Source organism: Peromyscus leucopus, chromosome 5, assembly GCF_004664715.2.
Source record: "Peromyscus leucopus breed LL Stock chromosome 5, UCI_PerLeu_2.1, whole genome shotgun sequence".
In the NCBI taxonomy this organism is placed as follows: domain Eukaryota; kingdom Metazoa; phylum Chordata; class Mammalia; order Rodentia; family Cricetidae; genus Peromyscus; species Peromyscus leucopus.
The window spans coordinates 124501592-124571875 of NC_051067.1; the positions used below are offsets into that span (position 1 = coordinate 124501592).

Below are 70284 nucleotides of genomic sequence, written 5' to 3' on the forward strand. Positions count from 1 at the left end.
TGGTGCTGGGATATCTGTGGAAACAGGGAGTGCAAGGCCCACCAGGGAAGCTTCCCAAAGGCCATGTCCACTGGCCCTGCACTGTCCACTCTGGATGCCTAAGTGTACATGCCTGGTCTATTAAATGGCTTAAGATGATGCCAGTACCCAGCTCACTGTGGGCTGAGTAAGTGGCAGCCTGCAGTTGGGTTATAGCACAGCCAAGGCTCAAGTAAGACATAAGGGCTGAGTATGCTGAGGTCAAGGGTGTGGGGTTTATTTGCAGCTAACCCCGGGAAGATGATCCCCTTCTCTAGGCACACAAGGCTACCAGCTCAGTGTAGGTATCTTCAGGTGCTGGAGGGCAGTGGGCTGGCAGCATTGTGGGAGCTTGCAGGGTACCTGTCTTGGTTCAAGGGGCCACATGAGCTCACTGAATGGGGATAAGGTCACATGTATTTGATGTCAGGCCACTCGGCAGCCCTGCCATTACCCATAACTAAGCAGACTATTAAGTCCTGTATAGGCACAGTAGGCAGCATGACTTGACCGTGGGGGGAGGGGGCTGGAGCAGGCCAAGTGGGGGCCCATAAAAGGCAGGGCGTGTTTGTGCCCATAACCTTCAAAGACAGCTTAGGGAGGCTCAAAGCCTTTGAAGAGTGGTTTCTAACTTAACTCTATGACAGGAGAGGATGGTATGAGCCACTCACTTGCCTGTGGACATAGCTGCCCATAGGTCTCCTAAATGGGGGAGCGGGGAGCTGCACTGTATGGGACAGGCAGGCCAGAGACCAGGCCCACACCTCAGAGATACCAAGTTTCTAGGTAGGTACCTCTGATGTGCAGTTCCCAACCTGCACTCCGGGATGCTCTGTGCTGCTCAGAGCCAAGAATGCCTTGCTGAGGTCCCAGAAGCCCTGGGTCCTGAAGCTCTAGAGGATGCCAAATGCTCCCAGATTTATCCACACCAGCCATCAGAACCCCTCTGCTTTTCAAAGACACACTCTGTACAGTGACATCTGGAAGCTGATGGCTGGTCATGAGGACCTCAGCACCCAGCAGGTGTGACCTGGAAGATGAGACCCAGTTGAGGTTCCGGGACAGAGGTGGGGTCTGGCCTCAAGGGTCCATCTCCCACAGATGCTAGGATGCAGAGAGAAGTGGTCCTAGGTTCTGAGCCTTGAACTCTAACCTGTCCATGACAGATGAGGGGTAATGAGATGAGATGACCTGGAGTCACTACTCCCATCCCCCTCCCCTTCCAGAGATGGCACTCACAGCACAATTGGTACAAGGCTCCCTCTAGGCCAAGCCCCTCCCACCTAGGGGCCTCCAGGAATCTTCTCCCTCCTGTGACCTTAGTGTGTCCCTGGCTCCCTGGCTTCTGTCCAGCCTTGTCACCCTCAGGGGGCTGGTGAGCAGAGGAATGTAGGGCTGTGAGAAAGGGGTGGGCTGAGAGGACAAAAAGACGGTTCCCACACAGAGAATCTGGCATTGAACACAGAACAAAGAAGACCGTTAGCAATTTAGAATTCCAATAGCATTTTTTTAAAAAAAAAAAAACAAAAACCGAAAAAGTCCCATAAAACAGCAAAACCCCGCCCCACCCCCAGCCCAGTGTAACAGATTAGCCATTAATACAAGAGTAAAAGATGTTACAACCACACTACTAACTCAGGTGGACAGCAGATGGACCCAATGTGGCAGGAACACCACCTTTACACACCACTCAGATACTGACCGCTGACATAAGCCAGGCACATGTGTTCTCTGGGTCAGTGACAAGTCAGGACAAAGTACTGAACAGATGGCCGTGTGGTCAGGGACTGCTTTAAGAAAAAAAAAAAACAAACCCCAAAACCCTGCAGGTGGGAGACCCCAGGGCATCAGAGAGAGGAATGAGCAGGGCCGTCTCAGAGGGCGTAGGTCAGCACCATGAACATGGCCCAAGAGTCCCTGCCCTTTAGACCCAGGCTGGGACTGGGTCCCTGCCCTGATTTCTAAGGCAGAGACCCCAGTTCAGATCTCTGGGAGATCCTTTAGGAGGCACTCTGACCTCTCCCTCCTCATCCAATGAAAGGGGACCCCAGAAACATAGAGGGAAGTCAGGGAGGCCAGTAGTAAGGTTATCACCATGCAAGAGCTGCATAGAATAGAATCTCTCTAGTCACTGCCTTCCTTCAAGCAGGCCACGATCTGAGCAATGGTTGGGACTGGGAAGGGATTCTTAGATCCTGATGTCCCTCCAAGTAGATCAGCTGCTTGGTTAAATGTGCTGGCTGGACCTTAGCTTTCTCCCCCAGACGAGAAGGGGCAACCTGTAGGGTGGTCCCACATAGGAGGAGGGATAGCCGCAGGTAGCCGGCAGCTTCCACACTCAGGAAGCTGGAGTGATCTTGCCACACAGGTGGCAGGGAGCAGGGAGGGTGCTTGGTGCATATTCTAGACAATGGCTATCGGGGACAAGGAGGGGATGGTGGTGACTTGGCAGAGAGCTGCTGACAGTCTCAGGAACTATGGAGGTGAACAGAGGTGTGTGGGTGGGAGACCCATAGTGCTGGTCACCGTGTCCACCTTCCTGGTCCATTTCTAAGAGAGCTGGGGTAGGGGGTAGACTGCGTCTGCAAGAAGCACAGCACAGCCCCTTGAGTGAGGCAGAGCCTGCCTGGGTGCACAGGAGCACACGGCCCCGTAGTTGACAGCTGGCGGCCAGCTCTTCCCATGGGCTTCTGGCTACGGCAGCCAGCTGCTGTTAGGGTCATGGCTGCAGAGCTCTCTTTCATGTATGGTCAAGGGAAGAGGAGTCACCAGGACTTCAATGAGACCTGAGCTCTACATTTATAATGTTAAAAAAGTAACGCAGCAGGAGAGCACTCGCCTCACATGAAGGAGGCTGGGGTTCCATCTCTAGGACCCCAGAAAAACAAAACAGCCCAAGCTAGAATGTGTCATCATCCATCTGTCAGTCCAAGTCCACCGTAGAACAGGTGACATCCGAGCCTCAGTAGTTCTTTCGACCTGGTAACAGTGATGCGGTCCCCTTGAGTCACACTGTGCTACTGAACGACAGCCTTGAGAAGACAGCCTTGAGAAGAGCTGTGGCCAGCAGCTTTCACATTCACAGCTGGACTGCTCTGGCTACGTGTCTCCTGCGCCTTGCTACCCTGTCTTGTTAAAAAATAATCATCTCGGTAGTGTAAACTTGACTCAAATGCAAGCTACAACAACAAAACAAAATCCAGAGAGGTGGGGGAAAGGCCAGATGTGGCAGTCCCCAGAAAGTCAGAAAGAACAGGCCTCAGCATGCGCTAACACCGAGTGCCATGTGTGGATGGTCGCCTTCTGGGACCAAATTCGTACCAGAGTATTCTTCCACAGCCACTGTGAACACCTGACAAGTGGAGGGACAGTGGATGACGCAGAACAGTTGGTGGTGCTCACTGGAGCTGTGGAGAATGGCAGGCCTGGATGCTGCTTTTCCGAGGTGAGCTGTCTGGAAGCAGTCACAGTGCACACTCTCCCTGTCACCAGGCCTCGAAGCTAAGTCTCCTGAGGAACCACCTGCATGAGCTTCTGGCAGAGCACCGTCACAGAGACTGCAGGGAGAGAGCAGGGGTGAGCACGGGGTGGATGATGGGCAGGAGCCGGGGCTAGTTCCTACTGTCCCGGGGCTAGCTCCTACTTCCCGCTTGCTCTCACCTGCAGCCCATCAGTCACTTCTGAAATTTCCAGAGATGCCCAGGCTAGACAAATGGCTCAATAGGTGAGCTGCTTGCCTGCGCCTGGCTTTTACATGGGTCCAGGAATCTGAACTCATATCATCAGGCTGATGCTACTCCCCATTCTGGAACTTCAAAGTCCCCCAGACCACAGTGATAGCTCAGGTCCGCAAACACTATTGTCCTCTGGGAGTTTTAGGAGGGTGAAGAAGGGTCCTAACTGGAACCAGCCCTGAGCCAGGTGCCTCATACAACATTTTCAGGCTCTGTCTACTGGTCAGGCCACAATGTCCAAGTTAGTGGCCTGTAGTGGGGTTTTGCCAGTTGGCAAGGGCAGCTAGCCATGGAATGCCTATTAAGACCGGCTAGGGTGGAGCCCCATGTCTGCTGGTTACCCTCACTGCTAGCCCGGGTGGAGCCCCATGTCTGCCGGTTACCCTCACTGCTGGCCCGGGTGGAGCCCCATGTCTCCCGGTTACCCTCACTGCTGGCCCGGGTGGAGCCCCATGTCTCCGGGTTACCCTCACTGCTGGCCCGGGTGGAGCCCCATGTCTCCCGGTTACCCTCATTGCCAGCCCACTATACTAGTGACTCAAACCTAGTACCACAAAGCCCAAGACTCAGCATTACTCTCTTGGTCTGTATGGTGGGCATGGCAGGACCACCCATGTCCTACCCTGGGATTTCCCACCCTGGCTGGCATGGGCAGGGGCTGTACACACTCACAGATGGTCTGCAGGAGCCACTTGGGCTTGTTCTGCCACCAGACGCCGAAGAAGTAGACCGGCAGCCCACTGAGGATGATGGCAAAGCCAATGCCACACTCCTTGGGTGTCTTCCAGAAGGACACGGCAATGAGGAAGAGGCAGGCCAGGATGAAGAACACCGGGAGGGCCAGGTTCACCTGGGACAGGATGGAGAAACATAGGCTACCAGGTTCTCCTCCCCACATGGCCCGTGGGCACAAGTGGAAAGCTCCTACTTATTGTCCTGTGGCTGGCCTGTGACCCCGGAGCCATCACCTTCTCCTTTGGGTCTGCCCAGCCACCCCTCCCTGGACCTTGGGCCTTTGCTTTGATGAGGCTTAACTACCTCCAGCTGTTCCTCGGGCCTGCCTTGAACTGTCATGGGCCCGGAGAGAGCAGAATCCATGTCCTGTTCAGTCTCACGCTGACCTTAGTACAAGATGCTGAGCAAAGCTCATCTGGTACAGTCATAGGAGTAAGATCAGCTAGCCTGGTTTCTCTCGAGGCTTCCACAGGGCAGCAGAGGTCGGCTCTGCAGTCCCCACATCACAGACATGGAAACTCCTGGCTGCAATACCCACCCATGGCCACCTAGGGGAGGAGCAGTAGGTTGACCCTTCTGGGAAAACCCTGGCTACCCACCAACAAGCAAGGAATTCTCTGCCTTTTCAGAGAACCCTTTGTGGATATAAATGCTCACCCCGAAGCCACAGCCTACAAATAGCCAAAGCAGACAGGCTTCTGGCAGGGCAGCTCAAGTGCTGAATAACCCAGCAGGCAGAGCTGGGCTTTCCTCTGTGGGCTCTTGCCAGATTGCTGTGCTGGTTGTCCAGAATTCCATGGTCTAAATGGACTCCCAACGTGGGAAACAGTCCCATGGAACAGACTCTAACCATGTGCCCAGGGAATGAAGCCCACAGGTTATAGGTGAACTTTCCACGGATCAGCTGTGGGCAGTCTGACCTCTAACCCCACAGTCTGGATGACTGAGTAGTACAAGGGGGGATGCTTGGGGTGTCCCACTGACTGGCCACCAGGTTCCTTGTGATATTGGTGGAGACCACTGAATGAGGGCGGGAAGAAGCCCTGTGGCAGGTGTGATTGCGTCAGTCGTGTGCCCAAGGAGAACTGGCTGGGTAACAGAAACTGCTGGTCATCAGCCACCCTAACTCAGCTGTCTTGGGACCACTCTGACATCTGCTGTGACCCCAGCAGCTCAGCCTTCAATGTGCCCTTCACATGGTACTCATGGAGAGTGGGGCAGGCTCCCTAGTTTGCCATGGAGAGATGAAGGCTAGACGGCAGTGTCCGTCCAGGGCTCCTTGGATGCAGCCCCTGCTTCTGAGGATGACACCTAGGGACTCAGAAGGGACACCACCCAACACTCACCTTGATGGGACGCTCCAGCTCAGGCTTCTTGAAGCGGAGCCACATCATGCCGATGATAGCCAGGGCCACACACAGCCAGTTGAAGAAGCTGAAGAAGTTGATGATGGAGAAGATGTCATTGGAGAAGGCGTACATCAGGGTCATGACACACTGAAAGCAAAGACAGGGCCAGGTGAGCCTGGCAGGGCTGTGCTGATGTGGTAGGGTACCAGAGGACACGAGACAGGAGACCGCCAGCTCCACCAGTGTCTGGCTGAGCACAGCAGCTTGCTCTTGTTTTAGGAAGTAACTACTGTGACCCTGTGGGAGGTCTTGGGGTGCAAAGGGAGGGATGTGAGAACACAGTGAAGAAAGAACCCGTCGTCCAAGGATGAAGGACAAGAGCTCTCCAGAGTAGAAAGGCCAAAGTACCTGCACCTAGATCTTACTGTGGCCTCCTGTGCCATCAGTGACTGAACCATCCAATGGGGGAACCTTCCAACAAAGCACAGAGCACACTACATATCCATACCACCATCAAAAGAAAGCTCAAACTGATGCTGACTATGCCTCCTCAGGGACCCCAAATTCCTGACCCAGGAAGGGTGAGACAGTAAATGTTTCTTATTTTAGCCTTCTGGGGTTGGGGTGACTTTGTTACATAGCAACAGAGAACTAACATAACTCAACAGATAGGCACAAAAGGAAGAACAGCTGAGTCCAATTTGTGAGCTGAGGCCATTAACATAGTGTGGGCATGGCTGGAGCAGAGTGAGCAGACGCTCCTGCTGGGCAGGGATTTCGTTTCATACACTTCAAGAACCACAACGGGGTTCTGAATTTTAAAATCTGGTGGAGTGTTAAGGTCTAGTGCAGCTTGGATCTGGTGGAGTATTACAGTCTAGTGCCATGTGCATGACACACAGTTCCCAACTACATACTGCTCTGGGCACAGGCACAGGGCCCTAAGTGGCGAGGACAGACAGGGCAGGAGCACACGGTAGACTTACCGTGAACACCAGCGATGGCACGGGTGTCAGGTGCTGAGGGTGGATCATGGAGAGGACAGAAGGCAGGTGGCCCTCCCTGGACCCCACGAAGAACAACCTGCGGATGGAGCAGAGGGCAATCAGCACTGGCCCCATACCCAAATATGGGGAGATACTTGGGAGTTGAGAGGGATGTGTGTCAGCCACACCGAGAGGCGCATGACCTTTGCCCCCTGGCCACAGGCCTTTCAAGGCCTAACAAGGACAGAAACCTGGGTTGTATCTTACTTCTAGCCCCACATGATATGACCTAAATAGTAGAGGGTCAGAATAATTCCCCTGTTCCCAGGTCATCCAAATATTTAACAATCAGTTATCTATCATCAGTAAATAGATTTCAAAGCTCATGGAATAGCAGAGGAGTTTTCCTAGGGTGCTGTCAGGTACTTACCGTGAGGATGTGAACAAAGACCCATTGACAGAGCCAAAGCAGGACAAGCCCACGAAGACAGGAATGATCCAGGACATGACTCCTAGGTGATAGTTCCCAAAATCCTGGACAGACACAAAACACGGTGAGCGTTCAGCGACCATGGACACAGGCAGGGCCTCAATTCTGGCCACTGAAGCAGCTCAGCCCTTGACCTGGCTGGGCTGACCTGGCCTCTAACTGTCCCACACCTCAGGCTTCTGCATGTGCGGTTTTCTCAGAACTGGGTCTGCACTATGAGGAGACACACAGGGTCTCACAGTGGGCCATCCCCAAGTCTTGCTGTGGGGCACACACATAAGGTACCCTGATCCATTCCCATGGGACATGGGGGTAATCTTTAATAGCTCCTTCACATCTGCCAAGAGCCTGGTGTGGCAATTCTTTATGAACCATGGGCTCTGAATCAACACTTAAATAAAGGAGTCACAGGGGCTGGCAAGGAGCCTGGTTGTGCCTTCTGATGCCACATATAGCCCAGAGCTGGTTTACTGCCACTGACCCAGTAGCAGCTCCTAGGTCACCATGGCCCCTAATGGAGCCACCCATGCCCAGATGCCTGTGACCAACCACATGCTGTCCTGCCTTAGGCAAGGCCCGCTATCTAAGCAGCTGCATTTAATGCCCTGCCCTCATCACGCAGAGAGCCTGGTGGGGTCCTCTGTGGTCATCTTTAGTGGTCACCAATGATGACCACTAGACTCCCAAGGTAGGGTAAAGCTTGGGTACAAGGGCCAGGCCTGGCTGGCTTGGTCACAGTTCTGGGGGTGGCAGGCCAATCTTAGCCTCTTGGGCCTAGAAGTTGGTAGGCAGTATCTTACCACAGCCACAGCTTCAGACATCAGCATCTGGTTGGTAGATAGGGTAGTGAAGTAGGCCAGGTTCGTCAGCACATATACCAGTGTGACAATGGGGAGGGAAATGATGATGGCCAGGGGCAGGTTTCTGGGAAGAAGAGGGAGAGACATGTCAGTGTGCAGTCCAGGACTTAGGGCCAGACCCCAGGGTGAGGAGCCAGGCTCCCTTCCCTTTGCAGGTGGCTCCATGGACTTGAGCAGCTGTGCACAGCTGAATCAGAGCTCACACGTCCCTGAAAAACTGAGGATCTTTTAGGTGGCTCTGAGGGCTCAAGAGAGCCAAAGACTGGCCAATGTGAACACCCATGGCCCTGCCTACTAGTTGCACACCCCAGACAAGTCCCCTCCACTTGGTATCCAGGACCAAGAGCCACAGCTGCTTCTCTCTGGCCTAGAAGCCACCCTCTCCCTGCATCATCCTTACTGCAGGCCCCTCACACAGCTCTCCACAGAACCTGGGTGGGGCTCTTCAATGGGCTTGTACAGTGTGTGGCTTCTCCCTCTCATGTTAAGACAAGGAAATGTGTCTCTGCCATTTCTGTACATACCTGTAGGGGTTGATCATCTCCTCTGTGACAAAATTCAGATAGTTCCTAGAAACCAAGCAATAGTGTATCATTATATTGAACACATGATTTAGGGGAGGAAAGAAACAATGCAAAGAGAACCCTGGGCTGCTCTGGGTAGGTGTGGTAGTTTGAATGAGACTGGCCCCCATAGGCTCATATATTTGTAAGCTTAGTTCCCAGCTGATCAGTTATTAAGGAAGGATTAGGGGTGTGGCTTTTGTTGGAGTGGGTGTGGCTTTTGTACCACTAGAGTGGGCTTTGAGATTTCCAAAGCTCACACTAGGCCCAGTGTGTCTCTCTGCTTGCCTGCCTACAGCTCAGGATACAAACCTCTCAGCTACTGCTTCAGGACCATGCACACTGCCATGCTCCCTGCCATGATAACGGACTAACCTTCTGAAACTTTAGGCCCATTTAAATGCTTTCTTTCTAAGGGTTGACTTGGTCACAGTGTCCTGGTCACAGCAATAGTACACTAAGATAGTAAGTAAGGGACAGGAGAATCCTCTGCAGGCTCCCACTGTTGACAGAAGCTGGGCAGTGGGCGCCCTTGAGACCAGCTGCTCACTCTGCTCTGTCCTCTGCCAACTCTGAGGTGAACGTGCAGCCCATCCTGCCAAAACACTCTGTGTGGCTTCAACACCTCAAGTCTCTATAGAGTTGTCCTAAAAGCAGGTCAGGTTGGGTACCTTATGGAAAACTGAGGCCAGGACCCAGCTCTCCCTGCCTGTTACCTAATGGCAGTGAACTGTACATGCCTGTGCAGCTAACATGTTCCTGTGCTCTGTCTCACCCCCTTCAATCGCCTCCATATGGTCAGAGCACTGAGATTCTGGGCATGTCCCCAGGCCAAGGGACTCAGATGTTCCAGAGCTTACCATCCTCCATAGGCAAACAGGCCACTGTACAATGCCAATACGATGTTCCCCACATCCAAATTGGTACCTTCAAAGGATAACTTAGGGTGTAGGTTGGAAATATCACCTGGAATGCATTAAAGGAAACAGAATACTGGTTAGAGGATTTGGACAGATCATAAGACAAATTCTGGAATGTTTCTGGAGCAAAATACTGTAACAAACAAAAGCTTGGGGTGTAGGCTTTTTATTGCAGATCAGTGCACCCACCTAGCCATATGATCAATGCCCCCCCACTCCCTGGAGCTGGAAACCAGCAGCGAGGGGCAGAACCATCCCCCTCCTACACTCCCTGGCCACTCAGAGGAATGTGGCCTGGCTAGAAGCCCACGAGATCTCTCTGTAGGCAGAGGACAGGCAGTCCCTTGGCCTGGAGGGATTAGCTCCAGAGCCTTTGCCGATACAGGTTGTCTCTCCTATGTGGAGTGCAGGTCAGGAGCAGACAGTCCCATGAACCTTCAGGACATCCTCCCACAGCTCACGGAAGCTTCAAGGCTACATAGAGACTTGGGTTGACATCTCGGCCCCTTGCTATGAAGCTCAGAAGGCCCTCGCACAGACTGCTAGGGATTAAGTAGGAAGAACTCATGCTAGAACTGTGTCACCCCCAGTGAGTGAGCAAATGCACTCAAGGATTAGGATGGGGGGAACTGACAGCCAGGGCATCCAGAGACACCCGGCTTGGGGTAGAGGCCACTTCAAACTCTGCTCATTTTACACACACCCTCCCTCTGCTTCTGTCCACCCCTTGTCTTTTCCAGTGTGTCACTAGACGTAGGACACACCCACTCAGATGATCACACGTCAACTCTATCTGCAATGACCTCTGTTCCGAGACAGCCACACAGCCCAGACTCCAGGCAGTGTTCCTTTCATGCATTTTCCAGAGTTAGTGGCTACCAGAGGAGGGTCTTGGTTACCTTATCTGTGGAACGGCCCATTCCATCAAGTGCAAAAGTCTGCTGTTTAAAGATGCCAGACTTGAAGCCAGGTATCTGGGCACCCAGCAAGGTGGGTGGCTGGCTCTCCACAGACCCAGGTTACCTACCTGTGGGTTGTTAGTTGATGGGTCTGTGACTCTGGGCCCCTGGGGACAGCTACAGCACTGATACACAGCTCATATCTGACCCAAGACCAGGAGGCCACCGGGACTAATGCAACTTGGAGCCAAAGGTGCAGTGTGACCACTGGAAGGTAAAGCATTTTAGCTGTGGCTGTGGAGGCAGCACAGGCCCAGGTCTGCCTGGGTCATACCCTGGGGTCAAGGTCACCAAAGGACCCTGTGAAAAAAGTCTCCACAGAATTGTCTTTCAGCCCTGTGCCAGGGTCAGACGAAAAAGGAAGGACTGGTTGGGAGGTGGTGGCGCAGGCCGGGCAGTGGTGGCGCACGCCTTTAATCCCAGCATTCGGGAGGCAGAGGCAGGTGGATCTCTTGAGTTCGAGGCTAGTCTGGTCTACAGAGCTAATTCCAGGACAGCCAGGTCTACACAGAGAAACCCTGTCTCAAAAAAACAAACAAACAAAACAAAACAAAAACAACAACAACAAGAAAAAAATAAAAGAGAGAGAGAGAGAGAGGAGGAGGAAGAAGGAAGGAAGGCAGGCCTGGACCAGTGTTTCATGGTCTTCTGGATGTATGAAATGTCCCATGATTCTATTCCCCCACCCGAGCTAAGGTTGTCCTGGGCTCTCCATCCACCCTCAGTCTTCTTTAAGCCTGGTCTTCTGAGAAGGTCCTTACCCACACCCCCATCTGTCTAGGTCCTGGTCACAGGGCAGTCAGAAGCCAGCTTGTGGTGAGCAGTTCAGGGCAGCTCAGGACAGGGTACCTTCAAAAGTGCTTTGGTGGAGTCTCCCACAACCCAGGGCACTCCCCTCATGCTCTGCAATGGAATGTTTCTAGAACAAGGAGAGCCTTTACATGGATAGGGCCTAACTCACCTATCTCTGCTCTTGGGAGTACCTCTCCTACAAGTCGGGAAACTAAGGCACAGACCAACCATGCAGTGGTATGAGGATCTGCCAGGCTATGTGAGAATCAAAGCTGATTCTCCACCATGCTGTGGATCTTTGAGGGATGGGGATGAATAGGAGACCTGGAAAAATGATAAGAATCCACCCTGGGTCAACAAAGACCACTTTAGTGGGGAGTCCACAATTACCTTGTAACAAGACCTCAAGAAGCAGAGTGACTGGGACATCTTTAGTACAGTGGGCAGGATGCCTGCTTATCCAGCCTGGGTTGGGGGGTGGCAGGAGGGTTGGTTCAATTCCCTCAGCAGACGGTTCTCTGCCAAGGACTCAGTATACCCACCTCAAATCTACAGCCATCCTCTTACCACGGAGAGGATGGAGGTGGGGACTAAAACCCAGTTATGTGTCAGGACTTGTGGCATTCAGTCAGGCCTGCAGCAGAGTCCACAGCTTCTCTGGACATCTCACCAACGCCTTTCTCTCCACAGGCACCATGGAGTGGGCAGCGGATCTGCTAGTCTGGATTCTCCCAACCCATTCCCAGGTTGGATTAGCTCAGGGAAGACCTCACAGTACCCTAACTGTCATCCTCTGACTACAGCTCCACTTTGGCAGCTTGAAGGCTTGTGGGAGTGGTCACGCCCACCCGTCTAATCAACACACTGGCAACGCCCTTGTGCCCTGGGCATGGCTGAGTTGCTTAGAAGGAGAAACGGGAGACAGGCACCTTGCCGGAAGTGGGACAGGGCAGGAATTTAGAGGTAACTGCCCTAGCTTAACCAAGAAACCTGGGGGTGTCACAGCTTGGGGGTGGGGACAAGTAGTGGGATCTAGTGGCATCTAGTGGCAGAGACCAGAGACGCTGCTCAGTGTGCATGGCATGAGTCCCACAGTTAAAGGAGGCTCTGGGAAGTCCAGCGCCGACCTCCCACCCCAACGCCTGTTCTCCACAGACCCAGTCGGGCCTGATCTGTGTCCACACAACGTCAGGCACTGGATGATGTACTAAATGAGGGTTTGCTAACTTAACAATGGCCAGAGCCAGGGCAGCCAAGCTGTGCCACCCAGTGCCTCTTTCTCCAGAGCCACCGTAACAAGACAGACAGGCAGGCTTGTAGTGTAAATGGCACAGGTCGGCTGGGACCAGGGAACCCCACCATACTATGGTCCTGGGAGCACCAGTGCCCTTCCTCTGGGCTTGTGCACTGTCTCAGGACCCTTCTCCCACTCTGGCTATGGCAGGTTGGGCCTGGCTGGCAGGCCTCCCCTTCCTCAGCCATCCACTGCTTCTCTCCACAAGGCTGATGGTGCCGCTCTGAGAAGCTATGCACTAGCAGAGACCCAAGCAGGGTGCAGCCCTAGAAACCACAAATCAGAGTTCTCTAGAAAGCAGGGGTAGCTGGGGTGGGACTGCTCAGAGGCCGAGGGAAGAGGACTTTAGGGAATAGCAACCCACAGACACTGTGTCATTGTAGTGTGGCCATGGGAACCCCCTCCCCTCAAAAGAAAGGTTCCTGAGGTCAAAGTGCCCTGCCTGCCTTCCTGGATAGATGCCTGGTCAGGCACACACAAATGCTGTGTGCAGGTGGGAACGGACAGAGCTGAATTCCTTCCCAACCATGCGACACAGCCAGTCTTGCCATCCCTGACTCAGAGGACAGAGGCTCCCCAAAGCTGGTGTGTCCCAAGACCTGTCTGCCTCTGGTACATCAGAGGTCGGGGGAAAGACCAGGTCACTTACTCCCTTGGGCCCCAGGCATGGAGAAACTAGTTATCCTGAGATATGGTCCACTCTGAGGCCGCACAGAGCTGGCAAGCAGGAGAAACCTAGGGCACTGTGGTCCTGCAAGACTAGCTGGGCCTCACTAGCCCACAGCACCCTTATAGCCAACCTCAACCCAGGGACGGCGCTGCGCTGAGACTACCACCTTCTATCCTCCAGGCTGTGGGGCTATATACTACTCAGCTAACTGTGCATCTGCCAGTTTTCTGCAGACACACGTTTACTTGTAAAGGAAGCCTCTGCGGATGAAATCCTTTCAGGTGGCACAGATGAGCTGGCCCCAAGGAGGAGGCCATGTAGCCTGCTGCTCTGGGGGTCCCAGGAGGGACATTACTGTGACCAGGCCCCAGGATGTCCATGCAGAGGACTGGCCAAGCTTGCCATGCATCTGAAGCGAGTGTGTGGAGGCCTCAGGCATGATGTCCAGTTGGTCCTGGTATGCTCAAAGCTTGAGATGTTGCCCCACAATGATCCATACCCTAAGTTTCCCAATGGAGCTGAGGCTAGTTTGAGGGTACCCCTCCAAAGATAGCTTTGGAGTTGATGGATGAGTGGACACTCCCCTCCCCACACATGTCCCCAGGCTTCCCTGGGTTCAGGAGGCTCCAGGCTGTTTATCCTACTTCCTGTTGGCAGAGCAGTTGAAGTGTTATAGCTTGGACCCCAGTGTGCCTGCATATGGCCAAGGAAAGTGACAAGGGACTTCAGATGAGGCCCTGACCCCTCAAGATACACGGTGCTCTGGTGTGAGGAGACCTCAAGGGACAGCTCCCTGCCCCATGACAACACAGAAGGAACCACCCATGAACTGGGCAGCTCTCCGTCAGCCAACCACCCGAGGCTGCTGCCGTGGTCCTTGCAGATAACAGGTCCCAGCTGAGCTCTCAAGAGTGCTGCTGATGCAGGCCACCTTGCCAGCCATCCCAGAACTTGGCTCCCAGCCTTCCTCACCACTCAATACAGCAAGCAACGGGACCTCAGCGCTCCATCACAGTCTGGCGACCCTGCACTGTGCCTGCGGCTACAGCAGGACCTACCCTTGAGCTGCAGGATCCAGGGCATGGCACCCCACCTCTCTCATGCTGAGGTACCTCACTAAGAGACAAGTGAAAATTATTTTGAAGCCCATGAAACTCGGGGCAGGCCTAGTCTCCTGAGCGAGGCACGGGTCACTGTCACCTGCTGACAAAGGACACAGCTAACACACAACTGAGGAGTCCACTTGTCGCTGTTCACCCATGCCAGCATCCGAGGGTGGCACTTTCCCCTCCCATGAGCCCTGGCACAGCAGGTGACCACTCACTCACAGCTCAGGCTAATGAAGACGTGTCACATTGTATGGATGTGCCAGTCAGTAAAGTCTGTTTCTGAGCAGTCTAAGTGGGAGAAAAGGAGAAAGTTGTATAGACATCTGCAAGCTGTCCCTTACAATCTGCAATGGCCTTGGGAGGTCAATTTGTCCTGTGGCAGTGTGGTACATACAAAACAGAACTACAATAGAGCTAGCTACTTTGTGTCCTCTGATGACCTGGGCCCATCGATGGGCACAAGGGAAGAACCTTCCATAACACACTCCCACACCTGGCCTTGAGAAGAAGGCCTGGCACCCACTTGTGTTTGGGAACAGTCTGACCTCAAGCCATAACCCCTTCGGGGTGCTGTGGGTGAGGGGCCAGTTAACTAGAAAGAGACACAGCAGGTCAAGGACAGTGGAGTCCCTGCCTACCATGTCTGTCACCTGTTGTCTCTCTTACTTCAGGTCTTCTAGGCTGTCTCCAGGGCTTCTCTCTGGGGTCAGACTGGCCAAACTGCCACTACAATTCATCCACTTCCACCCACAAGCCCAGGCAGATCGAATGCCAGTCTGGACACTGTCTGCACTTCTGAAACCACTGGACCAAGTGCAGATACCCTGTGATACCAGCAACAGGCTGAGTCCTCTCCAGCCTGCTAGGCAGCAGAGGCAGCCACAGCGCCTCCATTTTGTACTCCCTCCTGGGATCTGGGGAGGGGGATGCTTAGGAGGGTTTTCCCAGCCTGGGTCAGAGCCTTATCTACTCTGTCTGCAACTCTCTTGTCCAAAGGTCTGTGGCTACCTGATGCCTTTTCATAGTGACGTAAGCTCTCAAGTGCAGGCCCAGTCCTCACTGGATCCCACATGAGGGGCTGCAGAGATTCTGTGGAAGGCTGGCAGGGGAGGGGTGAACAACTGCCCACAGGCTTCTCACCTTTCCAGACGAGAAAATAGCCTGAGCAGCAGGGTCACCAGAGGACTGGGGTGGCCATTGAGGAAGCTGCCCAGGGCCAGGTGGAAATGACCACCATGTCCCAGACCCACAGAAGGGTCCGTTAAAGCAGGCTGGCTCACACACATGACCAGTGCCAGGGCCTCTGCCTTCAAGGACCTGGTGATTACCAGGGTTCTCCAAGGACTCTGTGCCTGATGGGAAATGAGAGTGGGCAAGTTCTCTGGAGAGGGGTCAACATTCCAACACTGTCCTTCAGAAGCCAAGGCATCCATCTGGGTAACAGAACAAATCCCCAGAGGAAACCCGCACAGGAATTTTGCAGACGCTGCATCGAGTCCTGGAGCTCAGAAAGGAACTGCTGGAAGCGTAGGGCGTGCTCGCCACAGCCACCGGAATTATAAACACATTGTGCATTCAAGCCCGACAAAAGCTCTGCTGTCCCCTACTCAAGTTTGTTTTCACTAACACCAGGTTCCGGTCCTAAATTCCTCTGTCGGTATCACATCACAGCAGCAAACAAGGTCCCCTCCACACTCCTACCTCTAGCCACATGCTTTGCAGTGTGACCGGGGCTGTGAGCACAGAATACGATTCCTTCTGCCCATAAACAGGCCCTGACCACTCCCTGGAGCGTCCAGGTGATGCTCAACCCAACTCCTCCCCTGGCATCTGAATAGCACCTCTGTGCCGGAGAGTCTCGCCAACCAGATTCCCAGAAATGTGAATGGCCTCCAAAATGCATCTAGGAAGGTGCTGGAGAGAACTCTCTGGAGCCCCACGAAGGCTCCTGGAAGCTGAATTAGCAAAGGCCTCAGGCCACTCTGCTGCTGGACTCCAGGTGAGCAGTTCTTATACCCCTGATAATCCCTGCCCAGACACTCTTCGAAGACTGGGCCCAGCTCTAGAAGCACCACCTGGGCCATATTCTAGAATTTTCATCACCTCAAGCATAGTGGCAAATGGTTCCAGTCACACATAAACACTGTACAGACAAATGAGGCCATGAAGACCTCTGCCACAAGGAACGATGTGGAGTTCCTGCAGACAGCGCTCACCCCTGCAGGAGGGAAGGTCCCACCCCTCAGGCTCCTCCAAGCCCTTGTGGATACATGTTCCTAGGCTGGCTCAAGTCTGTGGAGTGAGGCTCCACCGAGGAGGGAAGGGACCTGATTCCATCACAGGCACCCCACTCCCACCCTCCCAGTTCAGCCAGAAGTCTTAGCATAGAAAAGAGACTGGATTGTAAGGAGACAGGAGCTACTGCCCCATGAAGGCAAGTTCAGTTTCCCGTACCTAGGGACTTAGAACTTTATACATACAGAAAGATCAGAAAAGGAGGCAGACCCAGCCAAACCCCAGCTCTGTGAAATGAGGACAGGTCCCTGCTGCCCCTGCCCCAGGGCTTCCTTGGCAGCTCGAGGTAACTGACTGATGCTGAACACTGGCCCTGCCCCAAACTCTCTGGGGCAGTAACGACTACTATCACCACAACGCTCAGGGGCTCTCGGCCAGCTCCCGTCCATTCTTGATTTCGGCCGCTACAGACTGAGATAAATGCAAAGCAGGATTGCAAGCAGGGACCCTGGGCTAGGTTTGACCTTCAGGGTCTCCACTTCAATTCATCCCATAAAGGCTGGAATTCAAAACCCACACATTTGTGTTTCTATCTCCCAAAAAGGACTCTTTAATAATAAACCACATACACTTCTACTGTGGAATATTACACAGTTATGAAGAGCAGGTGGACAAAGAGACAGGAAGACAGTTAGACATGAGTGTGCCTGTATGTGTTAGGATTTCCAGACAGCTGGCGGAGCACCACACATGGCTTGCACAGGAATCATAGAGAGTGCAGACCTTGTGTGGAACACGCCTCACGTTCCCCTTCACTCCTCCCAGCAGTCAGGGGAAGAGACTCAGAGATTCAGATCATCTCCCCAAGTTCATACCGTGTGTGACCAGAGTCCCTGCAGCCTAACCTGCTGCTCTGCGCTCCTCATGCCAGCAGGGCCTGTGTGAGCGGCAGATGACAAGAGATCTGCCTCGCTTCTATACCCACTGACGTGCTTAACTTAGAACAGTGCTCCTCATGAGCTGTACAGCCACTGGCCCTCATCTGAACAGACTGTGAGGGCTTTCCACTGTCCTCCGGTAGTGACCCCACTCCTGAAGGCACTTTTCATGTCGTTGAAACCTAAGTCCCACTGCCTGCCACACAGTCCCAGGACACACAGGCATGAGAATCAGCAAGAGCCACGCTTCTGGATGGAGAACAAATCAGTCCTCAGAGAGCCCTCCCACGTGGGACACGCTGGTCACAAAGCAGAGGGAAGGGTGCTGTGGTGGGCGAAACCCTGCCACGTGGAAGCTCTGATCCCCCAACTTCTTGCACAGATGGGCAGACACTTGGGATGCCCCAGAGGCTTCAGAGACTCCTGCCCTTTGCTAGGGACAGGGCTTTGTACGCATTCTGGAGCTCACAGTTTCCTCTGCCATTCAACTTTCCCTGGTGCCAACTCAAGGTCCCCGGTAGCCAAGGAGGACCAGGCCGACTACTCACTGCACTGGATGGGTGGGGGTGGGGAGCAGATGACACACAGTAGGTGTCACATGTCGAGTCACTCACCCTTTCCCATCTGGATGAAGCCTAGCAGGATGATGAGGGCCAGGGCCAGCAGCTTGGCAGCAGCAAAGGCGTCCTGTACTCGGGTAGCAGCCTTCACGCTGTAGCAGTTCACAGCTGTGAGCAGCACTGTGGGGAAGGACACGGAGAGAGAGCAAAGCATGAGTCCCCAAGGGCAGGCGGTCCAGTCCAGGGTCGGGGCACAGAGGAGGTCAGGTGTTCCTGGCTGGGATCCCACAGAGGCAAAGCCCTGCCTGCCCGTGGGCTCTGACTTTCTGGGACTTGTTTTGATAAGCTAGCTGGTTCTCTGGGGCCAGGGTCAAAGGTTAGAAACACCAACTCTTCAAAGAGCCCTGGATAGCCTGCAACAAATTTCCTTTCATCTTTTTTCTTTTTGATTTTTATAGACAGGGTCTCACCATGTAGCCCAGGCTAGGCTCAAACTCAAGACCTTCCTGCCAAAGCCTTCTGAGTGCTGGGATGACAGTCTGCACCACCAGGTCGAGTTTCTTTCTTAGTTTTAGAATTATTATTATCCGGGCCTTTTTGAGACAGAGTCTCACTATGTAGCCCCATTGGCATTTAACCTGGATCCTTCGCTCCAGCTTCCTGAGGGTTGGGATTAGACATGTGCCACCGTGCCTGGTTAAGATTTCCACGTAACTGAGTGGTCTCAACCTCCTGAGGGACTCCCCATCAGAACTATCTTCACCTGCTGTTACCTATGTGTATCCAATCCTATGGAAGAATACTGGCTGCAGTCTCGAGTGAAACCCAAACCGGCCACTTGGAGGACATCCACTTAACCCTGGTACCCATGTGGTTCTCTGATAGTACATGCTAGGGGCAAGCACAGCACTGTAAGCTGTGAGGTGACCCTCTCCTCAAAGACAACCTTCCACGGGGCTGGTGAAAGCAGGGAGGTGAGCATCCTGTCTGTGTGAATCTGATGGACCAAGAGGAAAGAACGGGGCAAGGTGGGCATAGGCTGCAGGTGAGGACCAAAGGGAACACATGTCCTCACATGCTGCAGGTGGGCTCAGGGCATGACGAAACAGACGTATGTGCCAACTCTCCTGCTGTTTCAACAGCATATGCTGAACAGGAAAACCATGATTAGTATTTTGTAGATACCTGAGCAACTGGACACACAGGGTGAAGGCAGGGTCTCAGGGACCAGAAGGACTGCAGATAGGTAGGTGAAAGGACTTCCTGGTCCCCTAATGAACCCCAAGGCCATGTCAAGAGTGTGTAGGTGTGGAGTAAGGAACCGGGGATTCAACAGTGTACTGAATGTAAACATAAACAAAAACACCGAAAAGCCAACAACCACACCTACCCCACCACCTTGGTAGCAGCTGGGTCCCCACACTAGACACTCCAGCTTCCTCGGCCCCTGCCCCAAGAGAGCCAGGCAGCCTCTACACACCACTCTGGAGGAGGGGGCGGATCCTGGCTTGCCTTGGTCAAACATTAACCAGTACAGAAGCCCCCCGCAAGGTACCAGCCTACCAGCATCCTGACTTCTCCAGGATGTAGAAGAAGCTCATTGCTTCCCTACAGAGCAACTTCCAGAGAGTCGGTGCTGACTCAGGCCTCACAGATGCCAGGCAGCATTTTCCCTAGCCAGACTAATTACACGTAATTTTGCAGTTTGGGGAACAGACTACAAAGACAGAAATCCACATTAATTATCTGGACTTGGCCAACCTCAAGTGGAAGGGAAACAGGAAGACTCCCTGGTGCTGAGGGATGGAGGCCTGGGCAGTTGCGTTCCCTCCAGGAAGTCAGAGACCTCATCATTTGAGTCACCTCCCTCTTCATAGCTCTGGCTGATGTAACTCGGCTGTGACTAAGCTCTGAGAAAGCTCCATTGGCTGGGTGGCCGCTGCTACAACAACTTGCTTGCAAACTCCAAGTCTCCCAGAGTGAAGGAGTGAGGGGGGGAGGCAGGATGGACGCACGAGCCCTCTGTGAAATGCTTCCCCATCGGGAGCCTTTGTCCTTTTACCCAAAGGTCACCATTTTCTCAGCCAGCTTTTCAGAGACAGTCTCACATGTCCCGATAGGTTTGATGACAAAGCCCAAGATGCCAAGCCTCTCTTGATTCTCCCCAGATATCAGGCTTCTGGGTGCAAGAGGCTGGCCGATTGCATCACTAGCCAGATCGCATTTGGCTGGGGTGAACCAGCAGGAGAGTGTGCCTAAGCCAGAAGCCGCTGTGACTGCAGCCACAGCCTTGGCAGCTGTGGTCTCTGGTTTCTGGCTTTGAAGGGCAAGTCCGCCCCAGCCCTGGGCTCCAGATAACGTGCCTCGGCCGAGTCGCCCTGTGTGAGGCATCCCTCTGAACCTCTGAGGAAGGGAACAGTGTATTAGAGCACCATCCTGGCTGTCAGTGGGCCCGCCCCTCCTCTGCTACCCCAACACCCTGCCCTGTCTGAGGGCCAAGCCAGCTTCTCCCTGGCCTAAAACAGACTCCCGACCAAGCGGCCAGAGGAGGTCCAGCTCGTGCCGGGCCTCAGCAATTGGGACTGAACTCTTTCTTGCTAGCTGCTGACTTTTCCTCTGACCTTAGACTAAGACAGAACAAAAGGGACTCTATACTCTCCCGTCTCTTATAAAAGGAACTAAAGCAGGTAATGAAATGGTAATGCTCACTGACTTGGTAACAAGCAAACAAGGGTATTATTATTTCCCACAGCTCTGTTTTCAAAACGAAATAATCTGAAATAAATGAATGAATTCATCTGAATACAGGGGTTTCTGGCCTTCATGAGACGTTGTCATAAGAGGCGGTCAGAAGACCGACCGGAAGGAACCTCAGTTCCCTATCCAGACAATCTGCCGCCTCTCCACTGTTTCCCCACCAAAGACACTGGGCAGCAGGACTGGCTGCTGTTCATACGAAGCCTCTGTCAGGAAGATAAGCGTGGCCATGGCACAGGAGGTAGAAGCTGGTCCTCTTTGGAGTTCCCCACGTGGCACCCCAGATAAGTGAGGTTGTGGAGGCTCTCAGAACCAGCTGGGCCAGTAAGATAACGCCCAGTGCCTCATACTGGGTGCAGATCGCTGGCAGGCCAGGCCCCATTACCACAGGCCTAATAATGACTGTTCTTCACATGTCAGGTTAGTTTTCATCCCTAGCCAGCTGCATGGTGATGCCCAAGGTCACTTACTTGGCTTACCACAGGGCTCCATGGTTCACATCTTACAGAAGTATAGCATGCCACACAGACCCTTTACTATTTGGCTGGGTCAGCACAACACAGTGCCCCAGCCATGGAAGAAGCTCTAGGGTCACCCTGACACCACCTGACCCATGGCTAAGCAGACATTTGCCACCAGAACACCGTGTGGAGGTGGTCTTCCGATCTGGTTGGGGTCTGTAAGAAAGTACCAGGATCTTTCCCTCGAGGACCACACTCAGGGCAAACACAGCCATCCAGAAGCTGCTTGCCTCACTCACACCAATTTGGCAGATAGATGGTAGAAACTCACTAGGCAAATGAGGCTAGTCCTGCCCAGACTCCCCCACCAGCAACGAATCTCCCAAGGCTCCTGAGGCAGGGTGGAGGAAGTGGTTGGTGGCTTCACTGGTTCCAGGAAGCTTGGCTAGGCTGGTCCCCCAGGGCACTTCTAGCCCTGGACCGACAGCTGGACTAAGGCTTGAGTGTGGGCTGGCTCAGCGAGCCCACCGAGTAGAGTTCTCATTAAACAACAGTTCGCAGTACACCTGGGACTCTGTCTAGAGACATTCTGACTCCTGCAAGTGGCTCATCTGAATTCAGCCAGCACACACAGGGTCCCAAAACTAGTAGGCAATCCCACTGATGAACACAGGACTCCCTAAAAGTCAGCAGCATCTCCTGACCCCTTGAAGTCTAGGTGTCTCCAATTCCCTGCTCAAGTCTCCCAGGGAGAGCCCACAAGAGCCCCAGTAAACCCCTCTGTGCACTGATTCGGGGTTTGCCTTGCAGCAAATGGGTGGGATGTCTAGTGGCCAGTCACCCCAGTGCTCATCTGGCCAGACTCCCCAGGTGCTGGGAGAAACAAACAAACAAATGATTAGAACTTCTACCCTGACAAGTCCAAGACAGCTGAGCTTCTGAGGTCCGCAATTTCCCACATGCTGAGGTCACTAGCCCAGGGCACCCACTCACACACCAGTGGGCGACTTCTCTAGACTTCCTTTTCTGGATTCTTTTCAGAGAATCCATGTGACCACACAGGCCTTCTCCACTGCTGGCCACTGAGGTCAGGAAACCTGCAGAGTGTGACACACTCTAGCATAGGATGTCACTCTGACGGGCCAAGAGAACTTACAACCATGTCTTGGCAGAGGAAGGTTACTGCTGTGGAGTCTTCAACATTCTACGGCATAGTGACTAATAAGCTGGTTGCCCATGTTCTAATTCCTGTGCCCTCCCTTTAGGCTCAGGCCTATGTGGATTCTCTATTATCTTTCTCTTGGTGTGGGGTTGGGAACCAGACCTCATATACACTAAGCACACACTTAGCACTAGTCAACCAAACACAGTTCTAGGGGTGCAGGTACCAGCTACTGTTCAAACAGGCCTGGCAGATCCTTTCAACAGGCCGGAAAAACGTTGGCTTAATAAACTGAAATTCACTAACACCCAAGTCCTGGGCTAGGGAAAAGACCCAGTCACCCTCAGTGACTTCCTGAGACTTCTTCTAAAGCAAGTTCCCTGAAGACAGAGGTTTCAAGGGTTCCTGGAAGTTCCGAAAGGCTGTCTGGCCTCCACAGCAGACCTAACACCTCTAAGCTTCTGCTGCCCATTCCACAAGCAGAACCACAACTATCACCATATGGCTTAAATCCCATGCCAAGGGCTTCACGGCCCTTTTAATCTCATCACTGCAATGCTGAGTATCCACAGGAACGAAGCTGTGTAGGAGAGTGATAAGGGTTTCTCACTACCAGCTGAGTGCAGTCTCACACATCAACATACGGCACCCCCCAATTCCTTCATCAGTGAAGCTATCAAGAAAAAGTGGGTCAGACCTGCTCCATCCACACAACAGTTCTTGGTTGAAGGAGGACACCCAGATCCCAAAGTACCACAGCCAGCTACAGGACTAACCTTGATGTTCCTAAAGCTACATTAGGGCAATCCAGCTGTAGGGATGTGTGCGTGTGTGTGTGTGTGTGTGTGTGTGTGTGTGTGTGTGTGTGTGTGTCTGTGTATTCGAAGTGTGGATGGCAGATGGAAGCACACTACAATAAACTTGCTGAATGTCAGGGTGCATTCAGATGTCACCAGGATGCAACCTGTGTGTCGGGGAGGGGCCGGGGGAGGCGCATGTAGCTCTTAATAACAGACTCCAAGGCCTCTCTCCATTTTAGTCAGGTCCAAAAGGTGCAATGAGAAAAGCCAGGGCAGAATCCTTAGGGGAATTGCCAGCTGAATGGGCCCAACAACCCAGGACACCACTGTACAGCACTTTAAGAAGCTGTTCCACTCAGCAGGAATGTCCCCTGCTGTCTCTACCTTACTCACTGCTGTGAGAACTATCAACCCCACCCTGGGCCACATGTCCAGGGGGCTCACAACTCAAGAGACAGAGTCAGGAGCTGGCTCAGGCCATCTCTGTGGCCCTGAATCTTCCCACACAACCCAGGCTAATGAGGCCCCAGGGAACCCAGTAAAGAAAGACATACTCCTAGACCCTTCTAGCCCCGCAGCCTGAGTTGGTGGCCTGTTCAGAAGAAGTATAAGCTGAAGGCAGGCCCCTCACTGGCCACAAGCAGCTGACACACCATAAGGTCTTAGCAATGACAGATGCTGGCCAGCCCCAAGGTCAGGATGACTCAGTGTGGATCAGGTTGCACACACCAGGCTCCTGAGAACTGGGATGGGAAATCCTGCTAATTCTTTACATAGCAGCAAATCCTAGCATGAAGGAAGTGTGGGCACGGCACAGAAAAATATCCAGCCAATGACTGGTCTGATGACTGGTGCTCAGGAATAAGACATCTCAGGCTCTTAGCCTCCCTCGTGGCACACAGATGTGATGTGGTTAGCCACCTGGAAAGCAACAGTTTAGAACACTGCTAGATGACAGGGACTGCTGGGTATGAGTCCTCCAGTTGGGTCAGGGAAGTGGAAGGAACAGAGCTGTCTAGGGGATACATCAGAGGCTGGCATGTAAGACTGGCTGAAGGTAGAATGGGCAAGACCTGGAACATGGAACACTGTTCTTGAGGCAGCTTCCCATGACCAGCAAGCCACAAGGCTCTGGGACCAGTCATGCTGAGGGGGTGCTGAGCCTATCGATTGCTTCCTAAGCCTTGTGTCACCCCTACAGTGTCCCAGAGATGGATAAGGAGGGTGGTAAGAATGAGAGGCATCTCAACCTCCAGGACTTCCCAGGGTGGACAGATGGCGCTGTTCAAAGCTCATCCCAGTGGAAACTGTGGCGGGGTGAAGAAAGGGTGGCTGGACAGCTTCCTACAGACACCAAAAGGGAAGGAGCCCATCCTCAGGAATCGAAATGCTGATGAAACTCTGAGCAGCCCGAGTCCTTCCTTACCTTAGCAGAATAGACTCCTGGATGTAGTGGCCAAGGCCACCCCAGGATCCTGGCACCTGTTACCCTGCTCAGAGCATGGCTGGGTGCTCCCAGTCTAACTTCTGCCTCAGTTTCCCTAGCTGTGAGATATGGGGATGATTACACGGATTTCAAAGGCTACAGCAGAAGCACTATGCAGAGGCCAGATGTGTGCCCTGCAGGAGGCAATGCTTTCAGGGTGCTTGCCCTCACGTGTGTCTCAGGGCCTGGGCATGCTATGGATTACCCAGAGGTCCATACCCTCCCCGCACCACAAAAAAAAAAAAAAAGGTTAGAAATACTTTAAGGCCTAAATGCCTGCCTTACTTCCCACCTGTCCAGGTCACAGGTTCTGTGAACTACTCATGTCTGGGGCCCCAGGTCTTGTGACTGGGTGTCATCTGCTCAGTGTGCATGCACTTTCATGTCTGGCTGGGAAAGCCGATTTCAGTGCTAATTACTGAGCTGTTGGCAGCATTGAGCTATGGCTCCAGACACTGGGGCCACTGGCGCCTTAGCAACACCAGAGCCTTTCTCTCAGCTCAGCCATGGCAGCGGCAGTGCCCAGAAACTCCAACCCAGGCCTGCAGAGGCCTGGACTGAGGAGTGGGATCTACAGCAGAGGCAGTTCTGGGGTAGAAACCAGCAGGTGACTTGAAGAGAAGGGGCAAAAAGCCATGCCACCCCCATCCTCTCCAGTCGCTACTCAGCTGACCCACTGGCCTTCAGGTCAGAAGAGCCTGGCCAGCCCGATGGCCATCAGAAATCCAGGGAGGGCCAAGTGGGAGTCCACACTTCTTCACCCAGACCCCGCCACTGGCAGCTTATGCCCTGCAGCCCAAGCTTCAGAGGAAAGGAGGCAGCCAACATCCTCCAGAGGTTCTTTCTCCCTTCTCTCGTCCTTTTCTCAATGCAGAGGTGGGTTGTGGGGCTGCTCCATGGTAAGAGGGACAGACACACGGGACAGAGTACAGAAGACGACACATATCCTGTGTGATTGGCCCCGTGGGGCACGCTAAATCAAACTCTCCACCAATACCCAGGCAGGATGGACCCCCATTTTCCAGACTTACAAGTGGAGGTTCAGAGGGTCCTTATGGATTTCTCAAATCAGAAACACAATGCTCCTGATCTGATACCAGGTGGGAAATATCTCAGGTCATAGGTCCCCAGGCACATGTCAGCTAAGAATGTCCAAAATCCTGCCCAACTTATTTGGTGGAGAGTAAGGAGTGGTGAGTTTCCTGGCACTGGCGAGTCCGGGTCAGCCAGTTGTTCTCTTTCTTGGGATGGTGATAAGAGTTCTCGGTCATCTTAGATCAAACTTTAGCGGACAAGGTCTCATCCTCCACCTAGCCAGGAAAAGGACAGGATGCACACCTTCAACAGTTTATACTAGTCAGCAGGCCATATCCTTTACACTCAGAGCCTGGGAAAGCGACACAGGTGGCCGAGGAGCAGTGAGCCTGCTCAGACCCCCTCCATCCAGGGCTTCTCTCCAGAGAGAAGAGAACTGACCACACCCAGAGCCTGTGCTGCGTTCCGGAGTCTAGACTGCTACAATCCTGTGCACCTCAGCACAGACAGCCGCGGCCCTGAGAGATTAGATAAATCCCAGCCGAGGCAGAATCTCAGCACCAGTTTGTAGGATTCTGCAACAAGACATATCCGGGCACTAAGCTAGAGTCATTTGGGTACAGGGACTCTGAATTTAAGGAATATCCCCAGAAGAGCTGCCTGGAGGCAAGTCTATAATGCATTTTCTTCGTCAATGATTCATGTGGGAGGGCCCAGCTCACTGTGGGGAGTGCCATGGGTGGGCAGGTGGTCCTGGATGCCATAAAAAGAGCAGGCCAGGCAAGCCATGAGGAAGGAATAGGTAAGCAGCACTCCTCCATGGCTTCTGCATCAATTAACTGCCTCCAAGTTCCTGCCCTGACTTCTCTGGATGATGGACTGCAAGCTTAGGTAGGATGAAATAAAACCTTTTCCTCCAAATTGCTTTTGGTCATGGCGTTCATCACAACAGTAGAAACAGTAAGGCTCCAAGTCAACTTGACACTACCCAAGCTACTGTGCTCTGCTTGGGCAAGAACAAGCCGCCCCCCCCCCCCCCCGACCCCCCAGGCCTCACTTACACAGGCACATGGCCATCCAGAAAGATGTGGAAAGCAAGTCTTCTACTCTTTATGAAAGACTCCTCTCCAAGTTTCCCACACCAGGTCCAAGGATATAGGGAGAGATCTAGACTCACTGTAAGGTAGAGGGCATCTATCTACCTTTACCACAAGTGGGTTTGTTCTGGGCCGATGCCGAGTCATTTCCCAACAGTCTTAACTGGGTGAAGGAAACTTGTGGAGAGACAAGCACAATGAACTAGAAGCATCTACCAACGGGAATCAGACCTCTGCTCTAAAAATCTGACTCTTGGTGTTGCCTCAGGGCCTTTCCCAAGGCATGGAAGCCAGGGAACACTATGTTTCCCAGAAGTGCCCTCCAGAAAGAACAGGGCACTCACTGACATACACTGAAACTCCTCAGAGTCCAATCCTCCCAGAGCCAACACCCAGGCCTTTAAAGACTCTGCAGCTCTTCTGGGCCTCCACTGGGCTGCCTGGGGTCCTCTCGCCTTGCCACCGAGCCCGATTCCCTTTCTAGACTTCTGCCTGTTTTAAGCAGGCAGAGGTGAGGCTCCGCTGGAGAAGCCGAGAAGCCTCCTTCCAACTAGAAAGCAGCAGCAGTAATCTCACACCCGTGCTTCACAGACACAGAATGTTGGCAGCGCCTGTCAGGTGAACACCAAGTGAGCAGAAAGAGGATGACTGACAGATCTCACCTGAACACTCCAGAACTCAGGCCAGGGTGTGTCTGTTCTAGAACTTACCAGAGGGTTCTACCCAGAGCAGCCACACAAAGGACTGTAAGAAAGCTACTTACGTTAGTTTGTAAAACCCTGTGTCACGGGACTACAGAGATGGATCAATAGTTAAGACCATTAGGTGCTCTTCCAGAGGACTGGGGTTCAATCCTCAGCACCCACATAATGGCTTACAACTGTCTGTAATGCCAGTCCCAACAGTTCTGACTCTCTCGTCTCCCACAGGCAAGGTGTACAGGTGGTGCACAGACACACATGTAGATAAGACACTCAAACAATCAATTTTTTCTTAATTAAAACAATCAAAAAACCATCAAAACCCTTACATCACAAAAGAAGTCCATTAGAATGTGGCTTGCTCTAGGCTCCATGGATTGGGAGATAACCCACCCCCCACCCTCAGCTTCATTCTCAAGGCTTGGAAACTCCTAATGCTGTGTAAGCTTGTTGGAGCCCTAAATGAAGCTTTCCTGAAGAGTTGACACATGCGGAGTCCCCTCAGGCTTTAAAAACAGTGTCCATCATGATCCAATTAGGACTTTACCATTAGCCTCAGGGCGGAGGTGACAGGAATGTGGATCTCATGTTTGACTCTCACAAGTTTATATAAGTTGAATATTTAAACAATTATGCATTCATGCTACTATTTTACTTTTTTTTTTTTTTTTTTGGTTTCTTGAAGACAGGGTTTCTCTGTGTAGCCCCTGGCTGTCCTGGAACTCTGTAGACCAGGCTGGCCTCGAACTCAGAGAGTCACCTGCCTCTGTGATGGGATTAAAGACGTGTGCCACCATTGCCCGGTGGTTTTTTGTTTTTTTTTTTTTTTTTTTTTAAAGAAAGAAGGCATTTAGGCCAGCAAGATGGCTCAGAGAATAAAAGCTTGCTGCCAAACATGAAGATCTGAGTTCTATCCCAGGGACTCACGTGGTGAAGGGAAAGAACCAACTCCCATAAACTATCCTCTGACCTCCACCAGTGTGCAAAAGAAATAAAACATGGAAAAAAACCTTTAAAACAAAGGACACTTGTAAACCCTTCACCCTCACTGCCTCCCGAGGGGCAAGCATGGTACCCCACACTTCACTCGCACCCGCAGAAGCAGAAACCAGCCCTCTAGGTCCATTTTGACGAGAGAGTGTGGGCTCTTTAAAGATACCCGTGCCAGCTTGGCATGGTGGTGTACACACTTACTCCCTGCACATGGGAGGCAGAGAGGGGAAAGTTGTAGGCCAGCCAGGTCTACACAGTGAGACCCTGTCTCAAAAACAAACAAACAAAAACCCCTAAAGATACCCATGCCATTCCCTATCTTGCCTAAAGGCCAAGTAATTCCCATTAATGACGAAAACTGGACATTTAAAATTGGGACTAGCTGAGTACAGTAATCCACTGTTCCAAGGCTAGGCTGTCCCTTGCCAGCCCAGGGCTTTCACAGACCAATCGTGGCTATGACCATCTTTGACACACGAACTAAGCAACCAGCACGGAGACCTTACATGTCATCATCCTGTCAGTCTCCACAGAGCAGGGTGGAGGTCTCAGAATTTTAGAGCACCCTTGAAAGCTATGTAACCGGTAACAAAAGACAAGTCTCAGGGCCAAAGTCCCAACAGGAACTGCCTGCCATTCAGCAGCGGCTCCACAGCGGCTAAGCGGCCCCCTGCTTTCACGGCTCACGACCCAAAACTTCCAGCGTAGCCTGCGGCCCTGCCGCCCTCTCCTCATATGCATTATCAAGGCAGTTCCTAAAGCAAACAGAGAATCTGTCTCCGTTGAATGAACTCATCTGTAAATTCTGAAAGCAGCACCATTTCCAGGTTGTCCTTCAAAGATCACACTCCCACACCCCAACCCCGTCCTAAAAAATATCCCAATTGTTTTTTACAAAGCAGAAATCAATCCTTCCTGACCTATGAGTCCTGTAAGGTCGACGCTCAACAGCTGCTACCTGGCACATCTTGAGACCTCCAAACCCACCCACAGACTGTCTGCGGCCAAGCGCCAGTCCTTTACTCACAGTTTTTATAGGATTTTGCTGCTCTGTCCTAATGAGCAAGCAGCCTTAACTACCACACACATTTATTACTACTGTTTTCTTATGCGTCAGCACATGACAGGCCAGTCTGAAGAACGTAAGGTTTTTTTTTTTTTTTTTCAAACTGCAATTTCCCTCTTAGCAACCAGTCAGCAGTCAAGCTGAAACAGGAAACTGGCACATCAGCCACTCCACGTGGTGCTCTGCAAGAGGTAGGAGTTATTGCTCTCATCCGGGACAAGGTAGACCGCTCGTATTTTAATGAATCAGAGCCGGCACCCACTGAGGTCTCGCGAGGGCTGCCCCGAAAGTGTAGACGCTGTGAATGAGTTAATGAAACGCACGTGGGTTCTGGAACCTGTGACTTTACCCTGAAACTGCCGAGATGGTCCAGGAATGGAGAGATGGAAGATGCTGGGGTGGACATGCGGGATGTAGATAGTGCTGCCGAACTGTAGGACCAGGGACCTCGGTCCTCGCCCGCCCCGCTCCAGCCCATACCCGGGCCCCTACTTACGCACGCAGAGGCAGGCCACGAGCTTGGCTGCCTCATCAGGCACTGGACAGGTGGGGAAGACAGGCTTGAGCAGGTACGTGGCGAAGACCAGCGCCACGATGTACTGCGAGGAGGGCCGAATGATGAGCAGCTCGATCCAGAGCTTGAGGAAGGCGGGCAGCGAGCCGTAGACCTCCAGCATGTAGGCGTAGTCGCCGCCCGACTTGGAGATGGTGGTGCCCAGCTCGGCGTAGCAGAGTGCGCCCACGATGGAGAAGACACCGCACACAGCCCACACCACGAGCGCCAACCCGGGCGAGCCCGCCTCCTTGAGCACGCCGGTGGGCGTAACGAAGATGCCCGAGCCGATGATGGTGCCCACGATGATGGCCACACCGTTGAGCAGTGTGATGTTGCGCTGCAGGGTCACGCCTTCGCCCCCAGAGTCCGCGTCCAGGCGCTTCGCCTCCAGCATCTTCTCCCGCGCCTGCCTCTCCTCCTCCGCCGCCGCCGGGGCCGCCACCGCGCGCCGCTTCGCGCCCGCGCCGGCCATGCTCTCGGCGTTCCCGGCTCGGCCTAGATACCCGGCGTGCGCGCGGCCGAGCGGCTCTCCGCGTACAGAGAAAAGAGTCTACGCCGGCGCCACCCTTTGCGTTTTATCACCGCCGTTACCCGCCATCAAGCTCCGCCCATCACTGCCACCGTTGGTCGGTCCTCAAGAGCCCCACCCATCACCCCCCCCGCGTGACCCCGCCTCCTCCGCGGGCCCCGCCCTCAGGCCTGTTAGAGCAAGTGGGGAAGCTGACTGCAAGCTAGGGCTGCGTGAGACCACCCGAGTGCCCTACGCTGGTGGGGAGCACACCTCACAAGTCCCTCTGCAGGATGCCGGGGGGCCGGATTGTAAGGGCATGCTTCTCCTCCCTCCTGCCTTTTCTGCCCCAAGTGGGAGATAGTGATGCAAAGGACTCGCCTGGGGTCAAAGCACCGGAAGCGTAGTTCAGGATGCACCACCTGCAGGGAATCCAGGCCTTGCCTCGCTGAGACCAAGAAGTTCCGGAATTATCTGGCCTTCCTCCAGTCTGCACATCCTGTGCATCTGGGAGGTCGGGGCAGGGGGCATCTGGGAGACATGGGGTGGGGGTACACATATGGTCCAACCTGGAGGAACAAGTCGGAGGGTGAAGTGATCCATCAGCTCTGGAAGCAGGGAAGAACAGGCCAGGATGGGAGCAGCCCCTTCCTGGACTTAGATATCCTGATCCCAAGGAGAGTCTTGCCAGCCAGGAGCATGTCTAGTGGTACACCCAACCCGGAGAAGCAAGCTTTGGAAGAGAGGAACCTCCATACTCAGTGAAGTTAAGGTGGGGACCCCCAAGTAAGGGAAACCCCCAAATCTTTGTAGGGATTTTAAAGGCAGGCTGTAGGGTGAGAGGACTTAGCTTGTCATTCTTAGTAAATCTTAGCTAAGAGGGCTTTTGAGTCAATGTGGTCAGAAGTCTGAAAAGGCTGTCATCACCCCAGGCCTGGTTGCAGGGCATAGTATGGTGATCTGAGCTGACAGGTGTGTTGGGGAAAAGTTCCAGTCACTGGTCAAAGTCAGACCTGGAAGCCCCATGGTTACCTTTTCACCTACTGTTCCCTTCTCTGTCCTAAGGGGTCCTCAAGAAATCTCACAAACAAGCAGAAGCCAGGATGAGGGGATGCAATGTTCAGACCTGTGAGGATGCAATGATCTAGGTGTGCTTTGCAAAACAGTCTAGTCGGCCAAGCAGATACCTCTGGCTTCCCCACTCCTGAGGCATGACCAATGGAGAAGTTCAAACTTCTCGCCATCTCTGCATCTCTAGCCACAGCCAAGAATGCCAAAGCTGTCCTTGGAAGCCCATGTCCAGGGGGTGTTGAGCCAAGGACTCCAGGCATGTCTCTGGAGCCCCCACCCACCCATTCCAGGATGTCAGTCACACATTTGCAACGACAAACTGCAATCTGTGCAGCCCAAGCAACCAAGGTGCTAAAAGGTCACACTAACATTAACATGTCATACTACAGATAGCTCAAGTTGGTGGCTTTGGGACGGTTATAAAACTTGCCCTTTCTTTTTTTTTTTTTTTTTTCCTTTTTGGTTTTTTTTTTTTTTTTTCTTAAGACAGGGTTTCTCTGTGTAACAGCCCTGGCCGTCTTGGAACTCCCTCTGTAGACCAGGCTAGCCTCAAACTCACAGCCGCTGCCCCCTGAGTGCTGGGATTAAAGGCATGCACCACCGCTGCCGGCTGCCCCTCTCATTCTTTACATGATCCCTTCAGAAAGCCGAAAGCATACCACCAACTCACTGAGACATTGCTAAGATCCCAAGGTGCAGCTCCTAATTTGAAATGACATGTGGCAACTCTGAGAGCCGCTTTGTAAATGAGGAAACCAGCTTTGTAGGTGTGTTAACTCGCCTGCCCAGTATGTGCGCCCTCGGGGCCTCCCACCTCAAGGCCAGCAGCTTGCCCACTTCTCACCTATGGGTGGCTAACCCTTGCATCTTTTGGAGCCTGTTCCCATTCACAGTAGCTAGGTTCTGCACAGCAGCCATGCGGGAGCCTTGATTTGAGCCAGAAGTGTAAAAATCACAACCGCATTTTAAGCCAAGGACACTACAAGAGGCCAAGGAAGGTGGCCATGGGGGAAACCAGGCAGGTTAAAATGGCTGTTCTGGGTCTGGCGTTCAGAGAAAGAATGAACATTAACAAGGAAGGCAGAGGGGAACCTTGTGTTCAGCAAAGTGCCTGGGACAGTTGGGAGGGTTGGTACCTGGGGACTGGAGTCTGGGGAAGCTGCTGCGATCCTTTCCAGGAAGGGAAACCAGGTCCAGGGAATGTCCCCAAGATCCAGGGTGTGTCTCCTCCCCTGCTGCTTTTCACACAGGTTAGCAGAGCCTTGGAATTCTTCCTGCAAAGCAGCTTTGGTGTGTGCTCATTCGCTCCCCTGCCCTGGGACTCCTTTTCTAACAGCTAGGACTCTGAAATCTTGTCCAGGAGTGCCATCTACTGGTGGATTCAGGAATAGTTTCATTTTAAACACCAAATTTCCTCACCCGCGGCCATAGTGCTCTTCAGCTGGTCCGCAATTGATTTGGAATGGTGTTGTGTATTCTCACAGGGCTGACAGGGTGTTGTGGAGCCCCGTCTTCCCATCTCCATCTTGAAATCAGGGCAGGTGTGAATATCTGCCCTGGTGAGACCCTCTCAAGACCTCTTAACAGTCCTTCATAGAAGTGGGGAGCGTCAGGCTCCAGTCACGCCTCCTACCTGTGCTACCCACTGTACTCTCCTGCCCTAGTCGCACATGACATAGTGAGGTGGAAGACTGACTGAAGGAGGCAAGGGTGGGACTTCTTTTTTTTTTTTTTGATGCTGCTATCTTCTGTAAGGAACTCATTCATTCACCAACCGGACTTGTATGGGACGGGGTCCATCAGTGCCCTATCTGATATGAGTAGAAATTTGTTCACATCTACCCATGAAAAGCCACACAACAGAGACACAGTAACCTGGACGTTTCTACAGATGGAAATGTGTGTGTCGAGGGGAGGGAGGAGCAACTTGTAGGAGTCAGTCTTTCTACTACCTCAGTCCCGAGGGTTGAACTTAGGTCGTTAGGCTTAGCTGCAAGCATCTTTACCTTCTGAGTCCTTTTAATGACCCCCTCTTTGTTTCATTTTTTAAGTGTTTTTTTTTTTAGATTTATTTTATGTGGATGGGTGTTTTGCCTACATGTGTATCTGTGCACCGTGTGTGTACCTGGTGTCCTCAGAGGACAGGAGAGGGCATTGGGTCCCCTGTAACTGGAGTTACAGATGGTTGTAAGCTACCATATGGGTGCTGGGAACTGAACCTGAGTCCTCTGCAAGAGCAAACAGTGCTCTTCCCCACTGTGCCTCCCCCTAGACCTTTATGTTTTGAAAGAGGGTTTCTCATAGGCCTGGAACTTGCTGAGTGGGCTAGGATGCCCCGCCAGTGAGCCCCTGGGTTGCCTGGTTCTGCCTCCCCAGCACTGGGGTTATAAGCCTGCGTCACCACACCTAGCTGGCTGGCTGGCTGGCTTTCTTCCGTCCTTCCTTCCTTCCTTTTTTTCTTTTTCCTTTTTTTTTTTTTTTTTTTTTTTTTTTTTTTTTTTTTTTTTTTTTTTGAGACAGGGTTTCTCTGTGTAGCTTTGCGCCTTTCCTGGAGCTCACTTGGTAGCCCAGGCTGGCCTCGAACTCACAGAGATCTGCCTGGCTCTGCCTCCCGAGTGCTGGGATTAAAGGCGTGCGCCACCAACACCCGGCCCTTTTTTTCTTTTTTAATATAGGTTCTGCGAGATTGAACTCAGGCCTTCATGCTAGTAAGGCAAGCAGTTTACCAACTGCGCCATCATCACCCCAACCACCTCCACCTTTTCTTTCTTTTTTATTCCTCCAGATTCTTGATGGCAAAAGCTGGTGAGAAGGGGGCCTTCCAGCCACACGGTTGGTGTGAATGTGCACCCTGAGCATCCATGGCCTCTGGGAACAGTGGCCTCTGCTTGTCCTTCCAGCGGGCCTTTCGTTTGCCTCTGTGAAGTGGGAGTGGACACTAGGACATACCTAATACATACGAGCTGAGACAGCACACCACCTCCAGCAAGCCTGTCTCCAGCAGTGGAGATGCTATTCGGGCGTGTCTGGAACCTAGTGTGACTTGCATGAGAGGATAACTGCACCCTCGCAGGGCTCTGGGCTCTGTGAGCCTGTTTTCATTTTGCCTCACTAGTCCTTGTTGAAACCCCGACCTGCAGGTGCTCAGACCTGCAAGAAAGCGGCAGAGCAGATGCACAGGATGAGTCCTTTTCCAGATGAACCGCCAACGCCCTGAGCGCACTCAGCCCCGCTTCTGAACTACTCTTGCAGAGAACAGGACCCTGTACTGTGAAGTCAGTGGAGGAACAAATTGGGATCATTTGGGCTCTGGGGAAAGAAGAAATCTGATCCCTTCACCCATGAGTACTGGGCAGCAAACACCTATAAACTACCCAAACATACCGGAAGCTGAGGCAGGACGAGCATGTGTTCCAGGCCAGCCTGGACGACATGAAGCCCTGTCTCAAAAAACAAAATGCCATGAATGAAACACCCTGCCCCTGCTCTTGGGCAGCTCCTCAGGCCCCTCAGGCCCCTCAGGCTTCTGCATTGATCCTTCTCATCTCTCGGGCCTTGCTAGTTCCTCGGCCCCAGCTCTCTGTGCTTTAATTCCCCAGCCCCAGCCCTGCATGCCCCCCACCCCGCTTCATCTCTGCCTCTCTCAGATTGAGTACCTCTAGTGTGGACCACCTGTGCTTACCCCAGCTCTAGGTTCGAGGCTCCTCAGCGGCATACACCTTTCACCTGGGGCCTCCGGTCTGGTGTTTTTAAGACAGGGTCTCTCTCACTATGTAGCCCTGGCCTGGTATTTGCTATGTAGACCAGGCTGGCCTCAAGCTCACAAAGGTCTGCCTCCCTCTGCCTCTCAAGCACTGGTGGGGTTATAGGCCTGTACCACTCCATGTTCTTTTGTTTCTGGATGCATCTAATTGCCCTGTGCTCTAACAGGCAGGGTCAATAAATAGTCATTGGACTGAACAATTAGACTCAACTGCATGTATAATTATGAAATAAGACCAAAGGAGGACTGTACCAGGTGTGAGTACACACACACACACACACACACACACACACACACACACACACACACGTCCTTATGGTGCATATGGCCAGATTTGGGTTTATGTGTTTGAGAGCATGTGCACTAGACGGCTCTCAGAATTTCTGGAATCCAGTAAAAAGCATCAGCAGAATTTACCTTGCTTAAAGATAACTTTCAAGTTCAGAAACATTTAAGTGCCGTTGAAAAAGACCCCCCAAACTGACAGGAAATTCTGATGAAGAGATTAATCTCAACCCTAGAAGCACATCTACCTACCCTCTATCCTTCCTGGCGTGGATAGGCAGGACTCTGCCTCAGAACCCAAAAAGGCTGTGCTCAGACTGGGCCTGGTGGTACATGCCTATACCCCCAACACTTGGGAAGCTAGTGGGCAGGGGGATCCCGTGTTCCGGGTCAGTGTGGTCTGTGTGAGGCCCTGTCTCAATCAAGCATGAATGGGGCACATTGTCACTGTCCCTCTGCAGCTCCTTAGGTGATGAGTGGCCTGAGGTGAAAGCTAGCTGTTCCCTCTGTCGGTGCTCAGGGAGAACCCAGGAGGCCCATGGACAGGGAAGACGGCTGAGGAGGAGGTCAAGGGTAGGAAGGGGTAGCTCTTGCTAACAGTCCTGGAGCCAGACACACAGCCCTCTGTCTCTGTAAGAGAGCGAGGGGCCCCAGCTCCCTCTGGGAGAGACAGGTGCTTAACCCTCAGTATCACAAGAAGCTTCCGGAACGGGGAAGCTAGAGGATCATATTTGCTTCACAACCACCCACACGCTGACACTTTCCCGTTCAGAGAAGCAAATTGGGTGGAAGCGGGGAGAGGAAGGGCAGTGGCTGAGGCAAAAGGCAGGGAGGCTGGTCAGGGCACGACACTACGCGAAACAGAAGGTTTGATGATCTCGGTGTCCCACTGACAGGGTCCACTGATTTCTTAGATATGGTGAGCGGGAGCTGAAGAGGGCAGGCATCCATCCCTAAGTCTGTCTGCGGCACTGGGTGGATGTAGGAGCCTTTGGCTGGGAGGGGCCTCAGAGTGTCAAGTTGGACTATGACAGCAGACGTAACAGCCCGGCTGTCAACAGAGCGACACGTCTTGAGCGGTGCAGTACTGCTGACCACAGAACATAGTTGGATGCAGACACAGTCTAGGCCTTGAGGGCTTCTGAAAGGACACTACTTCAGGGGAAGAAAAAAACGGGTATCCAGCGAGGGAGAAGTGACCCTTGGACCTCTTAGGATGTCTGTACGTGCTCTGGGGCTGAGAGAGGTTGATGACGCAGGTTACACGGTGCGCTATGGAGAGAGGACAGGGATAGGGGACAGGGACACCGATGAGACTGTGACTGTTGTCCCTAGGAGGTAGCCTTGGGAGATAGGTCAAATGTGGCCTCTTCGCGCGGACTCAGCAAGAGTTCTCACACATTTGCGTTCTTACGACTGGAGGAAGTAACACAAGAGCCAAGGAGAGAGCCTTGAACTTTCAAAGTTGAGCCAGATATTCTGAAGACAATGGTGTGTCTCTGGACAGAGCGCTCAGGCCTGTGAGGGAGTCTCCTTTGTTTTTTCGCCCTGCTGCTTTGAGGGCTGATATCAAAGCCTTTTCCTCTCGTTTTGTTTGTAGTTTTGTAGCAATGTGTCCGGGCTCAGTCCTCTTCCTGGGAGTGTATCCGTGTCTCCAGGCTAGCATAGCTTTTTAAAAATAGCGAACAAAAGGGAATAGTTTTTTAGGAGACAAAGGCATCTGTGCCCTCAGAGGAAAGAGTCGCTGCAGGATCCCGTCTGAGTTCTTGTTGCATGTGGCATGGCAGCACAGTGGAGCTAAGCCCCTCCCTCCCTCCCTGTGGGTGCCCCCATCTTGCGTTCTCTGCCTCTGAGACCCCATGAAAACGGATGCCCATCGATCATTAACACGTGGCTCCTCTCTCTAACTCATCCCAGGCTCAAATCCCCAGTCGCATTTCCTGGCGCACCACAAAAGAGGCCTCTTGCCCACAGAACCCGAGGTCCAAGCGCCTTTCTGACAGTTTTGCAAAAGATCTGGTCCAGTGGAAGCTGCCTTATGCCTGGATTTGACTCCAGGACATTCCCTCTCATTGATGCTGCTTTTCCTTTGTTGTATGAGGCACAGAGGACTGGGATACGCAAGCTTGAGGACCTGGGCGTCATCTCTACAAAAAGCCAAGCACGGTGGTGCTCATCTGTCACCTCATCACTGGGGAGGCAGAGAGCAGACAAGTAATCTTAAACGTAAGATCCCCCTGCCTCAGCACCGCAAGTGCTACAGTTATGGGTGTGCACTATCATGCATGACCAGAATGTCAGAAACCTCCATGTGTGGTCTTTTCTTGTTGCAGCGCTTGTTCATGTGGACGGAAGCTCCTTCATTAGAGACTTGAGGATGACGGTATTTCCTCAAGTCTCAAGAATGGATTTTGGGTCCCAACTGAAGACAAGAAGACCACGTCCCCTCTTGCATCATGTCTGTACTGACAGAGTCACCTGACCCTCTAGTAGCCATGACACCAAGACACCCAAAGGGCCTGGAAGTCAAGAGTGGCCTTCAGGGGCTTGCTGCACCTGGGCCAGCTACTGCCATGGTCACAGATGGACACTAGCCTCTACCCTGCTCTTCCAGGAGGAAGCGTGTCAGGAAGCCCAGGCTGGTTCTCTGTAGTTACTCCAGGACACTCACTGCCGAGCCTGGATGGAGGTTGTTGATACCATGGGAAGCTCTGGGATGGGAGAGGAGTGAACTGCTGCCAAAGTAAACCCAGGGGCTACGCAAACTCTCTTTGATTCGACATGCTATTTGTGGACCAGAATACATATTTATTCTTTATTTCCCCCAGTGAGACACAGTGTGCCTGGAGAAACAGATTAGTGCTTGCTTGTTTTTCCGTGCTGTTTTTCACTGCGTACCTGGCAGTTGAGTGATGTTTGAAGATAACACCACGAGGTTGTTTGTTGAACTGTGTTTCTACCTGAAGGGGGAAAAATTAATGTTACGAAAGTAATAACTACCATATGGATAGGGATTTTCTTGCTTCCAAGCAAGCAAGCATTCAAAAAAAAAAAAGAGCCCAGAATGGCTGAGGTGGTAGGATACCTTTTGGCACCTGGAACAGAGGTGATGGACCCCAGGTAGTCCTGAGCCAGAGTGCAAATGTTGCCTCCGAGCCCGGTGTTCCTCTTGGCTTCCTGACGCTGTGTGCTGTGCGCAGGCTCGCCTCTGTGGTGGAAAGAGCAGGCGCGGGCGCAGGCGGCAGCCACCATTCGTCCATGAAATAAACACTGAGGGGCTTGCTATGTGCCAAGCGCTCTTCTAGAGACTCAGACTCCACCATCTTGGGATGAACTGCCTTTGCTCCATTAGAGGTTGAATCCTAGGAGGCTGCTGATGAAGGATAACAGAGGTGGAGGGATCACAGGTGGGTACATTGGGCTGAGAGGTTATAAGCAGAAACGGTAGGGATAAGGACCAAAGTATGACAAAGGGTGAGCAGTCTGTAGTGGGCCGCTGTCAGAGACCAAGGAAGGGATGAGCTGCAGGGGCATCTGAGAGTGGAGAACGCCTCAGGAAGAAGCAGGGAGCTGGAGGCTGGGCCTGATGGAGCAGGGTGAGGCAGCTGGAGGGGAGGATGCCATGTGGGATGATGTTTTTAGGGAGGTCATCCCTGAGGCCCCGGGTCACCACAATCAGCTGGCTAGTGGAGTGGAGTGAGGTGTGCACGCTGCTAACAACACTTCTTTTTCCTTGGTCCCACAAGCAGGTGGGGCACCCAGATAAGGCCCTGGCAGTTGAGCATGCCATCTGTTTTTCTAGTAAAGTAGAGCCCACAACATACAGTGAAGGGCATACAACAGAGGGGTGTCTAGGGGCAATGTGGTGGGGAATGCAGGTGTCCCCTTTCAAGGCCCTCTCACTTTATACCACATCCCTTCCTGAATGTCAAGGGACTCACGGAGTCTGTGCTGAGCACAGCGATGCTCCTCAGAGATGCCCACGTCTTAATCTTTGACCCCGTGGATGTGTGATTTGGCCTCAGTGACTCTGCAGTGGGATTAGAGACATTGTTATGGAGAGCTGATCCTGGGTTGTGTATGGACACCAGGTAATCATGAGGGGTCTTTCTGGAGGGAAGCCATAGGGCTAGATCCCAGGAGGAGAGGTGACCGTGGAAGTACAGTCAGAGTGTGGGAAAGGAAAAGGTGCTTTGTGCCCGTAAAACCAGCAGTAGTGGGGGCTGGCTTTGATGATGATGAATTTCAGGCCAGCCTGGGCCTGTATACTGATTCTCTCCAGGGCCTCCAGAAGGAACCAGCCTTGCTTACACCTTGACTCCAGCCTCGGTCTACCTGAACTCTGAAGGGACTTGGGGTCCTTAAGTCCTCCATACTGTGTTATAGGGTCCCTGGGTTTGACACCACAGAAAAAGATAATGGTCTCACCCTCTGTTGCTGAGGACTCTGGAGGGCCTAGCAATGGCGCACAGAAAACAACGTGTGAAGAGAGGAAAGAACAGAGCCGAGGCCAGACCAAACAATGTAGGTGTAGATGATTGGCTCTGTCTTTTTTAATTTGTTTAGGTTGTTTTGTTTTGTTTTGTTTTGTTTGTTTTGAGACAGGATCTCACTATGTAGCCCTGACTGTCCTGGAACTCACTATGTAAACCAAGCTGGCCTCAAACTCACAAAGATCCACCCCCACCCCACCCCACCCCACCCTGCCTCTCCAGTGCTGGAATTAAAGGCATGAACCACCACATCTGGCAAGTTGCTCAGTCTTGAAGGCCATCTTGTACCTGTCTTGGGTCTCCTGAGATGGCCCTGTCCAGGGTTCTACCCTATGTGCATAAGTTTCTCCCTCTCCCTCTCCCTCCCCCTCCCTCCCTCCCTCCCTCCCTCCCTCCCTCCCTCCCTCCCTCTCTCTTTCTGTCTCTCTCTCTCTGTGTGATTTGGGTATTTTGGTGCACATATGTGTACAGATGCAAATGTGCACTTTTTGCATGTGGAGATCAGAAGGTGTCCCATGTCAGTCCTCAGATACATTCCACATTTTGCTTGAGTCAGGACTTCTCTTTGTTTTAGAATTCATGACATAGTCCTGGCTGGCTGTCCTGCAAGCTTCCAAGGATCCACTTGTCTCCAATTTTCATGCACACTCTTTTTGTGTGGATACTGGGGATCTGACCTCAGGTCCTTATGGCATTAGGTAAGCGCTTTGTGGGCGGAGCTGTCCCTCCAGCTCTGTTCCTTCGGTTTCTTTAAAGTATTTCTTTTACTTGCAACAACAACAAAAAAAGCAGATTGACCGGAGCAATGATCTCGTCTTCTTTTTTTATCACATGTCACTCTGTTCCGCCTATCCTTGCAGACATCCTCCTGTGATTAGGACCTCGTTCCCACCCTGGTGGCCTGGAATGATGAACGGACTTTCCGGTCCATGAGGGGCTGGAGTGGGCGGTAGTTGTTTACCATCACCTCTTCTTCCTCACCGTGTCCAGAAAACAAGAGCGTGCGGAACGCTGACAGCTGGAATAGAGAGCAGCCAGAGTGAACCGACGCAAGCATGGTGGGAGCCAGGTGTCCCCCCCATGCCTTGTGCAGTCCCCCCCAACTGAATCAGGAGTGTCCCTATGTGACCCCCAGAACACAGTATAATGGACCAGTGACTCCAGAAGATTCATTAGAGGCACTGTAGCTGCCGCTCTGTTGGGATTGGAGAGTCCACAGATATGACAGAGCCCCAGTAACCCCATAGAAAGTCCATAGAAGGGTACTGAGGCCCAGCCAACAGCCAGCACCAACTTGTCAGCCACTGAATGGGCCACTTAGGTAGTCCTCTGGGCCTATGCCATGATGTACCTTTTTCTGCTAATGTGTACATTTACAACCCCCACCCCCCCACTGAACTCCTGTGACGAGATGGGCAAGAACTCAGGTCCAAGTTTGCATCACTTTTGTTCTTACATGGACTGGCCCAGGCACAGCCTGGCTGGGCTATTTAACTAAGTGTCATCAGGACAATGATCACACCTGGACCTCAAGGAATATGATGTATGCTAGCCCCATCAACACCCCAAGTGTGATCACGGGGCCTAACCTCAATGACTCTCATGCAAATGGAAAAATCCTTCCAGCAGTTCAGGAACACCTAAAATATGCCAGTGGGGCTAGGGAGGTGGTTCAATCCTTAAAGTGCTTGTCTTGAGTTCCAGCCTCAGGATGCATGTAAAAAAAAGGCTGCCAGGATGGCGTGCTCATGTAATCCCAGGGTTGGGGAGGCAGAGCCAGGGGATCCTGAGGCTAGTCAGCCAGCTTAGCCTAATGGATGAGTTTCAGGCCAATGCACCCTGTCTCAAAACACAAGGTGAATGATACCTAAGGAAGGACACCAGAGGTTGACTTTATACCTCCACAACACACACAATAGATGTGCCAGAGAATGGAGTCTGGTAATGCCCCACCATGACATCTTGATGAAGATGCAGGTAAAAATGGCCTCCTTTGGGACTGAGACTCAACTGCAGTGCTCACCTGGCTTGGGGCCACCTCAATGGGCATCTTCTGGATAATCCAGGTGACTGATTCAGCCAGTGGCGGGGTGGTGAGGGAGCCAGGGTAGGTCCAGTAATCCCGGCAGGCAGGCAGCAGACAAGAAGGGTCAAAGGGGCCCACGTCCACCTGTGTACCCTGAGAATAAGAATCACAGCCCTGTTAGGGGTCCAGCACAAGGAGGCCAGGGAGGAGCCAAGTGCCTCTCCATCTTACCACAGCTCTGATGGCCACCAAGCATGCTGAATAATGGCTTACACAGCCACCATTGTCATATGTGAAACCAGAAGGAAAATGTGACTCTTCTTTACAAGAAAAGGACTCCTACCAAATGGTTATATTTCTCTTTAAAATTATACCTCCATATATATATATATATATATATGGAGCTTTTTTTTTTTTGCCATTTTCAAGTGTGCAATTTGAGGGTGTTAAAGACATTCACATCATGTTGTCATCACCCACATTTATCTCCAGAACTTTCTCTGCCTCATTAAACACTGACTCCCATCCTTCCCTGACCTCTGGAAACCACAGTCTACTTTCTGGCTCTAAGCCTGCAGACCCATGGAAGTCAATGGTCTCCTTCATGTAGCCCTGGATAGCCTCGAACTCACAGAGTTCTGGGATGAAAGGCCTGTACTTGCATAACTGGCTTTGCAGTTCTTCGAACTGAGCTTATTTCAGGGAGCGTTGTGTCCTCGGGGTCCTCCACGGCACAGCAAGGGTTAGAACAGCCACTCTTCCTTCCTTCCTTTTTTTCCTTCTGTTTTGTTTGTTTGTTATGTTTTTGTTTTGTGATTTGTTTTTTTATTGTGTTTTGTTTGTTTTGTTGGGGTTTTTTTTGAGACAGGGTTTCTCTATGTAGTCCTGGCTGTCCTGAAACTCACTATGTGGATCAGGCTGGCCTTGAACTCAGAGATCCACTTGCCTCTGCCTCCAATCTGAGTGCTGGGGTTAAAGCCAGGTTCTTTTGTAGCCCAGGGTGTCCTCAAAATCTCTAGGTCACACAAGGATAATTCTGAACTCCTGATCCTCCTGCCTCCACCTCCTGAGTGCTGAGATTACCGATGGGAGCCGGGACATTCTCTGTGTCCTTCTGTGTTTTGGCCAGACGAAAAGCATCCACCACGCGGCTAGGCTGTGTTTCATTTGCATTCACCCAGGTTGGGCACTTGGCCTGCGTCCCCCTTTTGGTTATCTTAAATAGTACTTCCGGAATGGGATGGGGTGGGTGCTGTTTGCTTCAGGGCAACTTTCAGTTCTCAGGGTCCATACCCATACATAAGATTGCTGGATCAGATGGACATTTTTTTTTTTTTTAAATTTAAGGATCCCAAAACATGTGTTTTCAACAGTGGCTGCACTGACAAATCTTACAGTTTTGAAACAACTGTTTGTCTCTCTGAAGCAGCTTGACTTTAAAACTATACATGCTGCGGGACCCTCCCCCACCCCAGTTCTCATGTTCTTCTCCCTCACAGGGAGCAGGTGGGACCAAGGGCCCCCCACAGCTGCTCCTGACATATGACTCAAGCTCTCTGCCCTCCTCTTAAGACAGCTGGAGTCAGCCTGGCCTCCGCCTCAGGCCGTGTTCACAGTTCATGTTTGCTTGCTTCCTGGGTTTCATAAAGCCTTCCTGAGCTCCCATGGGATGTCACTGTCGCTTTGCTCGTTCATGCGTGCGTGCATTCATTTACAAGTGTTTGTCTGAGGCAACAGAGAACCTAACTTTGCCTCAGGTGTCAAGGATACAGACGCAGCAAAGTGGAAGGAACTCCTCCCTTTTATGGAGCCCACACAGAGTAAGAAGAGCATCAGCACTTCACACTGGGGACTTCGTGATGGAGAAAAAGAACAAATTAGGGGAGCGGGTGTTTTGAAAGGCGTGGTCCCAGAGGCCTAATGGGGTGACATCTGAGGAAAGACACGTACGAAGAGTCTGTGGCATGTGTACACTGTTGCAAAAGTCCTGAGGCAGAAGCAGCCTGATGGACCTGAGGAACATCAGGAATGTGGTGTGGTCACAATTAGTGAATGAGGTACAAAAGCAAAGAGGGCCGGAGAGATGGCTGCTCAGTCAGTCAGGATAGTACTCGCGTTGCTACATGAGGCCCTGAGTTCGAGCCTCAGAACATACGTAAATAAGCTGGGCAGGATGTTGTATGAGCACTCGATGCCAGCCCTGGGGAGGTGGAGACAAGCATCTTCCCAGGGCTCGATGTCCTGCCAGCCAGCCTCACCTGCTCTGTGAGCTCGAGGACATTCAGAGACTCTGACTCCAAAACTAAGGTGGGCGGCACCTAAGGAGCAACACCCAAGGCCTCCACATACACATGCGTACACACAAAGTCAGTATCAACGTAAAGAGGTAACAGAGGCTGCCGAGACAGACACTTCACCTCAGCCTGGGACTGGGGATCCCTAGAAAAATCCACCTCGGCCGTAGGAGTGCCTCCTGCTCCCTGCCTGGATGTTGCTCATCGTATCAGGATATCACCACTCCAGGGTGCAGAGACTGAGGTCCCTCTTTCCCATGAGCCTCCACAGCCTAGGGGTCCCCGGGGTCCTCAAGCAAGCAGGCCCAGGACAGCGACCCCCACATTGGTGAGGGCGAGAGACAGAGAAGACAGAGAAAATGAACCCAAGCAAGACCCTTGGACAGAAATATTGAGTACTATGCAGGGTACCGGGGCCTGCTGATTAGTAAGTCCCTAGCTCTAGGGTCCAGGGAGACCCCAAACCCCAGCCAGCCTATCTAACCTGAGCGGGACATTGTATTCTTGGCTATGGAGCCACAGGGAATAGTCCAGAGCTACAGGGATGAACCTACTGAGCAGATGAGCAACAGAGCTGAGATTTGAGCCCAAGGCCACCTGACCCTCACCTCCTCCCTCCCCCTCCCATCCTCCCCAGAGTCACCATGCTTCAAGCGTTTTAAAGTCTGACAGGCTCCCGAAGGTAGGAGCACTCTCAGAGTCCATTATAGACAGCTCTGAGTTCAGCGATGCTGCTGGAGACATCCCATCATGTGCCACAGCCCCACCCACCCACCCCATCGCAATAGTGGACGAGCCTGTGTGAATGGTCTGTACTCTTCTTCATTTACACCACAGCTGAGGCCTGGACCCAACCAGTTTACTAAAGACTGACACTGTGCCTGCCTCACTTCAATCAGGATAACAAGGCCCTCATACATCCACTCTCAACATCCAAATTTCATAAATAGGGAAATTGGGTTCTGAGAGATTGAGTCCCTTGCTCAAAGCCACATGGTTTCCTGGCAGATCAAGGGCCTTGGACCCAGGACATCTTGACAGAGGATCTCCAGCACACACCCCAAACCTCTAGAAGTCCTAAGCTTGCAGACAGAGAGCCACGGACAAGGGGTCCTCAAGAATCTCCTACTCCTTAGTCTGAGGAGCTCTCCATGGCTGGGCATATTTTAAAGTTCCTATATGTCCTAGAGTCGGTGGGTTATTTTCAGAGGACTGGCGTGATTCGGGTCAGAACTGAGTCGCAGACCCCGTGCCTTCCCTGTCGTCAGCCTGTGGGGAAAAGTAGCTCCAGAACCTTCCAAGGAAGGAAAACAGACCCCTGAGTAAACAACACTCCCAGCCAGCTTCTTTCTCTCCCACCCCCGTGGGAGGCAAAGGCCAGCTGGGAAAACATCCCGCCTTCCAGCTTTGTTCTGGCTGTAGGCCAGCAAGGAAGAGGGCGAGGAGCTGGGCGCCCAGTGCCTCGGCCTTGAGGTGTTCCTGAACGGGTGGACAGAACAGTGGGGGTAGGGGATCTGTCTCCATCCCAAGGGGCATCTGGACCTCAACATCAAGAGGAGGCAAGGAGCAGATCAAACACTCCTGTGAGCTTTGAGGAAGGCGTGGTCATGCTTCCCTGCAGGGCAGCTCTCACCATTGTTAAGACAGGTGGAAGCCTCCTCTGTCCCCATGTCCCCATGTCCCCATGTCTAATGGCCACCTTGCTTCCTTTTGCCTCAGAATTCTTTGTTGTGGTGCTGAATAAATAAACCCATCTCTTTGGAATTTCCATTTTTCCATCAAAGTCCCTTCTGGGTCTTAAAGAAAAGTGACACCATTACTCTGCCATTTTCTCAAGACAGGCTAACAAACCAAAGTATACAAAGAATGCTCAGCCACCTTCAGAGTGACCTGGGACCCTGCCACCAGTCTGGGCACCGCCCAGGCTGCCTCCCTCTCCACGGGTCTGCTCTGTTCGTGGTCTCAGTTAAACTCTTTCTCAAGTGTGTGCTGGTGGTGCACTGGCCTGTGTTTGCACACGCAGCAGGTAGACACTTTGGTCTGTTTTAACAGACGTTATCACTACTGGACATCGTGCCTGAGCAAAGCAAGAACAAATACGAGATCAAACTCTTCCACAGGCTGCTGGGATTACCTGGGTGGCTGGTCTTGGGGAATCCACGGAGTTCAGCACCCTTGTCTCACTGAGGGGGAATTGGGCAGGAATATGCAGGGAGCACATCACTCCTTCTCCTGAGACAGTATTTCAAGGGTGACCTTGAACTTCTGATCTTCCTGCTTCTACCTCCCAATATTGCAGCTGTTTCTTGCCATACCCAGTTTATGTCGGTGCTGGGGATTGAACCCAGGGTTCCATGCATGCTCAGTGAGCTCTCTACCTACTGAGCTACATCTGAGTCTTCTTTCTTGTTTGTTTTTGAAGACTCTCATCCTGTCACCAAGGCTAGCCTGGAACTCATTTTGTAGTGGAGGCTAGCTTTGAACTTTTGGTAATGCTCTTGCCTCGGCCTTCGCCAGTGCTAGAATTATAGGCATATGCTTAGAGGGAAAACTGAATTCAGCCTGTGACAAAAGCCTGAGGACTGGCCTTTCCCGTCTCTTTCTAGAGCCAGCGCCTCACGCCCTCTGCCAAACTCTTTGGCATTTCCCCGGTAAGTTGTTGCTCTGGCAACTTGGGTGCCCACTTTTCCGGTTTTTATGCTTCTTACCTTGTGTTTCACTTCTGGCAAGACATCCACCAGCCTCTGCAAAGCCTCATGCCGGGGCCCGAGCTGCACAGCGCAGACATGTGAGCGTTAGCCTGGGAGGCAGCAGACAGTAAAAACGCACCTTGCTTCCAGGTGACAGTGTGCAAAAGGCCATTCTTTGTTGTTTGTTTTTTTTTTTTTTCCCACATAACATTTTTATTGATTCTCTGGGAGTTTCACATCATGCACCCTGAACACAATCCCTTCCCAGGCCTTCCATGTCTGTCCCCACTTGTGACCTCCCCCCAAAGAAGTATAATAATGATGATGATGATGATAATAATGTCCATTTTGTGTTATCTATATACTCACTGGAGCATGATCAAATTCTCAGTGGCCTGCCCTTAAGTATCCTTCCCTCCCACACCTCTTCCAGGAGCCATCAACTGTGGAGAGCTACTCTTCAGCATCTCCATCACACTTTTTAAGAGTTCTCTTCGGTGGCTTACTATCTAGGCTGTTACTTTGGGACAGGGGCGGTGGGGGTGGGGTTGTCACAGAAGCCTTCCATGTCCCTCCCTGCAGAAGGCCATTCTGATGACCAAACCCAGCCATTCTCAGTGGGAGAGCCATGGCCAGCAGACGTTACCTTCAGGAACACTCCGATCACCGCCAGCCCATTCGCCCCCACGGTGGCTTCCTTGTAATTTTCATATTTCATGGAATTCCAGTGAACCAAATGGAGCTGAAACAGAGTGGACAAAGAATGTTAATTGTCCTAATGCAGCAGAAACAGCAGTCACGCCACTCTGTCCAGCACACCCTTGGGTCACGTCCGTGTCCTATCAGTACACAAAGTGCTGGTGGCCAGAGTCCTCCCTCGGAGCTCCCCAGACACAGGTGGCAAGAGCTTTGCAGTACAGAAGGGAGCGAGGGAGGAGACTGTTGCTGCAGTTTCTCTTCCTCTGGCTGTGAAACAACACCCCAACAAAAGCAACCGAAAGGAGAAAGAGTTTATTTCAGTTCATGAGTCAAGGTTACTATCCACTGTGGTGGAGAATTAGTTAAGGCGGGGGAGCTTGAGGCAACTGGCCACATCAGGTCCACAATCAGAAGCGAGGATCAGTGAATGCATTTTTATCATTTTATCACCTCTTCTCCACTTACACAGTCCAGACCAGCCCCCGGGGCATGTTCCCATCCACACTCCATAAGAGTTGTGGTGGTTTGAATGAGAATGTCCCCCACCGGCTATGTATTTGAACACTTGATCCCCAGTGGGTGGTGATATTTGGGGAGGTTTAAGAGAGTGGCCTTCTCTGCATGTGGAAGACAGTTGTTTGACTCGAACTGTTTGGGGGCCACCCAGGCAGGGGGATCGGGATCTGTCCCTGGTCTATGGGCAGGGTTCTGGGAATCCGGTGCCTGCGGCCTGAGGCCTTGCACAGCCTTTGGGTAGTGGGAAGGAGCTTGGACCTGCCTAGGCTCAGTGTGCTGGGCTCTGCTGACTCCGCATGGGAGACCTCGATTTGGGGGATGTGGGGATGCAGGGTGGCTCGGGAAAGAGGGCTGGGGGGATGGGGGAGGGAGGAGGGGGGATCTGTGCATGGTATGTGGAGTGAGTAGAAAATATCTTAATAAAGAAAAAAAGAAAATAAAAAAGAGAGAGAGTGGCCTTGTTGGAGGAGGTGTGGCATTGGAGGAGGACTGTGAGAGTTGAAAGACGTTTTCAATTTACTCTTGCTGCTTCATGCTTGTGTTTAAAGATGTGCGCTCTTGTCAGAAGCTCCTTTTTCAGTAAAAGGAGGACCTGTAGGGTCCTGGCCCCATTTTGGGTAACTGTTGCCTTGCTTGCTGACCTTGACCTTGATATCCTCCCTATGCTAATTCCCTGCCGGGTTCCACCCTCCTGAATGCTTAAGGGAAGTTCCTTGTCTGAGTATCCTGCATAATGGGCGTTAACAGTTTAGATGAAAGATTGTAAAACATCAGTAGTGAACTTCTGCCCTCTGGGGTTCTCCCATTGTGCTGTAAGCCTGTATTTAAGACCTCTTCCCTCCTTCAATAAACAGCATTCGGCATTAAATTAATTAATTAATTAATTAAAAAAAAAAGATGTGTGCTCTGGGTTTCGGATCCCGTGGCCATGCCTGCCTCTTGCTGTCATGATGGACGTACCCTTCTGTAACCAAAGCCCAAATAAGCCCTTCCTTTTATAATTGCCTTGGTCATGGTGGGGTTTTGTTTTGTTTTGTATGTTATTGGTTTTTGGTGTTTTTTTTTTTTTTTTTTTTGAGACAAGATTTCTCTGTTTAGCCCTGGCTGTTTTAGAACTTGCTCTGTAGACTGGGTTGGCCTTGAATTCAGAGATCTGCCTGCTTCTGCCTCTAGAATACTGGGATTAAAGGTGTGCGCCACCACCACTGCCTGGTGGTCATGGTGCTTTATACAGCAACAGAAAAGTAATGAAGACAGAGGTCTTCTCATATCAATGAGCATAATAAAAATAATCCCCTATCTGTCAACTCAACAGTTATCAGTAGCCATCACAAGCGTTTTGGGTTGGCAAGACAGAAGTGAGTCGTTTGATCATCTGTACCTATGAGTCACTTGGAACAAGAGTCATCAGAACAATTTCTCAGAGAGGTAAGTCCTCAATACACATCTGGCACCTGGCCTTGGACTCTGCCTTGTAATTCTTCCATTTCCTCGATGTGCGACTGTGGACCTCACAGGGTGATTGATGTATTTGCAAGATGATGGGAACGGACGAAGAAGAGGGAGGGAGGGAGGGAGGAGGGAGGTAGCCCTGTCATCTGGTAATCATGGGCCCTGGCTGAGAACTGTAGTGATAAGGCTGTAGCTTCACCTAGGGGAGTCTGGGTATGTGTCCAGTTGTCCCTTCTTACTCACTGCTTCTACATCCATTGAACTAAAGACAGACAAACTATTTGGAATAAAAATGCTGTCTGTGGTGTTCTTGATTTTCTTGAAATGAAACAAATAGCAACCGCATGTGGCACTCACAGTGTGCTAGTGACCTGGAGATGAGGACAGAGGTATCAGAAAAATGTGTGTGGGTTCCATACAAATATGATAGCTTTATCAGAAGGCATTCCAGAGCCCCTTGGATACAGCAGGGGCACCTATGTCCCCAAGCACAGGGCTGTGGTAGAAGCATTCGTAACTGTGCCCAACCATGAGTCCTCAGGCCAAGGACCAGCAAGCCCTTGGCATCATGGTCAGCAAGCTCTGCCTGTTGCCATCCAGGATTCCATTGGAAGCTCTGGGTCCTCACTCCCAGGAAGCATAGATGCTCCTGGTCTGGGATCTGGGATCTAGGACCAGCAGGACAGACTTGCCCAGTCTACTTAGGACCTCCTAGAATGCAGCTCCAGGTCTCAGAGATGGAGCCCTCATTTCCATCAGACCTCTTGGCTAGGGTCTTAGTATGTAGACCCCGGCCTCCATTTGTACCAGGCCGGCCTTCCTTCCTCCTTTCTCACCTCCACGTGGTCACAGGAAGTGTCTGTGTAGAGCCCAAGATCCCTCATCTTAATTAGCTACATTTCAACTGTAGGGGCCTTCAATAGACGCATCTGTGCACAAAAATCAAGGCCCCAGCTAGAGAACTGTGAAGGATTGCTACTGGATGAGGAGAGACACCGTGCGCCCTCTAGTGGCAATGTCTGCCAGTTCAGAATGAACAAGAACTGGGCTTCATCTGTGGCTTTGGCTAGACTCTGGTTCACTTCTACAACCAGAAGATGGTGAAATAGAAAGCCAAAATGTCGAGTGTATACCCAGGCTGGTGGAAGAAGGCAGAGGGGTGGGAGGAGGAGGGGACAGAGATGAGGGGGGGGCAGGGGCAGCACCTAGAGAGGAGCGGGTAGATGGGGGACTGACGATGTGAATATGGCAAATCGGCCATTCCAGAGAGAAACCTCATGGTTTATGATCACATGAGTCTCTCCATTTTCTGTGTGTTGGGAATTTTCCGTATTATAATGTTGGGAGGTTTCCAGGCACTGCCTGTTGCCTGCCACAACTTCAGAGCCAATGCCTAAGTCTCTTTTGCTTAATTTTCTGTGGTGACCCCACTCTGGGATGTTGAAGAAATGGCCTTTGAGGAGATGCTCTCTGGCTGGGGGTATGGTTCAAGGATGGGTTTCTTCCCCAGCTCTGCAGAGGAGGAAGAGCAGGAGAAGAAGGAGGTGGAGGGATAAGGGGAGGAGGAGAAAGGGGAGGAGGAGGAGGAGGAAGAGGAGGGAGGGAGTAGAGGAAGGAGAAAGGAGACCCTGCTGTGGAGGTTTTCATTCTAGGCGGACATGAGGCCACGGGTCCTTAAGTGCAGCGAGCCCACAGCCGAGGGCTATGAATTTCAGTGAGCTACACGACTTCTCAGAACCTCTAGCTCCTCTGGCAGCAGAGCATCTATAGCACCCGCCCTCCGCCCCAGGACGAGGCGGCGACGGTTACGTGGGTCAGGCTGCTCTGTTGTTCTAAGTGGCACACGGGAAGCCTCAGGTCCCTGGAAATCCTTTGGGTCTGGGAACTTGGTGTGTGTGTGTGTGTGTGTGTGTGTGTGTGTGTGTGTGTGTGTGTGTTGGGGGGGCGGTGCCAGTCACCCTGTGGTAGGCCTGACACAGAAGCACCCCTATGTGTGCTGTCTCATGGCGGCGTTTACGAACCTCAGCCGGGTATGCGTGACCATCCACCCTGTGCTCCGAGCCCCACTCATTCGCTGCTCCCCAATGGAAGTGAAACTGCTTCAGCCTGTAGTGGTTTCCCAGTGGCCCACCGCTGATGCCTGGAAATAAGAGAAGGGACACTATGTGTGGACTCAACATTGCCTACGTGTGTGTGTGGGGGGGGAGGGGGCAGTGATGGACACATTCTATCCCCAAGGGATGGTTGCACTACCGAAACAGGGAGGTCTGTGAAAGGTGGACCTGGCCTGAGTTTGGTCACCTCCGACTAGAGGGATGCCTGCCACAGCAGGTTCCCAGTAAACTCTAGGGTAGGTGAAGGCCAAGTCTGAGCACAGCCACTAGATGGCAGTAAGGATCTTGAGTCCCTGCAAGTGACGCTGCACCAAGACATAGGTGGTGTTTCTGCTATGTGCTAATCCTACAAGGATTTCCAAGAGTTTCTTTTCTTCTGAGACAGGGTCTCATGTAACCCGGGCTGGCAGTGAACTCCAGATGTAGCTGAGGATGACTTTGAACTTCCAATTCTCTTGCTTTTACCTCCTGAGTTCTGGGATTACAGGTGTGTATCATTCATGACACCTGGTTTTCTGCCATTTGGGGGATGGACAGAGACAAAGTCAACAGTCCAGTGTAGGGCTGGGAGCCCATTTTAACAAGCTCCAGGTGACCAATCACATTTCTACCTGTTGGTGACACAGTTCCATTCAGTTTTCAGGCAGAAATCATGGAGCAATGCTGCTCCCTAACTTTCTCTTGGGACCATGCTTAGCCAGCTTTCTTATACAGTTCAGGACCATCTGCCTGGGCAATGGAACCACCTACAGTGGGCTGGACCCTCCCACATCAGTTAACCATCGAAGACAATCCCCCTCAGACAGGACCACAGGCCAGTCTCTAATCCGAGCAATCCTTCTACTGATACTCCCTTTTTAGGTGACTCCAGGTTGTGTCAAAAACTGACCAGAACACTGAGCGGCAAATGGGGCCAATGCCATGGTGAGTGAACGATGCCACTGAGCACCGACTGCCACCAGCTGATGGGGTGTGCTTGCTTTTCCCCGTGAAAACAACTTGTAGAGGGTAGCACTACACTACACTACACACAGGGACAGAGGTAGCCTGTGTTTATGCCAGGGTCTGGACAGACCCCAGGCTGGCACAATCTCACTATCTCCTTACTCCAAAACAAGATGGTCGCTCTAGAGTGCCATCAGTCCCATCCAGTTGTAAGAACTTGAGCTATTATTACCTAACTCCATATAAGAGGCTGGAGGGAGGACTCAGCAGTTAAGAGCGCTGGCTGCTCTTCTAGAAGACCAGGAGTTCGATGCCCAGCACCTACATGGCAGCTCACAATCATCTATAACTCCAGATTTGGGGGATCTGATGCCCTTTTCCGCCTCCATGGCCACCAGGCACACAAAAGGTGCATAGACACATATGTAGGCAATAACACCTGTATACATAAAATAAAATTTAAAAGAATATACAGGCAAGGGCCAAGAAATAAAGAGATGGCTCAGTCAGTCAAGTGCTCGCTTTGTAAGCATTAATATCTGGGTTTGAGCCAGGTAGAGTGGCACACGACTTTAATCCTAGCACTCGGGAGGCAGAGGCCAGCCTGGTCTACAAAGTGAGTTCCAGGACAGCCAGGACCATTACACAGAGAAACCCTGTCTTGAAAAACCAAACCAAACACACACACACACACACAGAGAGAGAGAGAGAGAGAGAGAGAGAGAGAGAGAGAGAGAGAGAGAGAGAAAACAAGGTATTTAGATCCTGAGGAGTAACACCTGATACGAAGAAGTTACCCTCAGGCTTTACATGTACATATGTGTACATAATATATATGCTGCTGAACTAACAGCTGGAATTTTTAATACACCGAAAGAGCCTTCTCCCCAGTGAATGACAGTCTGATCAGTGGGTACCAATTATACACTGGGTATTAAGGTTCTGGTCTGCAGATGAAAGGGTCGAGGCTAAGGTAAATCTATGGTAGAGCTTGCATTTCAGGATCCTGTTTGGTCTTCTTGGGCTGCAAATGTGAAAGGAGGCAGCTTTCACTGGAGGGCTGATGGCATGTTAAGGTCTCTAAAAGACGATGATGATGATGATGATGATGATGCCAAAGGATGAAGTCTGGACCCAGGAGCAGCCCGATGTCTGCCAGGCCTACACCAGCAACCTTTGTCGCAAAGTCACCCCCCCCTCCCTCCTTGGGGACAGGGATGATCAGGATATGGTCGGGGCAGAGGAAAAGGGCTCCAGGTTCCTGTCTTCCAGGTCCATCCTTGAGTACCTGGACTTGGGGGAGAGGACAGTCACCCCAGGCCCCATTAGGATAGAAAGGGATCTGAGCTCTAATCATGGCCCTTTGATAGATGAAGTCTAAAGATCATCCCAGCCCAACTGGGGACAGGCTCTGGCTCCACACTCTCCCTGATGACATCAGAAGATCCTTTTGCAGAGTAGCCCCCAGGAATTGGAGGTCCTTTCTGCCTCAGTGAAACATGACAGCCACTCAAAGGTGGGTAGCCTCATGAAGGGCAGCCCTGCGGGGTGCTGGGGACCCATCTGGGACAGGACGTGATGACTGACCTCTCATATCAACCAGGAGGCACCATTTCTGTCAGAGCAAGGAGCTTACTAGTTCAATGGGGACAGCTGTGTGTTGGGGATCAAGCAAGCTCACAGAAAAACATCCCCAAATAAAAATAAGGGAAGGCCAGGCATGGTCATGCACACATTTAATCTCAGCACTCTGGAGACAGAGGCCGGGAGAGCTCTATGAGTTCAAAGACATCCTGGTCTACATAGCGAGTTCCAGGCTGGCCCATGGCTACATAGTGACATCCTGTCTGGAAAAAAAGACAAGGGTGTTTGAGGAGAGAGTACTTGTTGGCCTGCAGAGGAGGCTCAGTGGAAAGGCGGGTGAGGTTTCGATGTCTCCCAGCAGAGCAAAGTAACCACGTGACTTGCACTGGGCAGAAGAGGCTCCTGGGAAGCCAAGTCTTGGGAGAGAAGCCAGGAATCTGGGGATCTCTGGGATTCAGGGCTTGGAGCCTTTTGGGGCCAGGTGCACCATCATCATTCATAAATGTGCACACACGGAAGAGCAGTCTTGAGCCCTTTCAAGTTGGAACAGAAATGTCTCACTGTGACAGTGTTTCCAAAATTAGCTCTGATAGCAGAGGCAGCCGCAGCAAAGCGGCAAGTGTGCTTATTTAAGGACTGGAAAGGCATCCTTAATAGCTCTTTCTGCTGTCTGGGTTTGCAGGCACAAGGGTGGGTCTGCAGGTGCAGGGTCTCTAGCCGGAACCCATCTCCAGACAGGATCCTGGCCTGCCTCGCTCCTCACTCCTTCCAGCTCTTTCCCCATCCAACAGTAGAGTTCCAGTAAGGATTGAGTCCCATGGGAGACATACTGTCCAGCATGTAGGAAGCCTTCCAAGGAAACAGGACAATGGCCGTTTGCACGTGTGTTTGGGGTAAGACAGCTGGGAGCGCGTGTCCCTGGCCAAGTCTCCATGTCCCAGTGTTTTGTTTTCTGGTCTCCAGCTTTTGTAGCTGTCAGTGGTGAACTCTCAGTGCACACCGTGAGGTGACTGAATGACAAGCTACATGCCGGACACTGTGTAGGGAACTGGGTATTTCCCAAGGGACTCTACAGGACGGGCGCTAGAAGCCAATGCTGAGATGAGGCTACAGAGCGTCTTAGTTAGGGCTTCTATTACTGTGATGAACAGCACGATAATAAACAACGTAGGGAGGAAAGGGCTTATTTCAGTTTACACCTCCCGGTAACAGTCCATCACTGATGGAAGTCAGGACAGGCACTCACACAGGGCAGGAACCTGGAGGCAGGAGCTGATGCAGAGCCCGTGGAGGAGTGCTGCTTACTGGCTTGCTCTCCATGGTTTGCTCAGCCTGCTTCCTTATAGAACTCAGGCCCTCCCACATCCTCAATCAAGAAAGTGTATCAGGCCAATCTGGTGAAGGCATTTTCTCAATTGAGCTTCTCTCTTCTAAAAGGACTCTGGGTTATCAACCCAGAGAGGGCACAAAACTAACCAGCACGCAGAAACTTAGGAGTTAAGACACCTGTTCAGGTGACCTGTTGACCGAAGATCCTGTTGAACCCTTCAACCATTGACTTTGGTTGCCGAGTTCAAAGCCAAGCACTGTTACTTTCCTTGGAGGCAAGGAACTTGAGATAAGGGTACAGAATCAGATAAAATAATGTATAACCGACTTTTCATAATGATAGTACAGTGACTAATTTAAAGAAGAGGCAAGCCGAGTCTTGGGAAAGAGCCTTTTGCTTGCCGACCTCAGCCCCTGAGACGGCCAGCAGCAAAGTTTGTCCACTGAGGCCTGACCACCCACCACCCTGTGTTCTCTTACGGCAGGTACATCTGAGATAATGGAGATAAAATGGGGCGATTACATCAGCCAGGGTCAGACTCTCCAACTAAAGTAACAACATTCAAGGCCAAGAGTGCACAGCGGGGGCTGGTCTCCTCTGTTACAACAGTCGCTGTTAATAGCCACCTATTTGTAATTCGGGGCTTTCCCCAGGACAGAGTGGGCTCTTGGCAGGAACAGCAGCTGCTTTAGGGCTTGAAATTAGCATCAGAGAAGCTTGGGAAACTCTTGTTAGTCAGAACCTGGACCAGCAGAGGAATCTCGCAGAGAATAGCATGTTCCAGTGTTGCCTCCGAGTTTAACCAGTTGCCAACCTGTGAAGTCCAAGGCCAAAGGGCTTCTCTGTTCCTGATCCTCTCTTGGTGAGGACAAGCCACAGCTGGCCAGCAGCTGTTGGCAGGCTGAAAGGACACCACAAGCCCCACAGAACCCAGACTTGGACACCACCCGAAGCTGAGATCAGCCCGAGTATGGCTTTTCACTAGGTGTTTTCTCTTTATCTCCTAGGTGACATTTGTAGAATAATAACACCTATTTTACAAGAACAAGGGAAAGAGTGAATGCAAGCCTCCCTGTATCCCAAAGGGCTTGGCAAACTACAGCCTCTCGCTGTTCTGATAGTCACTGTCATTGTGGCTACTATCAAGGTTATAGCTGAAGAACCAGCCTTCCTCCATCTTAGGCTGAAAGTATCTTATAGTAAAGACAAACTAGGTTTGTTTTCATGATTTTGATTGTTTATGATTAAACCTCTGTTTCCCAAGGAGTGGATATGTATGCCCCACTTGTAACCTTAAATACAAATGATTCTGTACTGCCTGTTCCAGAAATAGCTATCATGTCTTTGTTTCAAAAAGTTGTTTATAACCATCTTGCAACTCTACCTTTGTTTCAAAAGGTTAGATGACCACCTACAATGTGATTGTCTTGTTCTGCTTGACTGTTATGTTCTGCTTCTGTAATCCCGCCCATTTCCCCTGCCCCCATTTGGAAACCCTCTATATGCCTGAGCTATAAAAGCCTTGTCTTCCTCATATCCAATGCTGACTTTTTGAAATCTGCCTTAGAGGGAGGCATCTAGTGTACACAAATCAAAACACTTGCTTTAATTAATTGCCTGCTTTAATTAATTTGCCTATGATGATTTGGGTTGGTGGTCTTTCTCCTCCCATTTTTGGGGTTAACACAGCACCTGAAACAGATACAGTTTCTCCCAAGGTAGGACCTTCTTGTAAAGACACTGGCAGACATGTCTTCAGAAAAACATGCAGGAGAAGCCAGGTATGGTGGCACACATCTGCAATCCCAGTTCTCAGGAGGTTGAGGCAGGATGATATCTTGAGTTTGAGTCTAGCCTGGGTTACATAGTGAGTCCTAGTCAAAAGACCAAGAAAGGAGATAAAGGAAAAAGAATAGAAGGCAGGTAGGCAGGAAGCAGTATCCATTAGAAGTAGGGCCTTCCAAGCATTTCTCTCTCCTCGACTCCATGTAGCATCTTGAACTCACCAATCCACACCCCAGTGGTCAGACTTAGGGGTTCCTGGAGCCTTCTCTCTAATGGAAATGCTCCCAGCAGGCAACTCACCTAGCTAGGATCTGAGTCTGTTGGAAGACATTGCAAAGACCAGTGATACAAGGAAGGATTTCTTTTTCTTTTTTTCTCTTTTCTTAAATAAATGTACTCATCTATTGTACATTCTGGCTGCAACTTGCCCTCCCTCCTCTCCTCCTAATCCACTCCCCCTCCCACCCTCCCAATCCACTCCTTGTTTCTGTTTAGGAAAGGGCAGGTCTCCCTTTCCTAAACATGGCACATCAATTTGCAGTAAGACTAAACACTTCCACATGTATTGAGAGGCTGGGCAAGGCGACCCAGTATAGGGATTAGGGTTCCAAAAGTCAGCAAAAGACTGGGAGACAGCCCCTGTTCCCACTGTTAGGACTCACAAAAGAGGACCAAGCTTCATCCAGCAACTGATGGAAACAGATGCAGACCCACAGACTCTCTGCTGACAATTGGGCTAGGTACCAATCTGGTCGCAAGAGATAAATAATTTTTTCGCTGCTCTTCTTCCTGCCCTGTCTCCAGGCCATCTGTTCAGCCTTGATTTTTCTGGGTGCTTCAGGCTTCCTTTTTGTTTACTTTATAAGGCAGGGTCTTTCTCTGACCTGCAACTGGTGACCCCTGGTGGACAGAAGTGAAATCTGTGAACTTTTTTTTTGGTTTTTGGAGACAGGGTTTCTCTGTGTAGCTTTGTGCCTTTCCTGGAACTCACTCTGTGAGTTCGGCTAGCCTCAAACTCACAGAGATCCACCTGGCTCTGCCTCCCGAGTGCTGGGATTAAAGGCGTGCGCCACCACCGCCTGCCGAAATCTGTGAACTTTAAACTCACAGACACGTGGCCTGAGAGCCTGGTCTGTGGTGGCCAACAACAGCACCCTTGGACTTGGGCTCTCAAAAATAAAGCTGCTCTGGGGTTTCTTGGCTTTGGTGATATATTGTGGAATGTTAGTTTAAGATGTGTTACATTTGTTTATGCTGTGGAATATTTGTTTAATGGTGCAAAGATGTGTTGGATTCTTTTTTTTTTTTTTTTTTTGGTTTTTCGAGACAGGGTTTCTCTGTGTAGCTTTGCGCCTTTCCTAGAGCTCACTTGGTAGCCCAGGCTGGCCTCGAACTCACAGAGATCCGCCTGCCTCTGCCTCCCGAGTGCTGGGATTAAAGGCGTGCGCCACCACCGCCCGGCTGTGTTGGATTCTTTTACATTGCATTTGTTAAACTCTGTGAAGCTGTGTTACTGTGTCTGTGTAAAACACCTGATTGATCTAATAAAGAGCCAAGGTGTGCTCCCACCCACCAGTGACTCTTTACTGTCTCAGTTCAGTCTCTGCACGAGGGGCCTTACACCAGGTGTCAGAACCATCCTGGGAGGCAAGGTCGTCCTCGGGCTGACACCGGGAATCAGCCTTTCCATTCCACTGTGGAATTCCTGGGGCAAAATGTAATTCTTTAGGTCCATTGTTCCAAAACTCTGATAGCTGAAACATTTCTTCTGATTATCTTCTTTCCTGCCAGGACTGTAGCAGAGTGACTTCAGTTCATGTCAGCAGTTCGGGGCGTCATTGTTACACAGTCTCTTGGACTGATTGAATGGGTCTTAGTGGCCAAGCCCTCGGCAGTCAGAGGAAGCCCCCTAGAGCTCAGGGCTCGCGTTCCCTCTGGGGGACAGCATTGCAAAGGGCAGGAAGCCAGCCCTTGGCTGCAACCATAGCAGAGGTCTTACACTGAATGCTTAATCCTTTGGCGGGGTTCCAGGTGCCCTGATTTTCAATCCCTTCTTCCAGTTCTGTGGAGCCAGTGTGCAACTTCAGTAGCAGAGGAGAAGATGGTCGATCAGAGGGTTGGCTGGCCTCTCACACCCCCTGTTGTTCTTAGAGGATGGGGGTACACACTGTGCTCTTTCTGCTGCCCAAGCTCCATCTCATGCTCCCCTTGACTCCATCCCTAACCCCAGGAAAGATGAGCTGCTGCAAGCACGAAGCTTCCGTGGTGAGCTGGTTCACGTGCAGCTTGCCAGTACTGAGCCTTAAGGCCTGGTTGCTATGTCCTGTGTGGCACCTCCCCTCTGCCCTCCGTCTCCATACTTTTCCCTCCACAGCCTGTCTGCTGCCTCCCTTGGCGAGGCCTTTAGTCCAGTGGTCTTCAGTCATTCCCAGGCTGTATCTGCTTCTGTAATTCAGCCCCCTAGCAATGACACCCTACACGAGATCACATCCCTTACCTCCTGGAAATGTTCCCCGTGTCTTCTTTGACTCCCTGGACAACTGTCCTGCGCCCCCTGTGGGTATGTGACTACAGTTGCTGGCACTCACTTGGTGAAAATGACACCCAAATAATCACACTTTACATAAAATGGCTCCCACACCATGTGCCTCCCCCGCATCCCCAACTTAACTGTCTTCTCGGGAGATACCTCTGTCCTTTCCTCCTTTTTGCCCAATTTTTGTTTGTTGGTTTTTTTGTTGTTGTTTGTTTTTTGTTTTTTGTTTTTTGTTTTTTGTTTTTTGTTTTTTGTTTTTTGTTTTTTGTTTTTCGAGACAGGGTTTCTCTGTGTAGCTTTGGAGCCTTTCCTGGAACTCACTTGGTAGCCCAGGCTGGCCTCGAACTCACAGAGATCCGCCTGCCTCTGCCTCCCGAGTGCTGGGATTAAAGCCGTGCGCCACCACTGCCCGGCTTCCGTTCCTGATTTCTGATGAGGTGAATGAAGAAGAAGTGGGAACTTGAGCCAGGCAAGGGAAGCCACGGAGGGATACAGTAAAAGCAGGCCGGCCAGGGTGGCTGTGAGCCGAGGATGTGCTGCTAGTTTATGTGACGGGAGACACGCGGATGATTCTTTCCATCTGCGGCAGGGTGGGGAGCATCCCTTTGATCCAGATGCCGAAGGTGGTGATGTCAGGGGTGGGGTCAGGCTGAGGTCAAAGTGGAAGGCTGCTGCCTTCCCACAGTGCAAGGCCATGGGGCTTGGAGCAATCAAGTTGTGGATGAGCTAAGGTCAGCCAAGGTTAAGAGAGTGAGGATTCCTAGCAGCTGGCTTTCTTCTGGGAGCCATGCCCTGAGGTCCTGAGGGAGGCCGCTTGCCCTTCTCTTGTGCGCATCTTGCTTCAGGTCAAGGTCACCCTGGGGTTGGCTACACACTGGTGGGAGCCACTGTGCTTGGCTCACCCCTGCTTGGTGACCAGCAGGGGGACACTGAGCAGTGGCCGGACTCTGACAGAGCCCTCTTCTCCAGCTGTTCTGTTGGGAGCTGGTGCCAAGTCGAGGCCACTCGTTTTGTGACCTCTAGAAATCCACCCAGGGAGTCACTTGTCACCCTGGACCCGGCTGTGTCTGGACCTCTCTGAATTGGAGCCAGCTAAGTTCCCTTGCCTCCGCTTAAGACAATTTGAGTTTCTACAGTGAGCAACCAAAAGAAGTCTGAACTAATGCACTAAACAGCCCACTGCGGAAGAGGCCTGAGATTAAAGCCCCAGAATGGTGTGTAGCTCTAGCACTGGGGAGGTGGAGGCAGGAGGGTCAAGAGGTCAAGGTCAAGAGGTGAGGCCAGCCTCAGATACTGGAGACCTTTGTCTTAAGAGAGGGGTGGGAGAATGTGGAGGTGGGGGTGGGGTGGGTGGTGGTGGGCCTGGGGATGATGGGGGTAGGGGTGGGGGTAGAGTGAAATCAGAGCTTTGAGACTGAGAGGAGAGGGAACAGCAGAGGGCAGTAGGCACAACCAGCCAGCACAGGCCCTCAGAGTGACTGGAATTTTCTCCCAACTCCACCATTAGAGACTCTGCCTCTGGAACTTGAAGGGGCAGTGTGCAATGACCACACCAAGGAGAGCTGTAAACCTGCAGAGGGTGGCTCCTATGCCCCTGCCCAGCCCCAGAAGGCCAGTTGCCAGCCCTCACCAGCCTTAACTGGCTTGTTTTTTCCTCAGCCCTGGCATGGGAAGGGACCCTACTGTGGTTGATATATTATGCACCCCAATAAACTTATCTGGGGGGTCAGAGAACAGAACAGCCACTATATTAAACATAGAAGTTAGGCAGTGGTGGCACACACACCTTTAATCCTATCACTTGGGAGACAGAGAGCTCTGTGAGTTCAAGGCCACACTGGGAACAGAGCCAGGTGTGGTGACACACACCTTTAATCCCAGCACTTGAGATCTCATGTCTTGCTTGGAAAAGACACATGTCCTTAATCCCAGGAAGTGATGGCAGGAAACAGAAAGGTAGATAAGGTGTGAGGACCAGGAACTCGAGGCTTTTTAGATTTTTTAGTCTTTTAGGCTTTTGAGCAGCAGTTCAGCTGAGATCCACTCAGGTGAGGACTCAGAAGCTTTCAGTTTGAGGAAACAGGATCAGCTGAGGAATTGGTGAGGTGAGGTGAGCTGTGGCTTGTTCTGTCTCTCTGATCTCTCAGCTATCACCCCAATATCTGGCTCTGGATTTTTTTAATTAATAAGACCTTTTAAGAGTCATGTTACACCCTACTCTATTTCTGCTTTCATCCTCACAAGGGATCAAGACTCAGGTGACTGCTGGTGACATGCTTTCTCCCCCCCCCTCCCCCAGTGAGCACGACCTCCCAGCCCTGCCCAGGTTCCCCTTCTTTGCTGAGTCTGTGACATCACAGAGTCAGAGACGAATGGCTACTGTGTTAGTTACTTGTCGATTCCTGAGGCCCAGTACCTCACTCACAGAAGCAGTTTAAGATCCGCCAGGTTTGCTTTGGCTGCCAGTTTCCAGAGGGTACAGTCCATTGCCTTGGGAAGGACAGCAGAGCAGCGGAAACTGGAGAAAGGAGCCGGGGCTGGGAGTTGACTCAGCCACACCAGCATGAGGACCTGACCCCCAGAATCCACATAAAAAGCCAGACACGGTGCTCGTGCATGTAATTCCAGTGCTCCAGAGCTGGGGCTTGCTGGCCAGCCAGCCTAGTCGACTGGGTGGCCTCAGGCCAGCGAGAGATCCTGTGTCTCAAAAATCAAGATGGAAGGCTCCTGAGGATGACACCTGAGGTTGACTTCTGACCTCATAGATAGGCACATGCACACCCGTACACACACACACACACACACACACACACACACACACACACACACACACACGAGTAAGGGGAGGAAAGGGAAGGATCCAGGGATGATATATGGCCCCAAGACTTGCCCCGGTGACCCACTTCCTCCAGAAAGGGTTTTTTTTTCTTCAGCCCTGGCATGGGAAGGGACCCTACTGTGGTTGATATATTATGCACCCCAATAAACCTATCTGGGGGTCAGAGAACAGAACAGCTACTATATTAAACATAGAGGTTAGGCAGTGGTAGCGCACACACCTTTAATCCTATCACTTGGGAGGCAGAGATCCATCTCTTAATGGTTCTATATCTCAATAAACAGAGCTATCCGTGGGGGACCAGGTACTCAAGTGCTCCAGCTTAGGAACATTTCAGATTCAAAGGTTGACTGCCTGGACCCGAGCCCCCAAACCCCGGCCCAGGCTTACCTGACTCCTCATGGGCATCATCAAACTCCACCTGGAAGAAGTAGCCGGTGTTCCAGAGGTACCTGCAGGATGTAGCATCATAGGAGACCTTGAGTGGTGCCAGCTGTGGGTCATACACACTGTCTCTCCACTGGATGTTGATGGGAGACTGCCGGGTGCCTCCCACTGAGGAGACGGGGCCAGTCCAGAGGGGGTGCCCTGGAGACAGAGAGGAGACCTTGACTGAGCGGTCAGTAGTGCAGACATAAGGCAACAGGGACCCAACTCTGAGAAACAGACCCAGTACAGAGCCCTGGAACCTTCTGGCGGCCCAGCCACTCAACTCCTATATATACATAATATGCAAGCTCTTGGCTCATTCGCCGGCCTGTGCCTATGTGAGTTTGGCTTCTGTGTGGTCATTGTCTAGAGTGTGACCATAAGGAAAAGGAGGGAGATCTTTAGCTTGTTTCAGTGGCAGGAATAGCAGCAGCTGGGACAAGGGGGACCTGAAAAGTTCCAGAGAACAGCTAGGGACAGAAGCTAGTTGGTGGAGCAGAGATGAGAAACTATAGGTCCCAGTTACTGGAAGAGTTCCAGGAAGCTGCCAGGCCTCAGGAGCCAATGGTTCCGGACACCCGAGGCCCCAAAACTGTAATGCTGGTAGCTATAAGAAACAAAGGTCCCAGCTGAGTGATGGTGGCACACACCTTTAATCCCAGCATTCGGGAGGCAGAGCTAGGTGGATCTCTGTGAATTTGAGGCCAGCCTGGTCTACAAAGCGAGATTCAGGACAAGCACCAAAACTATACAGAGAAACCCTGTCTTGAAAAACAAAAACAAAAACAAACAGACAAAAAAACAAAACCAAAAAGAAACAGAAGTCCCAGTCCTCAAGACCTGTAACATGATCAGATGTTGCCTGCTGCTGATCTTTAGGAAATTTAGGATTAAACCAGCTGTCAGACACCAGGCTGCTGGGGATGAAGCCCAGAGCAGTAAGCCTCCAACTTGTGCACCTAGAGCCATGGGCCCTTAGCTTCTAAATTCTGGAGCAATCACCCCTAGGCTCTCCTGGCTTGGAGCTGAAAGCCTCTGGGACTAGCCCCTAGTCCTTGGCACTCAAGGGCCTGGGGCTCCCTGCTTCCTCATGCCTGCTCAGAATATCTATTTGGGTGGAGTGGAAGTATCCCAACAAATTGATTGTTACCAGCCCCCTGGGTCACAGACATGGAATGTGTACTGGCTCTCGCTCCTGCCTGATAGTCCAGCAAAATGTGGCATATCCCTCCCATGGGATGATGGTTAAATCTTCCTCCCAAGCTGGTCCCAAATTGCTCAGCAGACTTCTCCTGCTCCTGCCCATGTGTGCCCCTTCTTGTGATATATAACAAGACTTGAGAGCCACCACAACCAGCTGAAATGTTGTGGCCATCCAGAGCTTCATCAGTGTCCCTTTTTTATTCTAAGGCAAAGTGACAGCAGAAATCCTGCTTTTGTTGGCCTGTGCTCTATTTTATTATTTAGGTGTCATTCCCCCCCCCCCCCCCCCCCCCCCCCCCCGCCTGCCCAGACAATCTATGTAGCTCTGACTATCCTGAAGCTTGCTATGTAGACCAGGCTGGCCCGGACCTCACAGAGATTCCCCTTGCCTCTGCTTCTAGAGTGCTGGGATTAAAGTCATGAACCACCAAGCCTGGATTCCCTGTGCTCCATTAAGAGAGCCGTGGAGCAGCACAGACCTTGACTACATCTGTGGTAAGAGAGACTTGAGTTTACATGTTACAAATCATGCATTTGACCTTCCCACTGGACAACGGGTATTTAACACAGCTGCAGAAGGCTGAATTTAAACCAAATGCAAGAGTGTCCAAAGGCCCAACTAGAGCTCTCTTCCAGTCTGACATCTCAGGCTTCCCTCACCAAGAAACTCAAGGTGTGGGAAGAGTGGATGTTTTAGGATCTGTTTGCTGAGCTGTGTAAGTGAGACCACCAAGAGGGAAACACCTGTACTGAGCAGAGCATCTGCCACCAAATGAGGGGGAGCTGCTTATTGGTGCATCTAAAGTACTGATGCCACCTGAATACAAAATGAGTCTCAAATAGTTCCTCATATTGGCCTCATATGACACCTCTCACAGCAAAACAAGGCTCAAGCTAGGTAAAGTTGGCCCCATGGTCTGGCATGTTGGTGTTCACCTTTAATTTCTACACTTGGAGGCAGAGGCAGGTATATCTGTGAGTTTGAAGCCAGAGGACATTCACTTACACTGTGAACCCGAGTTAGCATTTGCATCAATTAAGTAAAATTAACGTTGGGTCAGGAGGCTGAGTTAGCAACTATTTGATAGAAAGTAATCATAGAGCATCAGAGGGCATCTGGAAGAGATACAAAGACATACCAGAAGTAGTAGGGAGGGATTTTGAGCGGCATGGCATTTTTTTGTTTGTTTGTTTGTTTTTGGCAGAGCAGAAAGACATGCTTTTTGGGAGACAAACAGCAACTGAGGTTAGCTAGTTGCTACTCAACCTCTCTGAGCTAGCCGGTGTTCACCCAGCCTTTGAATCTCGGGTTTTATTTGTAACTAGAACAATAGAGATTTAGTTAAAGCTACATTTAGCGACAGCTGGTGCCTGCAGGAAGAGAATCCCCACCAGGCTGTGGCCTGAGTGGCCAGGCTGCTGCCAGAGAAGCAGGCTGATAACTGCGGAGTCACAATTGCTGGCTGAGATAGCAGATTAAGGTGCAGCCACTGTGTCGAAGATAAAACAACCAAGTGAGACCTTTGTCTCAAAAAGAAATTATATATCTCTATCTATATCTCTATATCTATCTATCTATCTATCTATCTATCTATCTATCTATCTATCTATCTATCTCATCACCATCATAGTAAGTTGGTTTGGTTTCAGATGGGAAGTAACGCAAATGAAGCAGAGTTTCTCTTTTGAATCATTTAACAAAGCCATGCAGAGGTCCATGGAGCGACTGTGGCCCAGGTGCCAATGGCATGAGCTGACAATAGAGCCCAACCCTCTGTCCCCGGGAACTAATCTGGTGACAAGAGTGAAGACTTGTGACCACCTGGACCTCCTCACTTCCTGAGTTTCCATCCTCCCGGCTGACCAAACAGCAGATGCAGACACCTACTCCTTCCCCTCAGTCCTCCCGAGAAGAGCGGTACCCCATGCCACCGTCACTGGGTGGGACCCCTGCCAACTTGCTCTCACTTGGGATATCAGTGGACATGATGTAAACAGGGACATTATTTTTTAATTTAATTTATTTGTATTTTGCTTTGTCTTCCTACATAACCTGGGCTATCCTAGAACTCACTATTAGACCAGGCTGGCCTCCAGTTCACAGAGCTCTACATGCCTCTGCTTTTCTGGCTGAGTAGAGGCTTTAACTATGTTTGCATGATTGGGCTCTCCATGAGTAAACCACATCCCTGGTGGCTGCTGGCTGAGTGGGGAGGGATGATTAAATTGGGGTGTGTGAGAAATGCATTGAACAGATGTGCCCCCCCCCCATCTAGGATGTGACCCAGTCCTACCTGGGTAAGTCAAGCCCTGGGAAGACCCACCAACTTGTGAGCATGAAAAACCTATTAAAAGGTTCATGCCTAAGTGCCTTTAATCCCTGGCATTTAGCTTTTTTTCTTAAAACCAATCACAGTGATATATATTCACACAGTGTAAAGGAATATTCCACAAACCCCAGCACTCTGGAGGCAGACAGGTAGATCTCAGAATTTAAGGCCAGCCAGGTCTACATAGAGAGTTTCAGGCCAGCCTGAGAGCTTCACAATCCATAATGAGACCCTGTCTCAACCAAACCAAACCAAACCAAACCAAACCAAACCAAACCAAACCAAACCAAGAAACTTCAGCCAGGAACATGCAGCCAGGAGATGACAACGGTTGATAATTAGTTCTCCTGGGTAGGAAAATCTTTGTGTATTGGTGTCCACATGCCTGGATGTTTATAGAGGGCAGAGGACAATCTTGGGTGTCATTTCTCAGCTGCCATCCATCTTTTTCTTTTTTTGAGACATGTTCTCTCATTGACGTGGACCTCACTGAGTGGCTAGGTTACCTTGCCATTGAGTCCCAAGGATCTGCTTGTCTCTGCTCCTCAGCACTAGAGATTACAAGACCAGCCTCAGTGAATTCCAGTTGTCTCTTGCAGCTATGTCCACCCAGACCAGAGGGGGAGTACCTTGGTGGTCCAGAAAAAGGCCCGTGATTGGTACATACCCAATCCTTCATTTGCATGCAGGGCTGTGCCGTGATTGGTGTAAACCCTTGTCACACCCACCTCTGACTATACAACTAATTTACTTAGTTCCCTTTTGGAGTCAGCTGGGGGACACCTCTCTGCCCTGTCCTCTCATTTTGCAACATCAGGTGGCACATTCCTTTCATCCCATCACTTGAGAAGCAGAGGCAGGCAGATCTTTGAGTTAGAGGCCAGCCTGGGCTATGGAACGAGCATCAGGACAGCCAGGGCTACACAGAGAAACCCTGTCTTGGGGGTGGAGTGGGGTAGGGTGGGGTGGAGAAAGCTTCTCTCAGCCTTGTCTTTGGGCTGAGCAGGTAACGGGAAGAGAGGAGAGAGGGGGCTGCTGTTGGGGGCAGCAGTGTTGACACGAGTTGTCTCAGAAGCACTGAGAGGACAGATGAAGAGCTCCAGGGAGTGACAGGGTCGGGAGCAGAGCAGTGGTGACATTGGGCTTTAGGAAGATGGAAGATGAGAAGCTGCCCACCTCAGTCACCAGATGAGTTCCAGGGAGCTGCCAAACCTCAGGAGCTAAACTTCAGGCACTGTAGGCACGACAGCTGTGGCACTACCTCCTGCCGTGGGTTGAGGATCCCCCAGCCTAGGCATGTTCCGGAGCAGTAATGCTAGCAACTGCTGTCTTCTGCTGCTCCCAACTGTTAGAGCCAAGGACAGCAGAGCTGCTTAGTGCCGGGGTGAAAGGTCAGAGCCATGAACCTCGAACCTGAGATCCTGGAGCCAGAAGACTCCCGACTATAAAACCCAGGGCATCGGCCCCAGCTCTCGGCTTGGAGCTGTGAGCCTCTGGTTCTGCCAGTCTTGTCCCTGGGCTTTGGACCCTCAGGGCCTAGGCTTAGAGCACCACAAGAGCCGTTTGCCCACAGGGTGTGTCTGAATAGAACAAGACCTGGGCTTGCTGACCAAAATGAGGACCTTGTTTTGTTCTTTTAACAACTTGCAGTGGTAAATACTCTTATTACCCTTCCTTGACAGCTGTGGAATGTCCTCTGGGTGTGATATGACTGCAGCCATCTTGGCATAAGAGCAGCTGTGATCACCCACAGGAGACCAGTAACATGTTCCCATTAACATTTCCTCATAGAAGGAGCGGGAGGAGAGTCATGAGACGGACCCTCACCTGAGATCTCAGCCATTCCCACCCTCCTTGCTTCATGGCTGTGTGTAGTCCTTCCCTACTTGCACGTGGTCTTGGAAAGTGCTAGACTTTAAAGAGGGTACAGACCATGGCCTGGTGCAGATTGTGTGGCAATCTAGGTGGGTGCACCCCTCCAGTATGGTTGCCCTTACAGAGAGACTGGTCAGAGCTGGGTTCTGTATCTCCAAGAGGCTCTCCGAAGGTACTACACGTCTGGAAAGCCATGAAGGACAGCTGTGTCCATGAAAGGACAGGAAAGAGGCGACAAGGTTTTCACCCCAGATCCTCCTGGGTGGGGGTGTGACACGTGGGTCACAATGGCTGATTTATGGAGGGCAGCTTGGATTTCCTACTCCCTGCCTCTCTGAGTAGCTCTTGCCTCCAGAGTCTGGACATTGGGCTGGGACCACTGGGGGATGACGTTCATCTCTCCAGCCTCTCTGTTATCCTTCCAGGCCTGAGCTCCTGCTCGACAGGAGCAGGCTTGGAGGCCTGGGTGCTTCTTTGGTTGCCCCAGGGTTTGCAGACAGGACTGTGGGTGCTGGGCACCCTGGGCACCCAGCTTTTCACACTGGCTTCTCACCAGATGCTAGAGACAGCATCTGTCTTGCCTGTCCTGTGGATGAGGAAACCAAGGCTTAGGGAGGCAAGGCATTTAGTAAGGCTGTCACCTCTCCAAAGTCACCTGTTGTCTACACTTAGGACTCGGGGCCTGGCCCTTCCAAATGCTGAAGCCCCGAGTCTGTAGCCCAGGCACTTTGAGTGCTGAGTCAGGACACGTATTTTACAGGGGAGTGTCTTAGGCCCAGTTGGAGGCTTGGTGCATGTATTGCACATCCCCAGTACCTCTTCCCCCCTTTTACCCCTGAACCAGAGTTAAATGGCTCACTCAGGGCCACCAGATGCCAGAGACACTGTACATATCAGAATGGAAGCCAGTCAGCTCTGGACCGTGTTGCCTCTTAAAGCCACCCTAAGGTCTGCACCAACATTAACTCACACCTGGACAGCCGAAGGATCTACTTACGGGCACAGCCGCTGCGTTTCTCCGCACAGGAATGCTGGGAGAGCCAGCACTGTGGCCTCACGGCACGGAGAAGCCCCATGTGCCTGAGGATGGCTAAGGGCTTGTGAGGGCCTCTCCCCAGCATCGTGGCTCTGAGCATAAGTGTGACAATTCCCCGCTGTCTGCCCTTGTTTGGGTCAGGGCTGCTGTGGAGT

General features: G+C 51.7%; 2 protein-coding genes across 2 annotated transcripts in view; both read right to left on the bottom strand.

Annotated features, from left to right (window-relative positions):
* Nucleotides 1-2816: 2816 nt before the first annotated feature.
* On the bottom strand, nt 2817-30884 carry Slc7a5 (solute carrier family 7 member 5). Its single transcript, XM_028880823.2, has 10 exons — nt 30267-30884; nt 18267-18392; nt 9596-9701; nt 8697-8741; nt 8113-8236; nt 7253-7356; nt 6823-6919; nt 5834-5983; nt 4425-4602; nt 2817-3575 (listed from the first exon to the last, which is right to left on the bottom strand). The coding sequence occupies exons 1-10, from the start codon at nt 30796-30798 to the stop codon at nt 3520-3522; spliced, it is 1518 nt and encodes a 505-aa protein (XP_028736656.1). The 5' UTR covers nt 30799-30884; the 3' UTR covers nt 2817-3519.
* Nucleotides 30885-40878: 9994 nt separating this feature from the next.
* Nucleotides 40879-70284, bottom strand: part of Ca5a (carbonic anhydrase 5A) — a 29424-nt gene continuing 18 nt past the window's right edge. The window contains exons 1-7 of the mRNA XM_028880775.2: nt 70091-70284; nt 63647-63844; nt 52145-52263; nt 48103-48198; nt 47475-47537; nt 42470-42625; nt 40879-41464 (exon numbers count right to left, since the gene is read on the bottom strand). The exon at nt 70091-70284 is cut by the window's right edge and continues 18 nt beyond it. Coding sequence (XP_028736608.1) covers nt 41321-41464; nt 42470-42625; nt 47475-47537; nt 48103-48198; nt 52145-52263; nt 63647-63844; nt 70091-70229 — 915 coding nt within the window. The 5' untranslated portion in view covers nt 70230-70284 and the 3' untranslated portion in view covers nt 40879-41320. The remainder of the gene's footprint in view (nt 41465-42469; nt 42626-47474; nt 47538-48102; nt 48199-52144; nt 52264-63646; nt 63845-70090) is intronic.

What these genes read in the sequence shown, in the direction of transcription:
- Slc7a5 (XM_028880823.2), bottom strand. Translation starts at nt 30,798, where the DNA reads ATGGCCGGCGCGGGCGCGAAGCGGCGCGCGGTGGCGGCCCCGGCGGCG. An exon ending in CTGTTTGCCTATGGAGGATG is followed by an intron (nt 8,742 to 9,595) that starts GTAAGCTCTGGA and finishes CTTGGTTTCTAG; the next exon opens with GAACTATCTGAATTTTGTCA. An exon ending in TGCCATCGCTGGTGTTCACG is followed by an intron (nt 5,984 to 6,822) that starts GTAAGTCTACCG and finishes CTTTGCTTTCAG; the next exon opens with TGTGTCATGACCCTGATGTA.